Source organism: Euphorbia lathyris, chromosome 6 (assembly GCF_963576675.1).
Source record: "Euphorbia lathyris chromosome 6, ddEupLath1.1, whole genome shotgun sequence".
Taxonomy (NCBI): Eukaryota; Viridiplantae; Streptophyta; class Magnoliopsida; order Malpighiales; family Euphorbiaceae; genus Euphorbia; species Euphorbia lathyris.
Genome location: NC_088915.1, coordinates 18,518,688 through 18,590,776, shown reverse-complemented (window position 1 = coordinate 18,590,776; position 72,089 = coordinate 18,518,688). Strand labels below are relative to the sequence as shown.

General features: G+C 35.0%; 4 protein-coding genes and 1 pseudogene across 5 annotated transcripts; 2 read left to right on the top strand and 3 right to left on the bottom strand.

Annotated features, from left to right (window-relative positions):
- Positions 1 to 21,178: 21,178 nt before the first annotated feature.
- Positions 21,179 to 24,337, top strand: LOC136233422 (small ribosomal subunit protein eS12-like). Its single transcript, XM_066023077.1, has 4 exons — positions 21,179 to 21,332; positions 21,435 to 21,735; positions 23,884 to 23,949; positions 24,029 to 24,337. Exons 1-4 carry the CDS (start codon positions 21,325 to 21,327, stop codon positions 24,086 to 24,088), a joined length of 435 nt encoding a protein of 144 aa, XP_065879149.1. The 5' UTR covers positions 21,179 to 21,324; the 3' UTR covers positions 24,089 to 24,337.
- A 10,275-nt stretch (positions 24,338 to 34,612) lies between these two features.
- On the top strand, positions 34,613 to 38,964 carry LOC136234059 (uncharacterized; annotated as a pseudogene).
- LOC136234058 (uncharacterized) lies at positions 36,910 to 38,937 on the bottom strand. Of its 2 annotated transcripts, XM_066023824.1 has the most exons (4): positions 38,823 to 38,937; positions 38,061 to 38,738; positions 37,862 to 37,957; positions 36,913 to 37,775 (listed from the first exon to the last, which is right to left on the bottom strand). In XM_066023824.1, the coding sequence occupies exons 1-4, from the start codon at positions 38,880 to 38,882 to the stop codon at positions 37,650 to 37,652; spliced, it is 960 nt and encodes a 319-aa protein (XP_065879896.1). In that variant the 5' UTR covers positions 38,883 to 38,937; the 3' UTR covers positions 36,913 to 37,649. The 2 variants fall into 2 exon arrangements, with proteins under 2 accessions (XP_065879895.1, XP_065879896.1); XM_066023823.1 differs by having other exon boundaries at positions 36,910 to 37,957.
- Positions 38,965 to 42,233: 3,269 nt separating the features above from the next.
- Positions 42,234 to 44,185, bottom strand: LOC136233330 (UDP-glycosyltransferase 88B1-like). The gene is made up of 2 exons (XM_066022965.1): positions 43,270 to 44,185; positions 42,234 to 42,817 (listed from the first exon to the last, which is right to left on the bottom strand). The coding sequence occupies exons 1-2, from the start codon at positions 44,154 to 44,156 to the stop codon at positions 42,328 to 42,330; spliced, it is 1,377 nt and encodes a 458-aa protein (XP_065879037.1). The 5' UTR covers positions 44,157 to 44,185; the 3' UTR covers positions 42,234 to 42,327.
- Positions 44,186 to 50,331: 6,146 nt separating this feature from the next.
- LOC136233233 (chlorophyll a-b binding protein CP26, chloroplastic) lies at positions 50,332 to 53,364 on the bottom strand. The gene is made up of 6 exons (XM_066022851.1): positions 53,082 to 53,364; positions 52,417 to 52,501; positions 52,158 to 52,208; positions 51,957 to 52,077; positions 51,746 to 51,880; positions 50,332 to 50,685 (listed from the first exon to the last, which is right to left on the bottom strand). The coding sequence occupies exons 1-6, from the start codon at positions 53,299 to 53,301 to the stop codon at positions 50,425 to 50,427; spliced, it is 873 nt and encodes a 290-aa protein (XP_065878923.1). The 5' UTR covers positions 53,302 to 53,364; the 3' UTR covers positions 50,332 to 50,424.
- Between the last annotated feature and the right edge of the window lie 18,725 nt (positions 53,365 to 72,089).

Sequence of the window (72,089 nt, the reverse complement as noted above, 5' to 3'; positions counted from 1 at the left end):
TGGGGCCTGTGCCCATTGATGATGCCGTAGACCGCAGTTCGTAGCAGGGCATGTGCCCATTGATGATGCCATAGACCGCAGTCCGTAGCGGGGCCTGTGCCCATTGATAATGCCGTAGACCGCAGTCCGTAGCGGGGCCTGTGCCCATAGATCGAATCCTAATTTGCCTATCGAAGCCTGCCTAGACTTGCACAAATTTCATGGAGCTATCCAAGTATTTCTGCGTGCGGCTTGACTTAAGTCACGCCCATCATCTGGTGAGTATTGTATAACCTAGTGTAGTGATATGTATGCACATGATTATGAATGAATGTATATATATTTTCTCTTTTTTTTTTCTTCTTTCTCCTTTTTTACATTGCTTCCCTCCTATTTTTCTTTACAGGGAGGCCTCCATTCTATGGGCCAAAGAGTACAAGAGGGCGTGGCGGCCGGGCGAGGAGAGTCACTACGGAATGATGACGCTCAGATCATACATCGTTATCGAGAGATGGAGGATGAGTGCTCCAGCTGGGAGGAGCGAGGTCGGGCAACCGAGGAGAGGAGCCGTGTGGATATAGAGGTCCAGCGAGCTACTGAGGAGAGTTTGCGGATTGCGGTAAAGGGTCATTGGGTTGCCGAGGAGGCCTTAGCCGAGGAGTGGGCACCTTACTTCAGAGGCTTTGATTCGCTTGAGGGCTTTTGGGACTTTGGGGTTCCTCCTCCTTGATAGTCCCGTCATTGTTTTGGTTTACGACTTTATTAGTACTACCGTGATGTATAGTGGGTATATGTGAAAAATATGTTTGTGTAGGCTTTTTATTTGGTGGTGGGGAAAAGAAATGTATAACTCATGACTTGTAATACCATGCATTCAGTCGATCATAATCATTTCAAACATTCTCTTCGAATACATTCATGCCTTTATTTATTTACAAGCAACAGAAATACTTAGCCACTTACACATTATTTCCATAATTGCTCAAGATATAACTACTGTTACCAGGACCCGCCTTTTTTCGGTTTTCAGGTCCCAGCGATTTTTCAACTCTCCTTTTATTATCCCGGAATTTTCAAATGAGCGCCCTCATGGGGTTTCACTCATTGGGATGTCCCTTATTGTTGCATAGATCGCCTTTTGCGGGTTTTCAACCTATCGGGAATTTTTATTTCTTTTTTTTTTTTTTACGAAAAGTATTTCTTGAGCCTATCCAGATTGGTAGGTTCGGAGAACTCCATGCCGTCCATAGTAGCAAGCTTCACCGCCCCCTTGCTCAGGATCTTCTTCACGAAGAACGGTCCTTCCCAGTTTGGCCTAAACTTGCGCCTAGGGTTAGTGTGCGTCATTCGGATCTGTTTCAGCACCATATCCCCTTCTTTGATAGGGCTGGCCTTGACCTTTTTGTTGAAGGCCCGGGCCATCCTTCTTTGATATAACTGCACATGGTAAAGAGCCTCCATCCTTTTCTCGTCCACCAATGCCAACCGTTCATATCGGTTCTTCACCCATTCTGTCTCGGGAATCTCTGCTTCTACCGCGATTCTCAGCGATCGCTTCTCAATCTCAACGGGCAGAACTGCTTCTGCCCCATACACTAAGGAGAACGGCGTTGCCCCAGTTGACGTTCTAACCATCGTGTGATAAGCCCATAAAGCGAGCGGAAGCTGCTCGTGCCAATTCCGATGCGATGCTACTGTCTTTATGAGAATCCTCTTAAGGTTCTTATTGGCCGCTTCTACTGCCCCGTTAGCTTGTGGGCGATATGGAGACGATCTATGATGTTCAATACCGTACTCTTGGAAGAGACTTTTCACTTCCCCTTGAAACTGGATCCCATTATCCGTGATCATATGGTGAGGCACCCCAAACCTGGTGATTAGATGCTTTTCAGTAAACTTCCTCATCTGCTTCGATCCCAGCTTACTAAACGATTCTGCCTCTACCCACTTGGTGAAGTAATCAATGGCAACTGCGATGAACTTGTGTCCATTTGATGCATTAGGCCTTCCCTCACCGATGATATCAATGCCCCAAGCTGCAAACGGCCAAATGGGTGCCAACACGTGCAGTTCCATAGCTGGCAGGTGATTATAATCGTCGTGGATTTGACAATCGTGGCATTTCTTCACACCTTCATTGCAATCTCTTTCCATGGTGAGCCAATAGAAACCTTGCCTTACGATTTTCTTTGCTAGCACTGCTCCTCCCATGTGGGCTCCACAAATTCTTGAGTGCACTGACTCCATCGCTTCACGAGCTTCTCCCTCATCCAAGCACCTCAATTGTAAACCATCGGCGTGTCTTTTGTAAAGCAAGTCATTGTGGATGACAAATTGCTGAGCTAACCTTCTGATCACAGCCTGATCCCTAAGTTCTGATTCTGCCGGGTATGTTCCACTTTTCATGAAGTTTACGATATCGAAATACCAAGGCCTTTCATCTGCCCCTAACAGCATTACATCTTCATAGTATGGTTTGTGAGACCTCCTCAATACCAAAGGCTTTGAGGCAAGGTTCCGGGGATTATCCCATACCGACACCAAAGTGGCCAAAGCATCCGCTGCCTGATTCTGTGCTCGAGGAATGTGATAAAAACGACACTCGTTGAATCTCTGCGCCAGTCCCTCCAATTGGTCTAGGTATGGACGCAACCTTTCTTCCCTTACTTCCCAGTTTCCCTGTGCTTGTTCGATAATCAGTTTTGAGTCGCCCCAGATTTCAACATATGATGCTCCCAGTGCTGCTAACGACTCTAACCCGTAGATGCACACTTCATACTCGGCCACATTATTGGTGAGAGGGAAGGATAACTTCTTTGCCATTGGGACCCTTTCTCCTTCTGGTGAGATAAGTAGCACTCCTACCCCGGCTCCATTTGAGTTAACCGCTCCATCGAAGAACATTTTCCACGGTACAACTTCTATTGCGTTCAGATGCACGTCGGGAAAATCATAGTTTATCTCCTCCTCGCTTGCACTTAGGGGTTGGTTGGCCAGAAATTCTGCCACGGCTCTCCCCTTGACAACCTTCTTCGTCACATATTCGATGTCGAATTCTGACAAGAGCAACAACCATCGGGCTAGCTTCCCGGTTAAGGATGGAGTTCGGTACAGATACTTCACGGGATCCATCCGGGAAATAATGATCACTTTGTAAGACTGAAAATAGTGCCACCGCTTCTTCGTTAGCCATACCACTGCCACGCACGTCTTTTCGATCATATTACACTTAAGCTCGTATTCTAAGAACTTCACCGCATGCTCCACACCGGTGTCCTCTTCATGGGCCAACATTGCTCCAATGGATCGCTCCTCGATCGCTATATATAGGAGAAGTGGTTTTCCGAGTTTAGGCGGTCTCAAAACCGGTGGATTAGTCAAATAGGTCCGGATGCTATCCAAAGCTTGCTGGCATTTTTCATTCCAAACCGTCGGTTGATCTTTCCGCAGCAGCTTAAAGATTGGTTCGCAGATTGTGGTGAGTCGTGCTATGAATCGACTGATATACTGAACCTGCCCCAGGAACCCTCTCACTTCTTTCTCATTCTTCGGCGCTGACATTTCCTGTATGGCCTTCACTTTGTCGGGATGCACCTCAATTCCCTTGTTGCTGATTATATAGCCTAGGATCTTCCCCAACAAACGCCAAAGAAGCACTTCTTCGGGTTCAACCTTAGCTTGAATTCTGCGATTCGGGCCAAAAATTTCTCCAGTGCCACAAAATGCCCTTCTCTCGTATCCGACTTTACCATCATGTCATCCACATAAACTTCCACTTCCTTGTGTATCATATCGTGGAACAGTGTCGTAGCCATTCGCTGATAAGTTGCCCTGGCATTTTTCAAACCAAACGGCATAACTCTATAGCAGTATGTCCCTCACTCAATAGTGAACGAGGTCTTTGCTTTGTGCTTCTCGGCCATCTGAACTTGCATGTAGCCCATGAAGCCGTCCACATTTGTGTGCAAGACGCTCGATGCTGCACTGTCGATTAATACGTCGATGTGAGGTAATGCAAATTCATCTTTGGGGCAAGCCTTGTTGAGATCTCTATAATCGACACACATTCTTACTTTGCCGACCTTCTTCGCAATTGGCACTACATTTGCGACCCAAGGGGGATAGTCGATTACTTCGATGAACCCTGCTTCTAACTATTTCTTCACTTCCTCTCTGATCTTATCCGCCCATTCTGGCCTCATGCGTCGAAGTTTCTGTTTCACGGGCTTAGCATCGGGGTATGTTGGAATACGGTGAGTTACGATTGATTGATCGATTCCAGGCATGTCTTCGTACGTCCAAGCAAACACTATTTCATATTTTTTTTTATTATTCTCTCAAATTCTTTTCTCTCTTCAATAGTTAATTCTTGAGCAATTTGTATAAGTTTAGGATTTTCATCCGTGCCAAGATTTAAAGTTGACATTTCTATTGCATTGATTTCAAATGTAGGCATGTTATATGAATGAGAATGCATGGAATGATCAGAATCAACATCAAGCAAGTAAGCAAAATCAGAATTCATTTCATTGATAGTTTTGGCGAGTACATCATCGGATTCAAACAAAGCAGTAATATAGTTGTCATCATCGGGGTTCTCGGGGTTTTCATGGGCCTTGGAGGTGTTTGGTTCATCCACCGCCCCCACGGTTGTCTATGCAGTGATAACTTGCTCCTCAGCATTCAGGTCAAGCATCATGATCCCCTCTATGAAGCAGCTTGCCTTTCCTTTGCCCCAGTCAGTAACATCATTGAAGATCTTAAATCCGGGCAGATTCTTTCCCTCGGTGCCTTGGCCCGACTCTACCATTACGGCAATTTCGGCTCATCATCAGACTCATCCCAGATATGGATTGGAGCTTTCCGATTGATACTTTCCTCGTCCGAGGAACTTCCCCAGATATCCACAACCATCAGATCCATCACGTGAGGGACGTTCGGATTTACGTAGGAAGGGTCCGACGATCCATACCGAGCCCATCCTATAAGCTCATCATAATCCTTCTAGAACACCATGCTCAACCTCTTTGCCACAAGTGGAATAGCACCATTTCGGATGCACATGAGTTGCTCCTGATCGCTCAAGGTGACCTGATATGAAGCATACTTGAACCTCTGCCTTCTTGCGTAATCCACAAATGCTTCTTTGGGAAACTACTTGATCCTTTCTAAATCTTCCAACGACCCCGTCCACGGAATGTATGTCTCATATCTCCGCACAAAGGCTTCCATGAGGGATCCCCAATCTCTTTTTGTCTTCCCCGAAAGCATTCGGTGCCACATCAAAGCTTCCCCCGTGAGTGTCTTTGGGAAATACTGAATCAACTCACTTCGATGGAGTCCTGCATCATACATGTGAGTGCGGAAACGGTTTATGTGGTCGATGGGGTTCTCCTCTCCCTTGTACTTAGCCATAGTTAATACCGCCCCAGGTGTCTCCTCGTCGGGTGACTCAGGCATTTCCTCTGGATGTCCCCATGCGGTGTATTTCTTGATGAACCTCTTAGTCATTTCAGCCCAATTCACCTTAACGCTCATCGGAAGAGACATATACCACACCAGTGATTCTCCTGCTAGCGAGTTGCAAAACAAACTCGTAATTTCCTCTTCTTTGAAGCCTAGAGGATCCATAGTGGACAGATAAAAATGCAAGTGTTCCATAGGATCCTTATCTTCACTATACTTGCTGACAACTGGAAACGGGCGTTTGATAGGCCCAATTTGCATCGCGCAATGTTTCACCACCTGTGCTTTGGCCTTTCTATACTTCATCAAAATCAAGCTTGCCATCAGCGACCAATCATGCTTAGTCGATTCAGGTAGCAACTGAAACCACCTCACAGGTTCGCCCACTAGCGATAGATAGAACCACGGAGCGACATCTTCCACCTCATATGGCTCTCTAAACATAGCGCACACATACTCGAACAAATGGGCTTCGGGATCTTCTACCCCACTGAACAAACTCACAATGGGCATGACCCTCTGAGATGACACCTCTTCGGCTTTTCCTTCGTCATTTATCACTTCCTCTGTTACTCCTCCTCCTAAGACGGATACATGCAATCCATTTCCCATATTTAACTTGTCTTCGGAACTCAAAAGCTCTTCCTTAAATTCAGAGAATGAATCCACCACGAAGCTCTCCTCCAACCCAGATCCGATTGCGCTCACCCTATGACTAGGCGATGGATTGCGCTTAGAGGGAGGGCTTGCTGACGATGGGTCGACTATTTTCTTTTTATCAATCAGATCCTGGATCTCATGCTTTAGCCTCTCACAATTTTCAATGGTGTGTCCGTATTTACTATGGAACTCGCAATACCCATTGGTTATCATCCGTGGTGTGGGTCCTGTCTTGTTCTTGGGAGTAAGAGCTTTCAGCAACTCCTTTTTCTGCAATCGTTCGAAAACTTTTGCATAGGTCAGATCAAATTGGGCGAACTGCCTTTTCCCGATAGCATTGAGTTCAATCACCTTTACTGCAGCAGGTTCTACATTAGCACTTAGCCCTCCGGCACTATACCCCGACTTCGTCCTCTTTTCGGCTCTCCATCCCCCTCAACTGTCAAAGCGTAGCTATATATCTGATTAAAATCGGTGAAAGGCATACACTGCAGCTCATTCTTAACATACGGCAAAGTATTGCTGATTACCACCCGGATCTGATCCTGCTCCGATGGCTTCTGTTTCATAACTGCTGCCTTAGCTCTCCACCTACTCACAAAGTCGGACAAAGACTCCCCAGCCTGCTGCTTGGTGTTCTCTAGCTCCCTCAAAGTAACCTCAAACACAGTGTTGAAGCTATATTGGGTGATGAATACCTTCGTTAGTTCTTTCCAATCTCTCTTCGTTCCCAGTGGCAATGTATGAAACCACACGAGGGCAACTCCTTCCAGATAGGCACTGAACGACCCTAGGATCTGTTCCTCAGTCATAATTATGTGCTTCATCGCTGCCACATATTGGTTCACATGGGCGGTAGGATCCCCAGTTCCATCAAACTTCTTCATGTCAGGGAGTCTGAACTTCAAAGGCAAAGCAGTTGCCAACGAATAGTTCTTCAAATCATAAAAGTCCTGACCTCCAGAGCCTACCCCACGTAGATCATGCACTTCCTGAGTGATGTGCTGCTTCCATTCCTCTTCCCTTTGCTTTCTCTTCCCCAAACTGCTTGTTACGCAATCCTGATAGTTATCTCCGAAACGGGGACCCGTGCTCACCCTGTTCTCAGCTAGTTTACTGCCACTCTTGTTACTCTCAATTGCAAGCTCATCCAGATGGACTAAAATTATGGTTAACTGATCATTGATGTTGTTTACCACTCTTTCTAACCCTGATATTCTCTCATCTGGCGTAGACATACTGACCAAAGACTGAGCTTATTCGGACAACGATGATTCGAACGCCACAACTGCTGATTCGGGACTGACGATCTGTAACTGATCAAACTGCCTAACTAGTCGGCTACTCTCGAGGTACCAAGACTTCTTAATGGTGACGTCTGCGTAAGCAACACTCATTTCAGTATGTATGCATGATTTATATGCATGAGTCGTGGTGTGTGCGTTTATTATTTTCGGATATATAAGATAAGAAGAACAAACGTCAGTCTAATTACACGTATCACAACATCTCTCTTCCACCCTTATTCCTCCACACACTCGATGGTCCAAGTCTCTTTCCTAGGATTTTGGTTTGGGGCTCACATTGCGGTCCAAGGGACGCGTGATGCCGTCGATTATTGCAAAAAAAGTAAATCATCCACCAGACAATACAGTTCGTTTTGACATATCAACGTTTAGTGACTAAGATATCGACCAAATGGATTGTTCTTCCGAATAACTCGTCCCTCATTATTCTTGCGAGATGCTTCAATTCCGGTTTTGACACCATTTGAACGCATCTCGGTTTTTAGACGTGGTACGCGTTATTCTTCTGGTTCAATCGTTCGTTATTGACAATGACTCGTTCCCTTTTATTCGCGTGGGTTCGTGTCTCGATTTTTGGATTACGACGGGATCTTTTGGATCTATCGAGAGATGTAACCACGTGTTTATTTAGTGATGAAATCACTTTTTATTTTTTAGGGAACGGACTCATCGCATAACGTGTTTGTTTTTAGCGTCAAGAATCCGTTTGCTCATTTTGGCTATATGAAAAGACGGCGAGTCTTATTTGAGCGCACGGTAATCTTTTGGGCTATTAACAACTCTTTATTTCTTCCAATCTACGGGATATACCACCCTAGCGTGGTTATAGAAAATCAACGTTTCGTTGAATCGCATGCTTATTCAAAGCACGGATATCACCATTCTTTTTCATTTAGGCACGAATCAAGCAAATACACAGATCGGGCCATACTTCTTGTAGTTTTGGTAACGGTTGAAATGATCGAGCCATTAGTCAAACCCACAGTCTCGTCCATATGGCGCAATTATGCAGTTTAGCTTAATTCGGCTTTATGATTTTAAACGGCGTGCATACCGGCTCGTGGCACGTATTTAACGGCATTGGTTCATTTTCTTTAACTACCCTCGGGATGGATATACATCGTAGATACAGAATGACTTTGGTCGTTTATTTTTGCTTTTTCTTTTATTTTCTTAGTCACTTTTGCGGACACGTCCATTTCTCTTAAGAACGACACAAGGCATAACGTAAGAGCTCGTCTTTTATTCGGAAGGAACATGCCACGTTTGCGAAACTCTTTACGTTATAACGGGGTCATTCGAAATAGAAATGTTATTTGTTTTCGTTTTGTCATAATCTCGTTTTATCCCAACCTATTTTAAAGAATGTGAATAACGACTACCGTTAATATAGTCTTTTGAATCGAGATATAACTATCCTCAATACCAAACCGATTCATACTAATACGTGCTTACGTCATAACACATTTCCTGAACATGTGCCTTCTTCGGGACACGGAAAGGGACCAGGCGGGTCGCACAAGTTCATTCATACGAGATGACTAAGTCGTCTTTAGTTCGAATCGTTTCGATGTTTTGGGGTAGTTTCATATCGGTTTGAGAGTATATATTAACGTATCGTTTCATTTTCTTTACATATTTTAGGATTAGACACGTATCATGGCAATTTGAAAACACGAACTGACTCATTTATCACATCAAAAATAGTAACGGGTAATCCTATGGCAACTTCTAAGGCTACTATATGCTGATACGGCTGATCGCGGGACCTCACAGGACCGCACAAATTCGCCCCTAACGAATGGATGGGGACCCTTTGGCGCCTTACTGTAAGGGGGAACTTACACTAGCCTCTTTCGAGCGATGAATGGACTCTCGCTAGAGGTTTCGCGGAAATTACCCAAAAGGTTTGCAATAATGCTTATGAATGCATGCGAAAAGAAATAATACGATCCGTCCCCGTTAAGGGCTTAATACACGCCTTCCGGAATCAAATTTCTCGCTTCCCTAGCAGAGTCGCCACTTGTTAGACAAGGTGCCGAACGGCCTCGCCCGGGCGGACCGGGGGGTGGACACCTCATGGCGACGTAAGCGGTGATTGGCGCCGAAAGCAACCAATCGTGGAATCAAGCTGCTCGGCAGGACCGGAGCTCGGAGTATGGAAGAGTCGCCACCCACAAATGGGAAAATGAACACCGATCCCTTGCGGGAGACCAGTGAGGGTTCGGAAAACTTAGGTACGAGCCGAGAAGGCTAGCTCCTTTCCGGAGAAAGGCTACTAGGCACCCCGACATCGCCCGGTTATGAACCACCGGCCTCCTACTCAGCGTGTTAGGCGATAACGGACTAATCGCATATTTCTTTAAGTTTAAAATTCATTTGAAACCTTTTCTTTCTCGCTTTGAAAACCGTTTTGAGCATGTCATTAAAAGCCATCTTAGTAAAGAATCACCCATTTTGCATAAATTTAAAGTACATAGGAGAGAGAGGGGGAGAAGAAAGAATTGATTTATTCACAGTGTGATTTATACTTCATATTATACACTAACTCTAAGCTAAGCTCATTCCACAAAACGAGTTTATTTACATGGTTCGTACCTTAATCACCGTTGGAACGATTTAGGTACGTTTCAAAACCCCGTTAATTTACATGATATCGACTCGAATCGCCGTTGGAACGATTCAAGTGTTTGAAAGTGTGAAATAAAAAGCTTTAACAAGAAAACGTGATTAAGCATACAAGTCCATTTATTTTTGTACAAAACCATTTGGATAAGAAAATGATTCAAAACTCCATTATGTACAATTTAAGAAACAGTTTTAATTACAAGGTTCACTTAATCCGTCGTTGGAACGAATTAAGGTTTTAAAACGTGATGTTTTAGAAAATCGTTTGAAATGATGAAAAACCTTTTATTTACACTTTAAGAATATTTAGAAAAACTTTAGTTTGAATAACCAAATTGAAATCTCTTTTTGTGGTTTATTTTCCCCTTTTTTCACTCGATTGAATCTTTACTTATCATAATCACAACAAATTAAATCACAATTACCAAACAAAACCCATTTAAAATATACATATAAATGTCTAAAGAATAAAAAAGGAATATATACATATATATACCTTTTTAGTAAAAGATGGTGATTACGCCTATAGATTAAAAATAAGGTAAAAACATAATATGTACTATAGTTATTGATATATGCTAATAAAAAGGAAAATAACACTGAGTATAGTATACTTTTTATCCTAATTCAAAATATGTAAAAATAATGAATAAAGTTCATGAATGAGAAAATAACATTTAACCCCAAATTAGTTTTTACACAATAGCTATATGGAAATTAACCCACCTAAAAGTACATCCCAATATCAATACCCAAAATAATATCTAATAACCCAAAAGCATTTATAAATCATCCCAAATGGGCCAAGCAAATGATCCACAAAAATAATAATTAGATATAGCTTAAATGGGCTTAAAGAAAACCTATATATACATATATATATTTTTACAAAGTTAGATTAATATAAATAATACCCAAACACAAAATGAGTAAATATATAATAGATAATTATTAGTTATATACCCCAAAATGATTTTAATAAAATAATTACATAATTATATATACATATATTAGGGACCAAATATCAAAAGGTTAAGAAAAAAGGGTTAAAAAGGCATTTTTTCGAATTCCAGCAGCTTTACCGACAGAAAATCCGTCGGTAAACCGCCTTTACCGATAGAAAAAGTGAAATTACAGAAACAGCTCTTAACAGTTTCCAGATTTATTCAAAAGCTTCAGATCTAATATATTCTATCATTTTTTGCCTCCGAACTACCCGAATCGGGTCATAGTCTATAACGGAAACTCCCAAAACGATGTTTTATTTTAAAACGTTAATTAAAACATTTTCTAAATCTAGATCTACAACGTTTTAGTCCCGAACTACCCCTAAATAGGGTCACGGTTCGTATTGGGACATAAAACGAGGTTTTTATTTTAGATCCAAACTCAAGTGTTTGTAGAATGAAAGAAGAAAATTAATTTGACAAGTTTAAGCAATAAAAGTGCAAATAAAAGAGTAAAGGAGTAGATCTAAACAATAAAAACGTAATAAAGAATGAAATGAAAGAGTAAACAGGTCTAGTTCCTCGGATTATTACCTCTCAATCGGTAATGGAGATGCCAAATCAAGTCGATTGATAGTGTTTTGAGTCGTTTTTTGGGTTTTTGGACGAATTCGGATCTCGTCGAATTTCTCCAGGGGTTCGGGTTTTTTCTTCCTCCCTAATGCCTTGGGACTCCATCCTATTTATAGGCATATGGAGCCCCAAACATAATTTATTTTTTGCTCCAACCCAACTTGGAGCCAAAGATAAGCTAAATGAGCTTAGGAAATTTCATGGAAATTTCCTAACCATCATTAGCTTTATTATTTATTATTATTTTATTTTTACTTTTATTTTTTAATGATTATTATTGTTTTATTTTTATTTTTATTTTTTTAAAAAGAATAAATTAAACAAAGCACTTGGCTTTGGCCAAGTGCAGCGAAATTGCACTTGGCCAAGGCCAAGTGCTATTGGGCTGGGCCTGGCGGCCCAGCCCCGTCACGGGCCGTCCAACGGCCCGTGACGGAAAAAAGCGGCCCCGACGGGGCCACGTTTATATATATATAATAAAAAATATTTAAACAAACAAAATACACCTAATGTTAACCAAAACCAATAACGATTTTCATCGAAAATGATTTTTGTCAAAATCGATTTTATAAAATTAACTTTTACAAAATCGATCCCTTTACAAAACTATCTATATTTTTGGATTGCTCGAATACCAAAACAAAACCCTTATCGACCCGAGATTTTATTAATAATAAAATTAATAAGAAAAGGGCATGAAATATCCCGAACTCGGCGAGACGATTTAAGATTTCATTCGCGGAACCAATTCGCCCGTCATCTCGATTCGATTTCCGAAGTCGATCAAACCGGTCTCCACGGTTCCTTTGAACAACGTTTTTTTATTTATTATTTTTATTGACTCATATTTTAATCGACTGATTCAGATCCCTTTTTATAATTTTTCTTCATCAGTCCTCCGACCCCGGTGTCTACAGCAGCGATCCGCCAATGCATCGTCAATAGAAAGGGAGAAAGAAATCGCTGGAAATATCGAGGAGTTGGAAAAACGTGAGGAATTGAAATGGAGGCAGCGGGCTAAAGCCGATTGGCTTGTGAGTGGGGATCGCAATACAGGCTTCTTCCACGCGAAGTGTTCTGCCAGAAAACGTTCAAACACGATCCAGAGACTTTGGGATGCAAACGGGAATTGGAAAGAGGGGCCGGTGGCGCTACGTAATGTTGTTTCAGACTATTTCAGGGATCTTTTCCGGTCAGGACTTCCACAGATTGACGGTACATTCCTGGAAGCTGTTGACTCTTTCCTTTCTTCTCAACAACAGCAAGAATTATTAGCCCCCTTCAGAGGCGAGGAAGTTGAGCGAGCTATTCATCAAATGCACCCCAATAAGGCGTCTGGACCCGACAGTATGCCTCCCTTATTTTATCAATCCTGTTGGTCGTTCATTGGCTCTGATGTTACTAAGTTGGTATTGGATTGTCTGAATTCATGTTCTTTACCTGACGGGCTGAATCACACTCTCATAACTTTAATCCCTAAGGTTCAGAACCCAGCGAAAATGAAGGACTTACGCCCTATAGCCTTATGCAATGTGATATACAAGATCATCTCCAAGGTTTTGTCAAACAGATTGAAGAAGGTATTAGCTAGTCTGATCCATGATACTCAATCGGCTTTTGTACCTAGACGACTCATTACAGACAATGCGATACTAGCCTTTGAAGCTTTCCATAGCATGAAAACCAGAATCCGAGGTAACCGACGTAATTTTGCTTTAAAACTGGACATGAGTAAGGCATATGACAGAATTGAATGGCCTTTTCTAGAACAGGCTTTACTGAGAATGGGTTTCCCAACTGCATTTGTGAATCTTATCATGCTATGTGTCTCGTCTGTATCTATGTCCTTTATGATAAATGGGCAATCTGAGGGTTTTTTGAAACCGACAAGGGGTTTACGTCAGGGAGATCCCATTTCCCCATATCTCTTTCTGGTCTGTGCAGAAGTCTTATCAGCAAACATTAGACGAGCAGAATCTGCAGGGAGATTGCATGGTCTGAAAGTGGCTAGACAGAGCCCTGGTATCACACACCTGTTTTTCACAGACGACTCCCTGATCTTCAGGATAGCTACGTTGTCTGAAATTACACAGTCATGCACCATTCTACATGACTATGAAGTTAATTCCGGACAGAAAATCAACTTCGACAAGTCAGAAATTTTCTTCAGCGTCGGGGTTCCGGAGAGCAGGAAGGCTCTGATATCTACCACTGTCAACGTGAAAATAACGGGTGCCCTCCCCTGGTATTTAGGTCTCCCTACAATCATTGGTAGGAACAAAAAAGCAGTGTTCTCAGCCATTAAAGAACGCATTCATCGAAAGCTTCGGGGATGGAAGGAACGTTTCCTCTCTGCAGGTGGTAGAGAGGTCTTGATTAAATCGGTAATTCAGTCCATCCCAACTTATGTGATGTCCTGCTTTTCGTTACCTGATGGGCTGTGTTATGAAATTCAGCAGCTAATGAACAGGTTTTGGTGGGGCGGATCAGACACAAAACGCCCGGTTTATTGGCTCGCGTGGGAAGCGTTGTGCCAAACTAAGCGAGAGGGGGGAATTGGCTTCCGCTGGCTCCGGTCTTTTAATTCTGCACTCTTGGCTAAGCAGCTATGGCGTCTAGCTCGAAACAATGACTCACTGTGTTTCAGAATTTTGAAGGCTAAATACTTCCCAAGTTCGAACGTGCTCGAAGCGGAACCGAGACAAAATGCTAGCTACATTTGGAAGAGTTTTATGTCAGTAAGACACATTATCAGAGATGGTCTGATGTGGAGAGTGGGTACTGGGGACTTAATCCGTATCTAGGATGATCAATGGGTCCCGACATTAAATGCCAAGAGGCCGTTATTGTGCATGGCTACCACACGCCCTCACATGGTTAATGAGCTGCTGTCCTCGGAAGGTACGGATTGGAATGCAGATTTGATTAATAGTTTATTTTCTATTTCAGATGCGACGGAAATTCTTAAAATCCGGATCAGTCCTGGCCGACATAGCGACGACTTCTACTGGGGTCCTGAGAAGCACGAGCGTTTCTCTGTCCGATCGTGTTACCATCTAGCGGAACAGCGACGAAAGGAAACTAACGTTGCATCCTCCTCGATTGCTCCCTCGCCATCAGTTTGGCAGATGCTCTGGCGTATAACGGTCCCCCCGAAGATTCTCCACTTCGGCTGGAAAGTCACAAAGGATCTCCTACCGACAATGGCGAACCTCAGCAAGAGAGGCGTCCAAGTTGATACACAATGCAGGTTTTGTGGCTTCTTCATGGAAGACATCAATCATGTTCTGATCAAGTGCCCAGCAGCAGCGGCAGTGTGGAAGGCGGCTAATGAGGAAACTTGGTGGCACCGCATCAAAGCGACGAACTTCCGGGAATGGCTTACGGTATGTTTAACATCTTCCAACAGGAAAGAGTGTGCGTTTGGTCTGATTTTAATCTGGTGGTTGTGGTATAAAAGAAACGTATTAGTCCATGACGGAAAAATCCTTGAACTGGATCTCATCATCACCAAAGTTCGGGATTTCTACGCAGATTGTACCAGCATTCGGGATGCCTTGCCTCAGCCCCGCTCTGGTCGCCCGCTCCCTGATTCTTACAATGTGTGGTGTCCCCCTCCCATAGGTGTCACGAAAATCAATTGTGATGCCGCGTGGGAGGGCCATGGCCTATCCGCAAGAGTTGGAGTGGTTGCCCGGAACGACTCTGGCAACGTAATCTTCAGTGCTGGTATCCCGATCAGAGTGTGTTCCTCAGTCGTCGAAGCAGAGCTACATGCGATATGGGAGAGCCTACTGCTAGCCCGACACTATCAACTCACTCATATCTGGATCGAGTCAGATTCAAAAATTGCCATAGACGCGCTCACACAGGGGAATCTGCCAATATCCGAATTATTCTACCTCTACACGGATGTGATCAATCTTTCACAATCCTTCATATGTTGTTCTTTTCATTTTATTTATCGGGATGGGAATAAGATGGCTCACACCTTAGCTAGGTGGGAAAATTCTATCCGGACCCCTGTTATTTTGTCAGGATGCTACCCAGATTCGATCCGGGAACTCCTCAACTTTGATGTTGGTTAAGTTTATAAAATTTGACGTTTTCCCTCAAAAAAAAAAAAAAAAAACTATTTTTCAGTTGAGATGTCTAATTAAATACTTAGAAGTTAGAACTTTTTATTTAAGATCAGAGTAAATTACACCAAAGGTACCTGAATTATACCTCAATTCACACTTTGGTACCTGAATTACATTTTGTCTCAAAAATATACCTCAAGTATAGGTGACCGGACATTTAAATACGGACGACCGGAAATAACCAGTCAATAGAGGCCGGAATCAGAAACGGCAATCGGAACCACTTCTTTATCGCCGCCATCATCTGTTGCCGCCAATCTTCATCGTTCTCCATCCAGGCCGCCTGTTCTTCATCAGCGCCCCTAAAAAAGGGGATTTATTACGTCTTTTCTTCTCCATTCCCTCCTCTCTGGATGTAGAAAGTGAATGTGAAATTTATGCAATCTGAAAACGAAGATCTGAAGTTTCTGTGAGGCAACCAACCAGAGAAATTATTGCTTGTGGCTCACCACTTTCTTAATGCAGAAAATGTTCCAAATACAATAAAATCTTCCACCCCTTCAAATTGTTGGAACCATGCTCAAGAAAACGTTTTTGGCGAGCATTTGCAGCAATGGAGAGAAATAGAATATATATTTTTAATTCATTTAAGGGTCAATTTGTATCTCACTTTCTTGTTTTTTTTTTATAGACTTTCTGGGTTTTTTTTATAGACTTCCTGGTTTTTTTTTTACATGGACAGATTTGTGACAATATTGAAACGGAGAGAAAGAGATATGAGAAAGAGAGAAAAACAAATTTGAGAAGATAAAAATAGAAAGAGAGAGAAATATTAAATGCAAGAGACAATATTAAGAAAAGTGAAATAAAATATATATATTAATTTATTTAAGGGTATAAAAGTCTTTTTAGATTAGTAAATGCAAAGTGAGTTCTAGTTATTTGTGTAAAAGTGGTCAAATAGTTGTTGACCAATAATTTACCGGAAAAACGCATTTAAATGTCCGGTCACCTATACTTGTGAGATATATTTTTGAGACAAAATATAATTCAGATACTAAAGTGTGAATTGAGATATAATTCAAGTACTTTTAGTGTAATTTACTCTTTAAGATCAACACGCAAATATAAGAAGAAAATGGATGAAACTAACATCCTAGTAATGTCAGTTTCCATTTGTACGAGAACTACTTTTTATTTTTCATTTCTAATATTTAATCAACTACTAATATCTATTAACAAGTGATCCAAACAAATTATTTCATAGCATTTACAACGAGAATCTAATAGTAGGATTTGTTTAGTAAAGGTTATTGAACTTTTTTTCTAATAAGATTATTGAATTTTATTTTTTCTTTTAATAAGATTATATTAATCAATTAAGATAAAGCAAAGCAAAGTAGCGCAGAAAAAAAGAAAAAGGTTTGGTTTAGTTTAGTGATAAATCATGGGTTTACAGGTTTCTTATATTAGTAGTTAATTCTAGTATTAATTTCTTTTATGTTTTATTGTTGTTGTTAGCCTATTTTGGATTTTAGGAAGGTAGTTATGTTAGTTACAAGCCCATCTTAAGTATTTTTGAGGTCCTCGGTTAAATATAAAAATTGGATTCTAAGGACACTGTGGGCGGACCGAGCCCATAATGCGTGTCCATTATAAGGTAAGGTTTAATTACAGGGAGACCTTCCGAGACGGAATACCGACAGATGCATTGACGGGATCCTTCGGTAGGAGTTGGCTGACCGAGACTTCTACAACATGCGCATCAACCGTAAACGGGTTCTGCACGCCAAGTAAAGCGTAGAACAAGGGCCAATCTTGACATTTTATGAGCCCTATGCGAAATAAAAGATAATAGACTCTTAATAAAAAAATAATTGTACTTAAAAGTTTAAAATAGAAATTTGGATCCATTTTAGATCTAAAAATATCATATTATTTAGTCATCTTTTAGACCTAAATAAATAGTATAACTATATTTATAATAAAAAAGTACTATGTATATAGTAAAAAAAATTTGGGTCTCTTTCATGAGCCTTGGGTAGTGACACTCCTGGCTTATGTCCTAAGGCCAGCCTTACATAGAACGAACTATCCTCCCGTCGTAGGACAACCCCCAACCCACAGACTCCATCCTCACCCCAGACCGAAGCATCGACGTTGCACTTAAGTCTTCAGCACTTCGACCACTTCCAATTTGCACTAGTAGCTGGTACTAGGTAGTTGTGCGGCTTTCTAGTCGACTAGAAAACAAAATGAAATGCGAATAGTTGTCTGTGGTTTTTGCAGACGTCTCGTTCCAAATACTAGTATTCGTTAACACCATACCGTCTAGAGCGCCATTGCTGCTGTAACGAGGACCTCAGTAGATACGCTACTATAGAAACTGGCAAACCAATCCTCCATCAATTCCGAGTCACTACACGAACTAGAAAGGCCAACCTCCACCCAACAATGATTGTCATTGGAACAACCTGCGAATAAATGCCCTACATATTCGGTACCAATATCACATAAGAGACATAATGGGCATATTCAAATGCTTAACTTGGAGATTAACTCGGGTTGGTAAAATACTAGAGCAGAACTTCTAAAGGAAGAATTTCACTTTGGGAGGAATATGAATATTCCAAAACTTCTTCTATAGAACCGATTCACACTTCTTTTAATGATGTCTAAAATTGACCTAACTTGCCAATGTTAGCTGTAAAATTACTTTTAGTTGCCAACGTTATGAGTAAAATTGTACAATTTTAAATGTTAGAGATAAAATTGCTATTGATAGTCAACATTAGAGATATTTTTGCATCTTAAAAAAAAATACTATTTTATATATCAAAATATGCGTACATTACAAAAATAAAAATAAAAATCAATATTTACAAAAAAACCTAACAGGTATTTGGAGAAAAATATTTAAAAAAGGGTATTTTTAATAATTTAAAGAATAAAGATAAAAAAAGGAAAATTTACATGAAAATATAGTTTTTAAAAATTATTTATAACTATATAAAAAAAATAATAATTTGAATTATGTCAAAAAAAAATATTTTTTTTCTAAAATAATATTACTTTTTTAATAAAATATAAAAATAAAAATATGCTTATTGTTTAAAGGACTAGAATTTATAAATTAAAGATTTAAAATATATTTTTTTAGAGTTAGAATTTATGAAATTGGAACCTAAAATTTGTAAATTAAAATATAAAATATATTTTATTTGTGATATATACAATAATGATATATTTAAAATTATTTTTGTAATATGATTTAAAGGATAATGTACTAAAATAGGTATATGGTTTTTGAGGAAATATCAATTTAGGCTCCACGTACAAAATAACACCAATATATGCTTAATATTTAAAAAAGAGTATCAATTTAAGCATCGATAACGGAACGTGACACGTCATTTATATTACTCCATTAAGTTCTATCAATTATACGTGGAGAGAGAATCATAACTTTATAGAATAATATGTGTAACACCCATTTAGAGATACAAATTAAGACCAAAAATAATTTTCAAATTTGGTATATCTCTACTTTGTACATAATTAAATTTTTTTTTTAAAGAAAAAGGTCTCTGTAACATCATACACTAATTTAAAGAATGTCCAATAAATAATATTCTATTTCAATAAGACAAAGAGAATTAAAAATTTATACATGTATCATGTACATATACATATATGTACATAAATAAGTTTCAAAAAAATTAAATGGCAGTACTTGAAACCATGAAACATAAAACCACTAATATTTTATTCAACATGCTACCAAATATAGTCCTATGTCATAACATTGCTATTAGCAATTATGATATATAATAAAACTACAATAGATATAAATATCAGCCACATCTCACATCTCACCTTGACAACATTGTTCTCAGCTCATCCCTCAAACTCAAATATTTCCTTAGTCATAATTTCCACAAAATTCCAAAAGAAAACGTAAACGCTAACAATTAAAGTCTCTTGAACCTAAAATCAGCTAATCTAATACTAATAATAATAAAAATCCTTAAGCATGACGGCTTCACATACTGACCGATCAGACACAAACGTCGCTAAACATTTATTCCTGAAAAATGGTGGTGGCAAGGGGTGAGCTGCCGACTCAATAAGGTAGTTAATTAAATACACAATTCAACAACATACGCATACAATAGTTTCGTACATTAAATTTATAGATTATCAAGCAACATGTTTATCAATTTACAAAATTAATAGTCGTTGAATTTAAGGGCCCTGCTTACTCTAGTCTAGTAATATCCAATGGTTGCTTGGCCAATAATATCATATCATGGGATACCCTGTCGTAACAAATACCCGGTATCCCATCTCTTATCTCTAGGTACCCTGTCGTAACAAATACCCGGTACCTTAACACCCTGTCGTAACAAATACCCGGTGTTTATATTTCACGTGATCAAAATATTCATTTTTTTCTCATTTCAGTCGCAACCATTGAATATACTATCCTAGATAAGCTTTTATGCTTGTAATTATCCAGTCTTTCATATTATCAAAGTTTATCAACTGTATCGTAATCGATTTCCATTTTATTCTCAATAAGTCCCGATCTAAAAACCATTCATGTCCTCACAACCATCAATATCAAAGTCAATTCGTTCATGTCACCGCAATCATCATAAATATCAGCCATCAATATCAAATTCAATTCATTCACGTCACCGAAATCATCATAAATATCAAGTATACATGTCAAACATATAAATCAAATCAATAAGCAATTATTACACCAAGCCAAATATAGCAACAAACATACAATCAAATGTACTGTATATTTAATTAACTACTCACCTCTAACACTAATAGAAGGTCTAACTAAGCGGTTCCTTCCGATCTACCTTCCGCTGGATCCTCACCTCCTGTAGATTTCTTGAGATATCGAGAGTTCTGTAAAAGATTTGCAGAAAGGAAAAAAGAGATGGTGTATGTGGAAGAGAAACGGATGCCGAAAAAAAAACTTTCAAAAGCAATTAGGTTTTCCTTTTTCTTATAGTATTTATAGCTAGGAAAAAAAAAGGATAGGATAGGATTTAAAATAGTACCCACTTCTTAATTAATAACTGCTCTCTAAAATAACCTCTAACTGAGTAAATTATATAAATATTTATAAACTATAGTGCAATTGATATTAATATATAAGTGAATGCATAGACTTAATTAATGCTTATAATTTATATATATATATATATATATTTTTTTTTTACGGGCGTTACAATATGAATGACGTGTCACGTTCAGTTATCGAGGCTTAAATTGATACAATTTTTTAAATGTTAAGCCTGTATATATATATATATATATTTTATGAAACATTAAGCCTATAGTAATGATATTTTGTACGTGGAGCCTAAATTGATACTTTTACAAAAGCCCTCAAACAACAACTTTGCAGGATGAGCCAAGGCCACAACAAGTTAGGCCCAAATTCATACAAAAATGGGTCAGCCCTGAGGCTCAACACAGCATAAAACCCTAACCCTACTGAGAGCTATTTTATGTACTACAATCTTCGCACAACTCTCTCTCCATTTGTATTTCCAGAGGCGGCCGATTTTTCTCTTTCCATCTCCGACCAACGCAGATATGTCAGGGTAAGCTTCTCATCCCAAGTTCTAATCTTGGCTTTCTTTGTAATTGAAGGATAAAGCGTCTCAATTGATAATTTTACTGATTTAAATGAATAAATTGAGCAGTGAAGAAGGTGCCGTTGCCGTTCCTGTTGAGGTAACTCCACAGGCTCAGCCTCTGGGGGAGCCTATGGATTTGATGAGTGCATTGCAATTAGTTTTGAGAAAATCTCTGGCTCATGGTGGGCTTAGTCGAGGTCTTCATGAGGGCGCAAAAGTGATTGAAAAACATGCTGCTCAGCTTTGCGTGTTGGCTGAGGATTGTAATCAGCCTGATTATATTAAACTTGTCAAAGGACTTTGTGCTGATCATGGTGTTGGCCTCTTGACTGTTCCCAGCGCTAAAACCCTTGGCGAATGGGCTGGTGTAAGTCTTTCCTATTCTTTATTACACTTTGTGTTTTTCAGTTGGATCTGTTACTGAAATATGGATTTGATAATATTAAACTTTGATCCTTTATATTTGAATTTGATATGCATAAGCTTAAAAATCAGATTCTTGTATTTGTGTAATGGCTGTTATCTGTTTGAATTTGATATTCATTAGCTTAAATTCAACCAATTTTAATTTGTTTGGTAATGGATGGAATGCTGAATAGGTTACTTCAGAGCTGTCTATTAGTTTGTTCAAAGTATTTATCTAGCCTCTTTCCCATAGCTATCAAAGGCGTGGTTCAAGCTCAAAAGGTGGGCTCGCCTCTGAGTGCCCCTTTTGTGAGCCTAGTGCAATTTTAAAAGACAATCAGTTTTTTTTTTTTAGGGTTCCAAGTTAACAAGTGGTTTGTTTCAATCTCAAACCCTTCCCTATCTATATCATTTACATGGGATGGAAAACTATCACGAATACCTCTACTCTAAGTGCCAGTCCTAGGTCAAAGGAGAAGGCTAAAACACCTTCTTTTAGTGTTAGGGAAAGAACTCCTAGAGATGAGGAGGAAGAAGAGTTAGGCTTTTTAAATGAGTACTTGAATGCAGAGGATGAGATTGAAAACTTTGAAGATGAATTTGATGTTGTAGATGGTGAAAAGCATAGTTATTAAAGGCGCGCCTGAGGCGCGCCTATGGCGCACGAGGCGCAGGCCTTAGCGCCATGGCAGCCCCATGGCGAGGCGCAATCGCCATGGCGCGCGCCTGGTGCGCCATTTTGCGCCAAATGCAATTGCCAAAGGCGCACCAAGGCGCGCCTTGGCAATTAGAGGCAGTTATGGGCAGTTTTTTTTATATACCTGGGATGAAGCACATGTTCTATTAACAAAAAGTATTAAAGAGGAGAGAGATTATACGTTTTAAACTAATTAGAAGACGAAGAGACTGAGTCATTTGAAGAGTTGAAGATGAACTCATGTTTGAAAATGATACTCTAACATGGGGTTTAGTTGGTAAGGCTGCTGGAGTTGAAGAGATTGCATATAACACTAGAAGAGTAGGAAAAAAGGCTAAAGTATCATCTTCCAAGGATCGAGGAAAAGCCCATGTGGTTGTTCGAGATGAGCAGGAAGAAGAAACTGAGTTTGTTGATGAGGATGAAGAGGATCAGTTTGATGATGATGCTTTAGATGGGGAGTGTGATAGTGATGATGAGGAGTGATGGATTTGGAGAGTTTTGATTAGGAGTAGAACTTAGGAATTAGTATTCAACTTTAAAGTTTGCTAATATGGGGTTTATTTTGCATTTTAAATTTATTTATGCTTAAGATATTTTCATGATTTAGTATTCATTGCATTTTTATGTTAGTTCTATAATTTTTATTTTTGTAAGTGCGCCTTGTCTCGCTATGGCGCGCGCCATCGCCGTGCGCCATGCGCCAAGGCTCCAGGACCCCTTGCGCCTTAGTGCGCCATGCGCCTTTAATAACTATGGTGAAAAGTAATTATTAGACGATTAATTAATTAACTTAGGATTTGGTCATGATGAGTCATTAATTAACTTTTGATGAGTCATTAATATGGACTATAGAGATTTTGGTCATGATGAAAAGTAGTTATTGGACTATTAATTTTATTAACTTAGGATTTGGTTGTACTTTATTCTTTAGATTTACAATCTATTGTTGTTAATAACAATTATGGAAGAGTTAATAGTTGATTTTGAATTTTTTTCATGCTTGAATTTATGATTAAGATCATGGATAATTGGATTTAATTTAGTATGTTACTATTTATAACATTTAGAAATGTTAATTGTTGTTTGTTATGATTTTATATTCTTCGCTTTATTGTGGCTTCTGCCTCTAATAACTACGCTCTTTCCTTGTTGATGTTTGGATATTGCTGCTTACTTCTAATATAATCTCTTGGATAAGTTTGCCCCAAAACCATACTTGTGTATCAATTTAGTTAGCAATTTGGCATTTTTGTTAAAATCAGTCTAAAGTGGCACTATCGACATAGGTTGTTTTTAAACGACGTAACAAAGGAACTGGCATGTTGTGTGTCAAATTGGAAGGGCAAATTGATATCTCTTAACAGATTTATTGTTAATTCATTCATCATGATCTTGGATCATTTATTGCAGTTGTGCAAGATCGATTCGGAGGGCAAGGCTAGGAAAGTGGTCGGTTGCTCTTGCGTCGTCGTTAAGGTACGTCTATGTTTTGGATATTTTTCTGAGTTCTTTTGCTTGTATTCATCTCTTTAAAGAATAATTGCTTGTTGTGCAGGATTACGGTGAGGAAAGTGAAGGTCTTAATGTGGTTCAACAGCACATCAAGGCAAACTGAGTAGCTACAAAATTTTTATTTAAATGTGGTTCAACAGCACATCAAGGCAAACTGAGTAGCTACAGAATTTTTATTTTTTTGAGTTCTGAATTTAGAGGTTTATTACTAGAAAAACTCTTTTTGCTTGTTATTTTGATAACCACATTTCGGGTCTTTTTGAATTACTTTGTTTCTTAATGATGTGGTAGAGCAGTTTTCTTTATATATGACATTCTAAAGTGAGCAATGCAATCTATCTTTTGACATTAATTGATTTTGTTGTTATATATATTACATATGTCGGAGGGCGAGCCTTGGCGCAACGGTAAACGTTGTTGTCGTGTGACCAAGAGGTCACGGGTTCGAGTCTTAGGAGCGGCCTCTTGCCAAATAAATTGGCAGGGGAAGGCTTGCCCCCAGTACACCTGGACCGCGTAGTGCGACCGGGGAAAATGTTATTTCTAGGAAAATTTTCCTAGGAAACAGAAACGGACACGAAATGCAGAAGCGTTAATTTGTCTGTATCTTTGTTCGTGTCTGTGCAACGTAAGTTACAATCATTTGTTAATTAGCCCATCTGTCCTGTTGTTTTTTAACCCTTAATGCATTGTAAACACTAGAAATTGAGTAAGTAGCAGATTTGTTCACATTCCGAAGCACTTTATCAACTTCCCCAGAATGAATAACAATAGTTTCAATACTTTTCCAAGCACAAACCATAAGTTTTGAACTAGACTCAAGCAATATCCATTTATTAACCTTCAAACATCTGAAACTTCAGCATTTATATGGATATCAACATCCTCGCTCAACAAATGTCAGATCAAGCTACCAAAGCCCTTGAACTGTTCTCACCCTTACCTTTTCATAAGAAGTTACGACATCTATTGTCAACGTCCCTAACCACAGTGACATACAAAACACATGAAAACTAAGTAAGATAAAAATTATCAATTGCAACCTCCTTGCATAGGAAAGAAGATGAGAGCCCCAAACGCTAATCCTTCATGTTCTATTACAGAGTGCTCAATATGGACTTCCATAAAGAGCATAGGTTCCCCTACCATGTTTCCTTATTAGTAGCATTGATGTGTATAATTAGATGTATATAAATAGGAACCAAAATGTAATGTTGAAGTATGTAATTTTGATTATTTATCTCTTAAATTACATGTATCAGAGCAAGGTTTTTTTGCTCAGTGAATTTTTTCCCCTGAGAATCAGTTCTTAGAACTTTTTGTCAAGAACGCCTGGTCTGGGTTGAGTATTTTCAACAACTCTGTTTATCTCAGCTCCCACTCCAGGAGGTTTCTCTGCAGTCGATCAGTGCTTGCCCGGACTCCGGTGGCCAGAACCACCGTGCATCAACCAGACGCACCGTCTGAAGTCCGACGCGTCGCCGCACTCGCCGTTGTGGTGCAGCGCGTGAGAGGTCTGTTCGCGGCCATTTTTCTTCTATTGCCGTCGTCTCATTGATTCGGGCTTATCTGTCCGGTTACTTTTGTTAGTTGGTGATTTTCGTTTCTGCTCATGGGTTAAGTTGTTCTATTTCTGGCTGTTCCTTGTTGAATTTTCTGATTCTGGGAGCTGTTGCGATTAGGAAATTAGGAAATTGCTATTTGTACACCTAAATATTTGATAGGCAAGGAACCACGCTGAAACTTCGTAATTTGTATAAACCTCAGCTTTTCTTGCTCTGAAACTCAACTAACAATCATCTCACTTTTTGCTGGTTAATTTGCAAACAAAAAATCTTTTCAAACTTCACTAAAATATCACTCAACTCTATTAAAGAATTCCCATCAGCCTTACAAAACAAAAACAAGTCATCTGCAAAACATAAATGCGAAATCTTCATTTTCTTACATCCCCAATGATATTGAAAGGCATGAGAAAGATTAACAAGCAGAGAACGAGAAATAACAATGACAAACCACAGAGGAGGTCTTGTTGAAAACCATATTTGCTTTGAAAATACCATCCAGTTTCCCGCTTCAAAGCAATAGCATAGGACATACTATGAACAGTGAATACTAACCATAATCCACTAAATGAAACAAATTGGAAATCTGGCGGGTAAATTATACCGATGGAAAAAAATCTTCTGTCCCGAATTCCCTGCCCCCTTCCCTGTCCCCCATTCAATTTTTGACACGTGTCCCTTTAACTACACTTTAACCAAAGTTAAGTATATCTAACCATAGTTAGTAGCAATAAAGTAAGATAAAAGGGACACGTGTCAAAAATTGAATGGGGGACAGGGAAGGGGACAGGGAATTCGGGACAGAAGATTTTTTTCCCTAAATTATAACCATTTTCACATTATGACTATTGAACTTTACACTTTGTTACACCAGTGACCACTATGACCGTTGACCAATATTTTTTACCTTTGACTCATCTGTAAACCCTAAAATATCCATTTTACCCTCCTCCTCCTCCTCCATCTATGTGATCCTTTCTCTCACTAACTCTCCTTTCTCTCTCGCTGCCTTTAGCAAACTCCATTTCTTTCTTTTTGTCTTTCACTTTAGGGGTGAGCATCGGTTCGGTTCGGTTACTAATCGAACCGAACTGTCGGTTAACCGAACCAAAATTTGCTTTATTTTCATAACCGAACCGAATAAGTTTGGTAACCGAATTTGATTTAACCGAAAATTTTCGGTTCGGTTCGGTTACCGACCGAATAACCGAAAACATAAAATATTTAATTTTTTCTACATTTTTATTTAATTAGTTTTCAAATAATATCCTTGTACAAAAATTACCATTGAATAAATTAAAGGCTACTAAACCAAAATATATATATACAAAGATAAAAGTGTATTTTTTAAGGTTGGACTTTTTATTTATATATATATAAAGATAAAATTATATTTTTTATATTTATATATGAAGTTCGGTTCGGTTATCGGTTACACCGATATTTTTTTTCAATAACCGAACCGATAACCGATTACCAAATTGAGCTAAAATGAAAACCGAACCGAACCAGAATGTTAAAATAACCGAACCAAACTAAAATTTCGGTTCGGTTATCGGTTTGGTAATCGGTTACCGGTTATTTTGCTCACCCCTATTTCACTTTCTTTTTGGCTGATTCTCAAGAAATGAAGAGGGATGAAGATCTTCCCCTGGATTTAGGAGCGAATCTACAAAACCCATGGATGATTCTTCGGTAAGCTTTCTTATTCACTTCCCCTGTTATACAATTTGATCGTTGTGTTATTTTCAATTAGACTCGTTGATGACAAAATCAGATTGAAGTTCATCTCAGATTTTTTGAAATTCTGTTTAAGAGTTTTCCATGTTCTTCGTCTGTTTTCTTCACCATCAGATCTAATTGTGATGATAACATGTTGTTTCGTGATTCTGATAACATTTCTTTCACCTTTTCCGCCTCGGATTCGATAACTCCATTTTTTTCCATTAAATTTTGGCTGTTAATGGATTATTATTTCAATTGCTTATTGTTATTTTTTTCTCAGGATAAAGGAAAGAGAAAGGAATTGCTTATTGTTTCAGAGAAAGAGAAAGAAAGGATGCCGAACTGAATCGATTGAATTCAGTTTTTCGGTTCGGTTTTTTTGACACTTCGGCTCTGTGTCGGTTCTAGGTGCATTTCGGTATCCAGTTTGGTTTGACAAAAAATGTAAAAAAACCGAATGACACTGAATTACACGTATTCTACATTATGTTATGGGATAATGTGCAAAAATACCATAACGTTTACAACCAGGAGCAATTTTACCCATAACATCTAAAAATGACAATTTTATGCCTAATGTTGTCAGGTTGGATCAATTTGAGCAATAATTCATCAAACTGTCTTCTCGGTCATGAATCATATTATCTACACTTTATATGTGAGTCACTTTATTACTCGTTAGTAACAAATCATAAAGATATGATTAGACGTGAAATTTTATTAAAAATAAAAATATAATGTATTTTGTACGAGTTGGACAAAAAAATTCAAAAAATTTCGCCGAATTTATAAATATGAATCTCCAATTCTATTATTAAACTAGTTTTTGACCCGTGCGATGCACGGATTCATCTTAATATATAAATATTAACAAAAATATAATTTAATAATTACAATAAATGATATAAAGTTACTATATAAATTAAATATTATTATTTTATTTACACATTTAATTTAAATAATCTTTTTAGAGATAAATGTAATAATATAATTAAAATTAATGGCAGAATACGGATGGCTCCTGCCTTAGTAATGGCAGAATTGCTGCTGGTGGAGTTCTTCGGGATGCTGGTGGCGCCTGGCTGGCTGGGTTTACCCATAACTTAGGTACGGGCTCCTCCTTTACTGCAGAGCTCTGGGGGATCTTGTCTGGCATTAAACTCGCCATTCGCATGGGTGTTAAAAGACTTTCGGTGGAGTCTGACAATTTGGAGGCTATCAACAGGATTTCGGATAGACATGCTGTTTGTCTTAAGAGTCAGAATCTCATTAAAGCCATCTTGAGGCTTCGTCCTGCCTTCGATTCTCTTACCTTCTCCCATATTTATAGGGAGCAAAACCGCGTGGTGGATCGCTTGGCAGCTGCTGGGCATGTGGGGATGTTAGGTGTTTCTACCCTTTCCGTTCCTCCTTCTTTTTTGTTACCTTCTCTTCTTGAGGATGGGATTGGGGTCAGTCTTCCTAGACTGATCCCGGGTTAGGTTTTTGTTTGTTTGTTTTTTTTCTTCCCTTCTTACCAAAAAAAAAAATATAATTAAAACTAATATATTATATATTATATTATATTTTTTATCAGTAAAAAATAATGAAGTGACACCTCAGCTCCATCGTTACTGTTTTATATTATATATAGATATGCAGAGAATTAGAGAGATTTCATGGATTAATTTAGATTCTGTAGAACTTTTAGATATAGATATGCATAAAATTAGATAGATTTTAGGGATTAATTTAAATTCCGTAGAATTCTTAGACATAGTACGGATAAAATAATCTTTTTATAAATAAATATAATAATATAACTAAAGTTAATATATTATATTTTAGGCCTAATGCTTCCCCAACCCTCTTAACTTGTTCAAATTGGTCATTTTACCCCCTCAACTCATTGAATGTCCTATTTACCCCTTTAACTCCATAAAAGTGGTATTTCTCACCCCCTCAACTTCTCAATTTATCCCCCCAACTCATAGAATGTTCTATTTACCCCCTTAACTCCATAAAAATGGTATTTTTCACCCCTTACAATCCGTTATCGAAGCCTAAATTGATAACTTTTTTTAAACGTTAAACCTATATTTATGCTATTTTGTAAGTGGAACCTAAATTGATACTTTTCCAAAAATCATAGGCCTATTTTGGTACATTATCCCTACATATAATGTATTTAACTTGTTTATATTAATGTTCTTGTTATTTGTGTTTTTTATTTGTTCTTTCTCTTTTCAACTTTTTTTGACTACTATAAAGAGATAAGAAATACCATTTTTATGGAGTTAAGAGGGTAAATAGGATCATAAGTGGTGAGAAATACCACCTTTACGGAGTTAATGGGGTAAATAGGATATTCGATGAGTTGAGAATGGGTAAAATGACAAATTTGGACAAGTTAAGGGGGTGAGAAATACCATTTTTATAGAGTTAAGTGGGTAAATAGGACATTCGATGAGTTAGAGGGGTAAAATGACAAATTTGGACAAGTTAAGAGGGCTGGAGAAGCATTAAGCCTATATTTTATATTATATTTAGATATAGTACGGATAAAATAATCTTTTTATAAATAAATATAATTTTTTTTTGGTAAGAAGGGAAGAAAAAAAAACAAATAAACAAAAACCTAACCCGAGATCAGTCTAGGAAGACTGACCCCAATCCTATCCTCAAGAAGAGAAGGTAACAGAAAAGAAGGAGGAACGGAAAGGGTAGAAACACCTAACATCCCCCCATGCCCAGCAGCTGCCAAGCGATCCGCCACGCGGTTTTGCTCCCTATAAATATGGGAGAAGGTAAGAGAATCGAAGGCAGGACGAAGCCTCAAGATGGCTTTAATGAGATTCTGACTCTTAAGACAAACAGCCTGTCTATCCGAAATCCTGTTGATAGCCTCCAAATTGTCAGACTCCACCGAAAGTCTTTTAACACCCATGCGAATGGCGAGTTTAATGCCAGACAAGATCCCCCAGAGCTCTGCAGTAAAGGAGGAGCCCGTACCTAAGTTATGGGTAAACCCAGCCAGCCAGGCGCCACCAGCATCCCGAAGAACTCCACCAGCAGCAATTCTGCCATTACTAAGGCAGGAGCCATCCGTATTCAACTTGACAACCCCTTCCCTGGGCTTCCTCCAACCAACTAACTGGATCTCTTTAACCGGGGAGGGGTGAACCAGGGGCTCTCCTTCAAAACTCTTTGTAATAACAGAGAGTTTTTTCGAGAAGTAAAACTGGAGGTCAGGAATAAAGACAGTCTTCTCAGCAAATAACTCTTCATTCCTCCATTTCCACATTTGGTGACAAATAATAGCGAAGAGAATAGCCCCGTGCTCCATACTGGCCAACAAATTCCAATTAACGCCTTCAGAGAACCAGTCAATATCAGAGAACCCCATAAAGGAAGGAAGGATGTGGTGAGGAAGGACCCCTTCCCAAACCTTTCTACTATTCGGGCAATCCCTCAAAGCATGGCACAATGTTTCCACATGGCCGCTGCATCTGCTACAGGCACCAGATACAGCCAAGTGCCTTCTGTGTCTATCTGCATTCGTGAGGAGCCTGTCTTTGACTCCCAGCCATAGGAAACTCCTAATGCGGTAGGGGACTTTGAGGGCCCAAATGGACGTCCAAATTTCCAAAGGAGGATCAACCCTATTAGGGGTAAAAGCTTCATAGGCCGATTTGCAAGAATAAGAACCATTATTAGTCAAGGCCCAGCAGTGTCTGTCCTTATCCTCCTCCTGATTACTAATCTTCACACCTCTAATATTAAGGAGGGTCTCCAGGCTAAGAAAGGAGTCGAACTTAGACCAGATCCAGTCTCCCTCCGAGTCCACCACATCAGCAATTCTCCAGGAGAGGAGATCATTCGGCGGAGGGGCGATGCACACCTCAATCAACGGTTTGTCACCAATCCAGGTGTCATACCAGAAACTAATGGATCTCCCATTACCCACCTCCAAGCCAATCCCCGTACAGAACTCAGCAAAAATAGCACTAAGCCCTTTCCAGAGGAAGGAACAGCTGACAACCCTCTCCTTCGGGCCACCAAAGATTCTATCTTTCCTATACTTGCCGCACAGAAGACGAACCCAAAGGGAGGAGGGGGATTGCCACATTCTCCAAAGAAGCTTCATTAACAGGACTTTATTATTGTCCTTAGCTTGCCTTATACCAAGACCCCCCCTGCTCTTAGGCTGGCAGGCTTCCTTCCAAGGGACCAGGTGAATCTTCCTCCCATCCCCAGACTCTCCCCACAGAAAACGCCGATTAATTTTATCAAGGTCGTTGAGGACCGGCTCAGGGAGCTTACAGGCTTGCATGATGTGATTTGGAGCAGCGCAGTTGATAGACTGGATTAAAGTAAGGCGACCTGCAAGGGAAAGAGAATTAGCTTTCCAGCTAGCACACAAACCGTTAGATTTGTCCAAAATATCTTTAAAAGAGGCTTTGGACACCCTGTCACTATGAAGAGGGACCCCAAGGTATTTCCCAAACGATTGAGTCAGGGGAATGCCAGACATCTCACTCAGTCTTCTACACAAGCTATTATCCATATTCTTGGAACAAAGCATACGGGATTTATGGATGTTAATCTTCTGGCCAGAAGCCTCACAAAAGCAGTCGAGGATATCCATCACAGCCTTAATTTGTTCCTCATTACCCTCCACAAAAAGCATGACATCATCAGCAAAGAGTAAATGGGTAACAGGGGGGCAATGTCTGTTGATGGAAACAGGGTGGAGAGTCCCTTTGCTCACCGCCTCTTGGATCAGGTGAGACAATCTTTCCATGGCAATAACAAAAAGGAAGGGGCTCATAGGATCCCCTTGACGAATACCCCTGGATGGAGAGAACTCATCCGACATATCCCCATTGATCATAACCTGGAAAATAGGAGAGGAGATACACTTTCCAATCAAATTCCTCCAGTTCTCCGGGATACCAGCTTTGGCTAAACTATCCAGAAGAAAGCTCCAGTTCAACCTATCATAGGCTTTCTCCAGATCCAGCTTGAGAGCCACGATCCCTTTCTTGCCTTTCTTAATCTTCATAGAATGGACAACCTCCTGGGCAATACCAACGTTATCCATCAATTGTCTTCCAGGAACAAAGCTCCCTTGATTTTGGCTGATAATATCCGGAAGGATCTTTCGGATTCTATTAGCCACAATCTTAGTAATAGCTTTATACAAGACATTACAAAGACTGATGGGTCTCATCTGGAGAAAGGATTATAAATAAATATAATAATATAACTAAAGTTAATATGTTATATTTTATATTATATTTTTTATCAGTAAAAAAGGAGGAAGTGACACCTCAGCTCCATCGTTACTGTTTTATATTATATATAGATTAAATATTATTATTTTATTTTTACATTTAATTTAAATAATCTTTTTATAGATAAATATAATAATATAATTAAAATTAATATATTATATATTATATTATATTTTTTATCAGTAAAAAATAATGAAGTGGCACCTCAGCTCCATCGTTACTGTTTTATATTATATATAGATATAGATATGCAGAGAATTAGAGAGATTTTAGGGATTAATTTAAATTATGTAGAACTTTTAGATATAGATATGCAGAGAATTAGAGAGATTTTAGGGATTAATTTAAATTCTGTATAACTCTTAGATATAGTACGGATAAAATAATCTTTTTATAAATAAATATAATAATATAACTAAAATTAATATATTATATTTTATATTATATTTTTTTATCAGTAAAAAAGGAGGAAGTGACACATCAGCTCCATCGTTACTGTTTTATATTATATATAGATAACATAAAATTTGATTTTTTTTAAACAAACTAATATGCAATTGATGCAAAATATGGAACAAAGTATATGTGTTTTATAATAAAGTCTAAAATTGATTAAAATTGCCAAGTTTATAGACAAAATTGCTCTTGGCTTCCAACGTTAAGGGTAGTATTGCACCATTTTAAATATTAAAAGTAAAATTGCTTCTGACTATAAACGTTTGTGGTATTTTTACACTTCATTCCTAATTTATATATATATATATATATACTCCGCATCGCATCATGCACAACGCTTGAATAATAGGCCAAAACTTCTAATGTTGCATTCACATATTATAGAATCGGAACAAATCCCGTCCTTTTTAGCAAAAAATACCTCGCATCCCCTTAATAATTTTGATACATGAGGTGACTTGAATTTCAATGGTTAAATGCAGCATAAAAGTAAAATACAAAATTTTGAATACAACATGAACCAAACATATGTTTAATTACATTATTATAATTTGATTTTACTATTTCATAGTTTCTTCAAAATTTAAAGGTTTAATACATCAGTTCCTCTTTCAACAAATTTGATTGGCCATAAATTTACATATTGCCTCATTAACTCCCTCCTCCTAAACTGGCTTAAAGTGTCATTATTAAGTCCATAATTCTATAAAAAAACACTGTAAAGGAGTTAAATCTTTGTTTTTTTAAGTTCTTAATTTTTTTTTACAACAAATTGAAATATATATACCAATCTAATCAAGTTTACAAGACAAATGGACTCGCTTAAACAACTCTAGATGATATATAGATCACTCTAAAAAATTAAGTGGCAAGACTTAAAGATACACTTTTGTAACTTTAGGCGCCAATCAAGTTTTTGGAACGAATTTTGGTTGTATTAAGCCAAAATTAAATCTGAAAAAGACGTTACGATCAGTGTTTCCCGTGTTAATATGGGTTCGCGGTTCGTAAATGGATCGCGTCGACCTACTCAGGTGACCCGTTTAGGTCAACCCTAATACGACCCGTTTAATAAATGGATTGACAAGACACGACCCATTTATTAAATGGGTTGACCTAGATAACTCGTTTACGTAAACAAATAAAATATGACTAAAAAATTAACATAACTCGTTTGACCCATTAACTTGTTATATATCAAAATTTGTTAAATGAGTTGTATCGTCAACCCATTAGCCCATTATAACAAAAATCCAATAAATAAACATAAATGTTAATTAAAATGTATAATATTCAACAAATATCAAAATAAACTCAAACACAAGTATAAAAAAAATCTTAAAATAAAGTCAGTTTGTATCTTGTCCATAATAATATATAATATTTACAAGTATATACGGGTGAAAACGAGTTATATGGGTCAGGTTAAATGAGTTCTTAGATTGGGTCGACACAACACGCTTAAAATTACATGGGTTGCAATTAATTCGCAAGTCAACCCGCAACCTGACCTGTTTCATAAACGAGTTAAGTGAGTCGATCCATTTGACCTATTTTATCACTCAAACCCATTCAGACTCAACACTAATTGGTTTAAGTTGCGGGTTGCGCGGGTGGTGTCAGTGGTTGATGACCCATATTGACACTCAGTGTCAATTCTCTTCTTCCATTTTCCATCACTTTCGCGCGAAAATGAAAGATTCCTTCACAGTTCCCACACAAAATCCTTGTACATTGTTAACCCCTCGAGATGATCTCCCATCAGAGGTGGATCCCCCAGCTCTAATCCAATCAATTACGATGGTTGGGTCGATGATGGTGATTTGGTTAGCTCTGGTGAGTCAACTCAGCTTCGTGATTTTTTTTTCTTCATGAATTGATTACAAGAAGTATGTCTTTGTGTTTCTGTTGGGTGTTTTCTGCGCTTTCGCTGTTTCTAGAGTTATGGTTTCAACAATTATTGTGTTTCCTGCTTCTATTTTGATCTTTGCTGTTGGGTTTCCATTTGGGTTTGATGAAAAAGTTAATGATTTGAAGGTTATGTTAGTGTTATTGAATCAATTCAGTCTTCGGTTTCGAATTATAGAAATGTTATTGAGGCCACAGTTGAGAGTATAGGAGACTCTAGCATAGCAATGTAATTGCTGAAACCCGAAAGAGACTGTTAAGCAAGGGGCTGAAAATGGTGCATAACAATGTAGTTGAGAGTATTAGAGAAGCAGGGTTTGGACTATTACAATTTTTTGGTGGTTTGTTTGGGGAGAAAATGGTTGAGTCTAAGTCTAATAAAGTGAAGGATAAAGAGACTGTTAAGCAAGGGGCTGTACAGGGTTTAGCAAATGATTAAAGGATATGATGGTGTTGATCGAAGTAGCAGATTGCAGTTTTTGGATAATCATCATGTCCCATGGAAGACAAACCAAGATAGCGAAACTGAGACATGGAAATTGTGTGCTAATATGGTCGAGTCAATGGATCTTAATTTTAGTTTCAAACATACAGAAACAGAAGCTTGCTTTGTGAAGCAGCAGATGTTGAAGCAATCTAGTCAAGTGTACAGGTCTTCTCACAGTAGGAAGATTAACAAACATGAAATCTATAGATCTCAAGCCGAAGCAGAGGGGCTTTATGATAATTCTTGTTTGACAGTTCGCGAGTCTATTATGGAGTCTGATGTTGTTTCCCCTTCTTCGACAATGGTTTCGGATGATCTGGTGTTTGATAGATATCTTCCAGAATCTAAGGGGGAAACACGATGAAGAACATGCGGAGATCATACTGTACAAGTCAGCCAAGTTACTTTCTAAAGCCGTAGCCATGAAGCCCATGAGTCTGTTGGCTGTTGGCCTATTGGGAAACACATATCTTCTTCATGCAGAATTAAAACTGAAGATGAGTCGGGAACTGAGAACTCGCCTCTCAAAAAGGGATCACTTATCAGTTCACAATCGGGGTAGAAGGTCAAAATTGTAGACGAAAAAGTAACAAATAAAGACAAAGTTGCATCTTCTCTTATTAATGTGTGAAGAATGTGAAGAAGTTCTTCTAGAGGCAGGCAGAAAATATAGGCTGGCACTGTCAATTGATGGAAACATGTAAGAGCCTTGTATAATGAGGGACTTGGTCTCTCATTTCGTGCTCAATTGATTGCGGATATTGGACCAGTAAGTACTCATCGTTAATATATCGAGGCTACTTTGATATTTTGTCAACATAACCATTAGGTCTGCTTAATTTAGCCTTTGGTAGTGTGAATGTTAATAGTTTTGCTCACTTAGGCGGGTCGTGTTAAAGTATTTTAGCAAGTGAGATTGAATTATAAGTTATATTTCTTTCTACTTCGTGAATTTCAGGAAGTCGCTTTTGATGCTGACGAAGTGTTTTTGGCTGCAATGGACATGATGTCTAAAGGCAATAAGCACGTGATGGTAAGTAGTTGTTTCTCCTTAGCTTAAAAAACTATTTATATCACATTCACTTAATGCAGCTCCAAAGTATATATTCGATCTAGTTTTACAAGATAATTTTATGCATCTGTAGCCATGAAGTGTATAAATAGCTGATGCACAAGGAATGTTTTTACTAGAACTTTTATGTTCATCAACTCATTTCCAGTTGCATTTTAAGAGACTCGTCTCTCACAGCATTACAATACATTTTTGGTGGCAAAACTAGATATTTTTGGTAGCAGTATTTCTAAAAATTTAGTCATTTAGCTACTGAAGTTCGATTCGGTCACATTCCTCCTTGTTAATTTGTTATTATCAAAATCCAGCCTCCTCATTGAAGTTGCATCACATGGCTGTTAAGTGCCACGCCTATAAGCTGTGCAAGATGCCATATGTGTCATTTAACAGGTCATGTAATGCATGTCTGATGGTGCCTTCGATGAGGGGTTGAATTTAATCAATGTGCAGAGCTAAATATCAAGAAATCGAAGTTTAGGAGCTAAATGTCAAAATTTCAGCAAATATAGAGACCATTCATGTAGTCTAATATGCTTAATTTAGGAAAAGAGTGCAAAAGAGAATAATATTGGAGATAAGAGTCAAAGATAGTTAATCAATCTAAGATACCGATGTCAATGAAAGGAGTAACTTGGTAGTTTTGTTCTAGGGAGCCTGAATCCCTTGATATTATTGACTTGTAAGAAGTGGAGTTAGGACAGACAGTCTCGGTAACCGGCGTCTATTCCGATGATTAAGTTAGCACATTATCTTAGAGAGAGAGAGAGTATTGTTTCTTTTGTTATTGTGTCTTACCTTGAGACAATGAATGTCCCTTTTCTAGTGGCCCGAATTTCAATCCTGGATTTGGATGGAAATGTGTTGAGCACACTTGTTAGGTTTGATAGAGCATCATGTTAGTCTATTTAGGTAAATATGCTAGGCACCCACGCGATAAATGGACTAAGTACGCTAGGCCGCAAGTGTCAATGGTTTTTTTTTACTTGTTATAGGTGCCAAAATGAGAATATGAATGAGATGAAAAACTTCGTATTTTCTTTCCAATTAGTAGCTGAGTTACAAATTAGCTTTACATTCCTAATAAATTAGAGGACATCACTTCCACAAGCATATGGAGGTGATTTGCTTCCATCATGCACTTGTGAAGCTGTCTCAAGCTTATGTGCTCTGCTCATTCATTTGGAATATTTTGATTGGAGTTGTGTATTTTCGTTATTTTTCCTCGTGGCATGCTTCGATCCACCATTCTTGAATGAAGACCTCTGAGGTGGTTGAGCAGTGGCCTGGACCATGTTAGGAACCTGATAGAAACCGGGGAAACAAACATTGTGAAAGAAATTAAGGAGACAGATAGAAGTATGAGTGAAATATTAGTATAAAATATTACCTTCTCCATCTGATTTGTTTGTAAAACATAGGGTGGCGGCCTGGCCTTGAAGCAAAGGCTTTGACTTAGTTTTTTAAGCTCTGCTTCAGCTTTCCCCTGCTTAAAAGAAACAGATAGTCATCATTTGAGAAAGCATATGTACATTAGTATCTGATATTGACAATATGTGACTAAAAAAGGCTTGAAATCCTATGTGTACCTTGAGTGTTGTTTGTAGCTGCGCTCTAAAATTGTCAATCTTCCTGATAATTCTTTTAATCTTCCTGAAATTCATTGACTTTGGGGGCTTCTTGCTGATTGGTTGTTCTTTCAGGATCTGGCTTGAACATTCAACAACAACTATTTCCTCCTCCTCCTGAACCGCAGCAACTATTTCCTCATCCTCAATAGTAACTATGTCCTCCTCCTCAACCGCAGCAACTATCTCCTCCTCCTCAAATGCAGCAACTATCTCCTCCTCAATAACAACTATGTCCTCCTCAACAGCAACTATGCCCTCCTCCTCAGCAACTATCTCCTCCTCCTCAACAGCAGCTATGTCCTCCTCCTCAACCGCAGCAACTATATCCTCCTCCTCAACCGCAGCAACTATCTCCTCAACAGCAGCAACTATTTCCTCCTCAACAGCAGTAAGTGAAGTGACATCAACTGTGCAGTCAGATCCTTGTGCTCCAACTTGAGGATCATCAGTCTTGGGTGCAGCAGTGTGTGCTTCAAAAAGGGCTCTTTTCTGCGCTACAGAGCCAGGTCGACATAATCTCTGAGCCTCTTCAACATGAGAAGAAGTGGACCATTTGTCCGAAGCAGAAGCAGAAGCAGATGCAAAAGAGTAAGAGTCGGATATGAACCTTCCAAAAGTGATGGAGTGTCCAAGAGCCTGCAATATGGATTCAGAATTGAAATTCCAAACTAGTTATTTGAACAAAAACATGTATGAAATATATTATGGATATGGACTGACCTCATTGCAGTCTGCAACGAAAGAGAAAAAGGGTTGCTGTTGAATGAGAGTCATAGCCATAGCTAAAAAATCTTCCAAGGTTGGACCTCAGACTGTGATGTTGCTTCTGTTTTTATACTTGAATTTCAATTTTAAACTAAAAGGATTTGTGGGCAATAATAACGCTAAAGACTTGCTATTTCCTTAAAAAAATATTAGAATTGGTAACATTTTCAATTTTAATGGGAAAAGAATTTTGGGCAATAATAATGCTAAAAATTATTGATTCTAGACTTGCTATTTCCTTAAAAAAATATCAGAATTTGTAACATTTTCAATTTTAATGGGAAAAGAATTTTGGGCAATAATAATACCAAAAATTATTGATTTCAGACTTGCTATTTCCTTAAAAAAATATCAGGATTGGTAACATTTTCAATTTTAATGGGAAAGGAATTTTGGGCATTAATAACGCCAAAAATTATTAATTCCAGACTTGCTATTTCCTTAAAAAAAAATCAGAATTGGTAACATTTTCAATTTGAATGGGAAATGAATTTTGGGCAATAATAACACCAAAAATTATTGATTCTAGGCTTACATCAAAAATTATTGATTCTAGACTTGCTATTTCCTAAAAAAATACATCAGAATTTTAATTTTAAGAGGGTCAAAAGTATTCATAGTAAAAAACATTCCAATTTTAAAACCAATTTTAAATTTTAAGAGAGTCAAAAGCATTTAAAATAATTCAATAAAGTCAATCAAATTTATGTTGGGTCGTTCTTTCCAAAAGCATTTAAAATAATTCAACAAAATCAATCAAATTTATCTCGGTCACTCTTTCAATTTTTCAATCAAAGTGATGTGAACGCTGGACCAATAGTTTTCTTCCAAGTGACCATTTTCCAGTCAAAATGACGTGGATGTCGGACCAATAGTTTTCTTCCAAGTGGTAGAGTTAAAAAAAATTGAATTAAGGATCAAAAGTATTAATATATTTGATATATATAAAAAAAAGCACGCATCATAATTCATTTATTTAATGGATTATTACTATTGAACCAAGTCTTCTAAATCTATTTATTTATATAACAAACAACAATGAGTTATAAAAAATTCAATTGATGCTATGACATTATGAAAATTGAGTCTCTTAATATTTTAACGATTATTGGGTTAACTTAAATAACAATATATTTCTTTTTTTTTTTTTGGTAGAAGAGGAAGGGTAGCTCACCCCAGAGACAAAGCAGAAAAAAGAAAATAAAATTAAACTAAGCTAGCTTCAGGACCATTGTGGCTGATACCAATCTGATCTTCCAGAAGAATGTCTCGGAGGCCTGCAGGCAGCCTATCACACTCGTGATGACCTAGGAGGAGAGTTCCTGCGAAATTCGTCATCCAATCCGCGACTTTGTTACCTTCACGGAAGGTGTGAACCACTTTGACGTTCCAATTCTGTCTTAGAAGAGTTCTGCACTTATCAATGAGCCAATAATACCTGTGATGCGGGGCTACCCTGCCGTTAACCAACTGAACAACATGGAGGGAATCAATATATGAAAATTATGAAAATTGAGTCTCTTAATATTTTAACGATTATTGGGTTAACTTAAATAACAATATATTTCTAATTCTTGTAACTAACAAAATCAAAATTTTATACTTTCCAATATTTATTTTTCGTTATTCGAGTAGTATTTTTAGGCGCATGTTTATATTGAATTTACATATGACTAAAAAAATATTAAAGGAGAAATAATATTTTATTACAATATATGTAAAATAAACATCAATTTTGAGTTAAATTAATTTTTAGTGAGAACAACAAATAATTACTAGTTTTTTTTTTTTTATGGAAATAAGAATAATAAATTTCTAGTTTTGTATATAGGTAAAAATACAACTATGACTTAAAAGTTTACAATGACTTTATAAAGATGCTTTTTTTCGCTGAAACCGTTAATAAAAAAAAAAAAAAACTTAAATTATTTTATTACTTCGTTATGATTTAAGACATTTTTTATAAGTTATGAAATAAATGATGGGATAAAATTACAGATAAAATTGATCTTGGGTCACAATAAAGTTGATATTCCCATTTTTTAGTCAAAGTGATGTGAATGTCGGATCAATTATCACGCCCGTGTCCTTAATTCTTGATTATTATACTCCGAATGTTAGATTATATTATAGTCATTTTAAGATCGTTGGATTAATTGGATGTTGTGGGTATAGTCGTTGGATTATATTATATTATAGTCGTTTTAAGATCATTGGATCAATTTACATGTTTACTGATTATTATTTAGTTTTACTCTATTCCTTACCTTATTTTTATTTTTAACATCTAAAACTTCTTTAAAAAAATAAAATAAATAAATATTTAATATATGGACCAAAATAAAAATTAAAAATAAAATAGAGACTAAAGTTGAATTTTGTAAGGAGGGTAGATGTTCAAATTAGTAAGACAGAGAAAATGGAATGGAAAATCTTAGAAGAGTGATATGGATTAATCACAAACAAGTTGGTTTTAATCTTAAACCAACAAAGAAATTTCTTCTCAAGCTTGAACTTGAAGGAGTTAATCCCAAATAGGCTTAATAATTTTAAGAAACCTTGCCCCAATGAAAGCTAATAATTTTAATTCATCAAAATTTACTCATTTTTAAAAACAAAGAGGCTTAAATATCTCTTTCAATTAAAATGTAAAAGACTAAAACACCCTAGTTAGGCTTACAAACATAAATGAAAGGATAGATGTGAGCGGCCGCAGAACCCGATTATCCTACTCTTAGAAGGATTTTGGCAAATTGGATTTCGTTTTTACATGACACTGTCACCAACCGTTTTTAAGGACGATGCTTAGTGTATCCCTTCCGGTGTATGCATTCTTTTGGCTATTTTCTAACCCTTTTTTTTTATGATGGTTTAAGGTTAAATTAATTATTTAGAGTTGGCCACCCAAATTTTAATGGTTGGGAACATGTCAACAGTTTAGATGATACACGGGCTCACAACATGTCATCTCTTCAGAGTTAGGTTTGTGGTTTAAATGATTTAAGAGTCTGATTAATAAACGCGTAGACTTGTCTTTATTAAAATATAGAATTATGGATTATTTGTTCTAATAGAATGATTGCTTTTTCTATGCAAAGTTCGACACTTAGGAATTTCTTTTTGGGGAATGAAGATTGACTATTTAATTCACATCAAAGATATTTTTTACTTTATTCTTGACTAGTATCAAAAATTGAATTAAACTCTTGTATATACGGATTATGAGCAATATTTTGTCTCTAATTGAATTCAAATCTTCTAATTAATAATTCCTTAATCTTACAAATAGGGAAAAAAATAAATATAATGGAATAAAGGAATTAGTAGTTAGACCATACCAATAATAAATTAATAAAGTAATATTTGTATATTTTTATTTTTATAATAAATAAATTAAGTGTTGTTTGTATACTTTTATTTTTTAATATTAATTATTTTCCCCTTATTTTTGATAACAAGCTTAATTCAATCCCCTAATCAACCTATTAATAGCCAAATTAGATGATCCTCCATCGCTCATGGCCTTCATCGCAACTTCTCTCGAATCCAGTACTTGCTTTCGTATAATATCCCCTTTCTCCGACTTCATTAGCTCAATCAATCGCTCCTCCAACTCTTCTGCACTCACCCATCCATTTTTCGATTGAATTATCGGCAATGCCAATTTCATATCATCAACTAAAAACATCTTGTTCATCTTTTGTTCTGCATAAAGTGGCCATGCCAACATAGGCACCCCCGCACATACTGTTTCTAGAATCGAATTCCACCCGCAATGAGTCACGAATCCACCCACTGATTCATGGTTCAAAATTTCACTTTGCGGTGCCCAAGATTTAACAACAATTCCTCTCCCGTTACTTCTCTCTAGAAACCCTTCCGGTAATAGATTTTCTAAATTCGGCTCTTCTCCATCTTCTTCCGGTGGATTCCGCACCACCCATACGAACCTGCAGGGGCATAAGTAGAAAAATCAACTAGTTTGATCGAAATTCAGAATATATAATAAATAAATATACTAAATTATCAATTTAAAATTAAGTTGGATCAAATTTTTTAGTTCATATATAATTGTAATTTCAGTGGGAACCTACACCATTACTAAGTAAAAAGTCCAAAAACCGAACAAAAATTCCTGTTTGGTTCTGTTATTTTCATAGTCTAATTCAATTTGATTGTCAATTTTGTCTTATTTGATTATTTTAAAATAAATTTATATTTAAATGAAACATATAATTTTATTTATATTGTATATTAGCGTCCACCTGAATCCCGAATTTGGTCATTTATGGTTAGAAATCGAAAACTTTTTGTTTAGTCAAATTCGATTATTTTAGTTATTTGTTACGGATTAGTTATTGAAATCAAATAAATATCTGTTAGGTTAATCACTATTACTAACCTGACTCCGCTATTTTCCAACCCAATTGCGATTTCCTTCAATTGACTCGCTGATGGAATAACAGTACCTTGGCTACCAAAACAAAGAAACACAACGCTCCGATCTGGCTGTGAATCCAGCCAAACAAGAGACTCATGTTGTTCTTTGGTTTCATCGGTGAATAAAAGTGGCCCAACGCAATATATTGGAGGCGGCGGCACATGATAAGGAGTGCACTTTCCTTCTTCTAAAGCCTTCACAGCTTTCCGCTCTAGAAATTCAAATGTATTCACGATGATTCCCGCAGATTCAGCCATAAGATTTGCCGTCTCAATTAAATCTTTGTAGATATTTAGAGATGAATCAAGCATGAACGTTGGAACATGTTCAGATCCGATAGTTGTTGTTCCCGGAACATCAACTAAGAGCTCATCGAGATTTCTCTTACTCCAATTGATTTCCTTATCGATAACATACCAGTAAAGAAAATGGCAAAGCACGCTCGCATTAGAAGTGTAGAAGAAATAAGAAGGAATGTTCAAGTCGGAGGAAACTTCAATCGAAACACTGCAGAAGAAATCGGTAATGAAGGCTTTAACATTTGAGGTTTTGGAAAGAAATAATAGAGCATCGTGGAGGTTAGGGTTGTTTAGCTTCCGGTGATCGGAAGATGAAGAAGCTGTAGGATCTTTGATCGGCGGCAGGTGAATGAATTTGATTGACGGATTGTTTTCGGAGAAGGTAGGAGTTGGATGGGTTTGAGAGAATGTGTTGTGATTGGGCGTGTTGAGGATTATAACGGTTATTGAGATAGAAGGATTGTGTTTGGATATGAGCTTACCTAATTCTAACATGGATATCAGATGTCCCCTGCTTGGATGAGGATATAAAACTATATTATCTTTCATGTCTTTTCTCTTATTCCAGAAAAGATGAATTAGAGATTTAAATGTAGACATGCTTTAGATTTATCTAACTCTTACAATTTTAAACTTATGAAAGGTACAAATTTATAGAAGAAAAAATATGATAGTTGAAATAAAAAAAAAGTTACAATATTTAAATTTAAATGCTCATCATAATAATTATTACACATTTTCAGTTTTTTTTTTTCTTAAATGCTCAAATTAATTCATAAATATTGTATTAATTGTTCATTTATGGTACTTATAAAATTTAACTCAACTTAATATTTTAAGTTATACTTCTACATATCTATATAAAAGTAAAGCAAATTCCTCATAATTCTATGAAGCAACATTAAATCAAATGACATTAAATGTCTATTAAAAATCAAACATTTTCTTTTTCTCAAAAAAAAAAAAAAAAAAATTCAAACATTTTCTTTTTATGTCAATGCTCTTTCACTACAAAAAAATGAGTCTATTACGACATTTTTTAGCGACGCTTTTCGACACGCGTCTCCATATTTATAAATTTAACCATGCTTTTGTATTTGTGTCGACTTTTATTATCACTTACCAACGCTTTTCATTATTTGATGGCATTTTTAAAATTTAACTACGGTTTTAAAATAAGCGTCGATATTTTTTTAAAGGTAAAAACGTTTTTAGAATTTATGATGTGAAAAAGTGTCTCAATATTTCTTATTTTAATATATTTTTTATTCTTTATCCTAGTATCTAAAAATTTAACCACACCTTTTCATTTTGTGTTTCCTTTATAATAACGTAATTAATGACTCTTTTAATTATTTGCTTTTAAAAAAAAATTAACTATACATTTGAAAAACATCATCAATATTTTTTTTTAAGTTATAAAAGATTTAAATTTTGTAACAATAAAAAGTGTTCCGTATTTTTTAATTTGAAGAAGCTTTTTAGATTTATTCTAATATAAAAAATTTCAATCACACCCTTTTCCACTTGTGTCATGTTTTATTATAACTTAATAACGCTTTTAATTTTTTGTGGACGTTCTAAAAAATTTAACTACAAATAAAAAAAAAATGTCAATATTTTTTTAAAATTAAGGACAATTTAGATTTTATATGGATGAAAAGGGTCACAATATTCTTATTTTTGTCCAATATTAAAAAATTCAACCACTGTTTTTTTGGGTTATATTTAATAATAAATTAATGACACTTTTAATTTATTATTTGGTATTTAACTACAAATTTTTAAAAAAAATGCTGATATTTAAAAAAGAGAGTTAAAAATGGTTTAATTCAGGGATACGTGAAGACTAGTTTGGATATGTTATAGGCAAAACTAATATTTTTTATAAGTAAATTAATATTTTTGTTTGTAAAAGAATTATATCTTTAATGTTTTTTTTAGGAAATATATTTAAAACATAAACTTAAAATTATTATTTCATTTCTCATACTAGTTTGGATATGTTAGTGGAGTTAAACATGGTGCATAACTAACTTCCATTAAAAAAAAAAAACCAATCACCCTAATTAAATACAAACTAATTATAACCTCCCACTCACCTCTTTCTTTTCATTCTTACTTTAGCACGTATTATCTACCCACTATTTATGATTTCCTCGCTCCATTTATAACAGCCACTCTCCATTTATAATAGCCAAACCTATTTCAACTCCCCCCATGGTATCTCTATCTTCTGAATCTTGACGATTTTCTTCTAATTCTTTGTTTTTATTTTTTCTCTCTAGTTTTTTTAGCTCTTCATGTCTTTTGTTCTTATGTTCGTGATTTTTGAACTGCACTAAAAATCTTTAATTTATGAGTCTGACTGTTAATTTTTTGTTTTTAGATGAGCATGATAAAGATGGAAGAACTGAAAGAGAATGATGTTGCTGACATAAAGGAAGAGAGGACATTTATATTTGTATTTGATTTTCAATATTTGTAACCATCTTGTGTTCACTTTTGAGCTTAAAGTGGTTTAATAAAATGTTGTAAAGGATTATTTATTTACATTCGGATACTCTACATGATTTTTCATATGTAACTTTATACTATTAATGTGCCAGATTGAGATTACTTTAATTTTAATAATAATGATGACATATTTTAATCTAAACGACATTATACTAGATACTAAAGAAATTATATTGAAGTTTCTTAAGAACATATGCATAATTAATTATTAACAACATAACAGGTTTTTTTTATGTGTAGCTAAATATATGATTAAATGTAGTGAATTGAGAGAGGCTTTTAAATTTAAGTGTCGTGGTTTTTTTGTGTAGCAAAAAATAACGTGTCGTTAATTTTGCGACATTTTATTAAAACGTGGTAGAAATTTCAATAATTAAAAATAAATAATATAAAATTATGACGACGCTAAAATGTAAATGTTGGAAGCATGACGACGCTAGAGATGACGCTTTGAATTTACCCACACAAGCTTTAATGTGTCGTTAAAATTAACGACACGCGATTTAATGACGCTTGTGACGACGCTTTTAAAAACGTGGGTAAGTGTTTAGGGACGCCGAAAAGCGTCGTTAAATCTTAAAATTTAGCGTCATAATAGACTTTTTTTTTGGTGTTTGTTCTTCTTGTCTTTAAATTTTTTTTTAAAAAAAATATATAATTATGAAGTCCTTAAAATATACATCTAGATTTTTGTAGACATTTTTTAATTCCTAAAAAAAATTTGTTCAATACCTCAGAATATGATAACAGTCACTTGTGTTTGGAAACGAGATAAGATAAACAAGGTAAGGTAAGTGATTGTTTAATACGTTTGTTATATTTATTTTGAGAATAAAGTAAAGTAAATTTATATATACATTAATTTTATATCTTTATAAAGTATTTATATAGATTAATGGAAATAAAATAAAAAGTTGAGAGTAATATATAAAAAAAAAGTAGAGTTACTAATCATAGCTCTTCTCATTGGAGTGTAAATAAAATCACCTAAGCCTTACCAAGTGAGGTTAGGTAACGGTGAAAGAAAAGTTGATATATAAAAATAGGGTAATTAATTTATTAGTTCCTTATATTTTGACAAAACACGCTGTTTAGTATCTATATTTTAAAAAACACATGGTAAGATCCCTAACTTTTTTTTTTCAATGAACTGTTTAGTCATTCTATCTGTTTGACTAAATTACCCTTTACTATTTACCTTCAAACTTCAGAAGAGAAAATCCAATTTAGAAGAAGAAGCTATTTGTATGGAGAATAAGAAAAAGAACAGACCCAATGCTTACGAATTTGAACGATTAAGAAGAAAATCAAAAAGAAGAACACTCAAAGTTGATTTCAGATGCATTAGAGTTTAAAAGAAAAAAAAGTAAAGGAAAAGAAGAACTCAAATCCAAATTGACTAACAAAATCTTCACGAGAGTCTAACGGCAGGGACTAAACAGTTCACCAAGAAATACGTTAGGGACTAAACAGTTTACCGAGAAAAACGTTAGAGACTTTACCGTATGTTTTTGAAAATACAGGGACTAAACAGTGTGTTTTGTCAAAATATAGGGACTAATAAATTAATTACCCATAAAAATATAAAATAAAATCCTAATACAAATAAAAAATTAAAAATCTATTGAAAGTCCTTCAAAAAAAAAAAAAAATGTAAGGAAAATAATATAGTAGCGGTAGTTTAAATAGTTTAAAGTATTGAATGTGATGAACTAATTAATGACTTCTTATGAATGAATGATATTTATGATTTAGAGGGATTTATAAATGTTATATATATAGTTAACTATAAAATTGACCCAATTGAGAAATTGGTTTATATTTTTAGACACATTACAACACATACTACTAAACTATATACTTTAATTGTTTACTTTTCTAAAATACCTTTGGTATATTCCTCAAAATCGCCCTAAATTCCTCCGCAGTTACTTCGCAGCTCTCCTTGTACACAATGACTTGATGGTTTTTCAAAATAGAGGTATTACGGAAAAGTAGACAATGAAACTGTCTAGTTTGGCAATATGTTGTAACGGATCTAAAAATGTAAATGAATTTCTTAATTGGACCAATTTTGTAATTAATCCATATATATGCACTCGTGTCTCATATTTTTAAAAAATATCATTTGCTGCACCCGCACCCGTACCTATATCAGGGCTTCCTAACTTTTAAGCAACCTTTAATTTAAGCTCTAATCTTTGTGCTTCTATACAATCTCAAGCTTAGCATGGACATTGTTTTCCTCTCGGCAAAACATGCATCTTTGTACTTCCATGCGATCTCATGCTTAGTCCAATTTAGCAACATTATAAATAAAATTGTTTTATTTTAAACGTCAAGAATAAATTTGTATTAACGTTCAAACAAGGGTGGAGCCAGAAGGAGCGAGGAGGGTCAACCGACCCTTTGGCTCGTCGGAACACCTCTGAGAGGGATGGTTCTGAAAGCTCCGCCCTAGAGCTGTCATGGCTGAGAACCCCCTAGCGATGTCAGCTCTTCCATCTGTTTAATTTTTTTAACTGTCTTAATTTACAAAGACAAAAACCACGTGGTTTTTACATCGAGGTTTTTTAATGAAAAACACATGCAGTCCATTCCCTCAAAGTCCGAAACATTAATCAATTCATTATTTTTTTTTTATTTTTTATGAAGAAAATCAATTAATTATTTTAGTAAGACCAGACATTGTTTAATTCGTTATTTTAATAATTTATCTAATTTTTGTTTCACATAAGACTACTTGAAACAACTAATTTTTTTTTGGTACAAATAGTAAAATTCTGTTGCAGATGAAGATTAAATTTAAACCTAAAGTTTCAACAGAAATGTAGATTTAGCTTTAACGGATGAAATTGTACAAATCTAATACTGATATTTTCAAGTAAGATCAATTTTAGCTCTATATTATCAAGAATTAGGGAAAAAAAATTTGACTGGTATTTAACCAGGGGCGGAGACTGGAGGGCCCGGGCCCCTCCGGCCGCCGGAACCACCATGGCCACGAGTAGTTTCAGCCCCCTGTCTCCACAAAATTTATGGTTGTGGTGATTCCGGCCTCCCTGTTTCCAAGAAATTTAGCTCGGATGCTATATTAGTACCAAAAATTGGTCCAGATCCCGTTAAGTCCTCTCTAAATCCAAAATTTCATTTTTTTGGACCTGTTAGGCCATCTCTAAGTCTAAATTTCTAAATTTTTGGCTGTTAGGCCCTCATTAAATCTAAATTTCTATTTTTTTTTTGTGTGAATTGCTATTCGCCGCTTCCAAATTACTTATCATCGCCCCCTTTTGGACACTTTTGCCCTTTTCATTTTTTAAACTCAAAAACTGAAATTCTCTCAAATTTCTTCGAAATTCAAAAACCCGAACAACATTCATGAGACTTAAACACGGTAAAGAAAAAAGACTAATGATTCCTCGGATAAGTATTTTTATTTGAAAATCGAATCGAAAACACGAGTTCCATCTTCAGATTCGGAGACAAAACTCGTTGAATATGTGCTAAACGACCTGGCCTAGGCAGAAACGGGTATTTCATCCGTTTCTGCCTAGGCCAGGTGGTGTGAACCACCGGTCCAGGCCAATTTGGATGATTTTTTTTGTATATACTGATGGGATCGGTTAGTTTTTTGAGACGAATTTCAATTAATGTAAATAGGAACTGTAGTTATTCGATTTCCTCGACGTTCTCAGGTCCATTTTTCAGAAATCCAATTTTTGGCTCGGGAGAGAAAGGATATTAAGTTTTTGAATGGATAAATGAAAAGGGCAAAATTATCCAAGAGGGGGCAGTGATAAGTAATTTGGGGGCGATGAATAGCAAATTTTTTTTTGCCTGTTAGGTCTTTCTTAAATCTAAATTTCTAATTTTTTTTTCACCTATTAGGCCTTCTCTAAATCTGAATTTTTTCTATTAGGCACCGATTTAGCAAATTTTTTTTTTTACACACCACGTGTAAACTCGGCCGCCCCAACCGAACAATCCTGTATTCGCCGCGGTATTTAACTACCATTTCAAACCTTCTATATAACAATCATTTCTAAGATAAAGATAGCTCTGCCACAGGCCTAAAATCAAGCCTCCAAATGTGGAATCCTGACTCCGCCACTGCATTGAAGATATTTTTTTTGTACCTTATTCCGGCTGCAAATTATGGTTTAAAGTAGGAAGATGTAAATGAAAAGCAAACAAAATAAGAGGCAAATAATTAAAAAGAAGAGCTTTGCATATGCTCTTTAAAGTGTCAAGTTGAGATGATGTACAACAACACATTGAGATTGAGATGAAGAAAAAGAATCTAAAGAGTAGGAACTCTTTCAACAGAACCAGAAAGAACAGTAAGCAAGTTGTTTCCAAAAGGATCACTCAGATGTTTTGACAGATTCTCAACTGGTCCTTCTCCAGTTACATATGCTTGGATAAAGAAACCAAGCATTGCAAACATGGCTAATCTTCCATTCTTTATCTCTTTCACCTTCAATAATGCTGCCTGATCTGGATCTTCTGCTAGTCCTAACGGGTCGAATGGCCCCCCGGGATGAAGCTTGTCTTCAAAATCCTACAAGACGTTTATGGAGTGTAATGTTAGTAGCGGTATAGTTCGGGAAACATGATGTATTTTGTGTAAATAGTGATGGGTGGGAGTGACAAGTTCTGACATGATAACACGATTTACAAAGACAAGATTGACATAAAGATCATTTTTCTTAAGTATATATCACATATAACCATATGGAACGTATATATGAGATATCACGATTTTTATACAAAACATGGAATTGACATCTCCTGATTGATGGTCACTGAAGTGTGAGGTATGTTTCATAAAGGTTACTGAATTTCAGTTCTTTTAATAAAGTTATTGAATTTTCTTTTTTACTTCAATGAAGTCATTAATTCGAACAAAAAATTTCTCCAGAATAGTGATGTGATAACCACGTTGGAAATAACTTACTTTAACATATGGCATGAAGCCACGTGACATAAAAAAATGTACTTTTTTTTGCTGCCACAAACAGTTGGTTTAAGTAAATAAAGGATATAATTTTTTTTTTTTTTTTTGCTATTACGTGGCTTCCATGTTTCTTGTAAAAAATCAATCATTTCGAATGTGTCTGCTAGTCTACATTATTATTCTAGTGATTTTTTCTGTCTGAAATAATCGGATTGTCAAAGTCAAAGATTTTATTGAAATAAAATAAAATTTAATGATCTTTGTAAAACTTATTCAAATTTCACCGACCATTGATGCAATTTATCCAAATACTTATACGCAAGAATCAAAACCAGTCACAAATTATATATGAATTTTCTGACATAATCGAATGAAAAAAATGGTGAAATTAGGCTAGAAATTTCTATTATGGGGATTGTTTTCCAGTAAAATTGATCTCCTTCAATAACATCAGCGACATAATTAGTCCTTATCGTTTTGTCATAATATGGATAAGGTACAAATTTTCCGCTAATATTATTGATGATGAACAATATAACACCTAATAACAACAAGGTGCAAATAATGTTGTTCCTATCTTCCAAATCCTAGCTAGGTGTTCCACATTACCGACGGGCAGACCTACGACGAAATGGTTTGAAATATAGAGCACATATGAACATACCAGGCCATTGGTGATTCTATAGTATTCAGCACCACCAAGAAGGACAACCTCAGCAACAACAGCAACAACCAGGTTGATTGGGATCGAGTTTCCGAAGTAGTTCAACGTTCCTCCATCTAGAAGCAGAGCTCCCGTCTGCATTTCATTTGTCATTTTATTTAAATATATTGCACGGAAACAGATACTGAAAAACGTTATTTCTAAAACAAACCTTAAACCAGACGGCTTCGGGGCCACAGTTGGCACCGAATTTGTTGAAGGCTTCAGGGATCACAAATCCAGCTGCCCCGAGCATTGCCCACCTCGCGTGAATTAGCTCAAATGCCTGGTACCTGCACGTATTCATTCATTTTAATTATTTTTTAGTAAATCAAAATTGAAAAATTAAATTAGTTTTTTTAGATGAACTTACTTTGCAAAGTCTTCTGGTTTCTTGCTAAGTCCAAAAGGATCATATCCATAACTGCATTTCACATTTTAATTAGTATTTTACTCATCATCAACAAGCGAAAAAATTATGCAATAAATCCGACTAATGAAAAAATGCCACAGGGGCACAGGGGTTCATATTATTGCGGGATTTTTGTCAGTAAAAATATAATTTTCGTCACTAAAATTTATAGAATTATTGCGGGAATTCAATAATTTTTGTCACTAGAAGAGAATCTTACTCTCCAGGAACTTCTCCTGTCAAGTACTCGGGGATCTCGGACCGGTCCAAGAGTCCTTCCGGCAAGAAAATCCTTCTCTCAGGACCTGAAACCATGGAAAACAAACTATTAGACACTGGCTATATATTAAAATACGTATAAATGTTTACCTGCAGCGTATTCATTGCATAATTTAGCAATTTATGTTTACGGTTAAATGACATTTATACCCTCTGCGCTCTACATTGTTCGTGTGTTAGATCAATAATTTAATAACACGCCATATATTTTATAATAATTTTTAATTTAGTGTCTAACATTTATTTTTTTTGGAATCTAATATTTATATTTTCTTATAGTTTATTCAATTTCTCAGTTTGAGATTCGTCGTACATTTTGAATGGAATGGATTCTAGAGTCTAACATTTATTATTTTAGAACCTAATATTTACATTTTAAGGTCCAAAATTTTATATAAATAATTAATTTAAAATACTATATATTAATTACTTATTAATATTTTATTAGCTGAGATGTGATCACAAATGTCAAATTAAAATGTAAATTGATAAACAAAATTTATTTTGTACCAAATTAATTCTCCAAAAAAAGTTTAAAGGACTAATTTGAACCATAATTCAAATAAAAATTGATAATATATTAATATAAAAAGCTATATTACATACCATACCACTTGGCGAGCTCGTCGTCGGCGGGAGAAACGGCAGCGGCCTTTTTAGGAGGAGCAGCCTTCTTCTTTTGGAAAAGAGCGACAGTCTTGAAAGTGACAGGGCTTGATGATGCCGGAGCAGCAGACCTGGCGGCGCCGCTGAAGTTGAGTGGGTTTCCGAGCATTTCAGACACTCCGAGTGAAGCAGCCGCCGTGGAAGCCGCCAGGGAAGCCATTGCTAACGCTTACCAGTTATTCTTCTTTTTTCTTTTTCTTGTAGTATTGAAAATATTGAAAGAGATGAGAAGAAGATAGAAACTATATGGTGAAGCTGGTGGATGTGGACATGCCACGTAGGATTCATTTTGCTGACTTCTGATTGGTTGGTGAAGAAGGATGTGTAATCTCGAGCTTAATTTTGATAGGCCTGGTTTACTTACGTGGCAGATTATGACGATGACGTGGATGATGTTTCAGATGGTGTGTTGGATAATATTAGATTCTTTTATCCAAATACCCATCACTCTTATATTTTTGTGGTTCACATGAATTTATGTTGTCGTTTTATATGAAATTTTTGAAATACAACTTCTAATGAAATAACAAATTGAAGCATATGTTATTACAATTGTTTGAATTATAATTTGGATTTGTATATAATTAGGACCCGTTAAGGGTGTGAAAAATGTTAGACCCTAGTTGGATGGACAGAATCCTTAAGAATTAATTGAAAATAAGTCTGAAATTAATCGGAATTGTATTTTTTTATTTGTATCAATGTTATATAAATTTAATTAAAATATGTATTATACTATCTAAAAACACGCATATTTGTATATATATCTTTAAAAATATGTAAACATCAACATTTCAACAACAATATCATTAAAACAATTCAAACAAATAAAATATAATTTCACCAAAAGCTATTAACAATGTTCTTAAAACCTTAAACCATATCATGAAAACAAGTAAAAAACATAATTAAGTCAAAATATATAAAAAAAATAATAATAAACATAATTCATGAATATTATGTGAAAATGTTCTAAAGTAAATTATAAAAAAGTAATTTTTTTTTATTAATAATAAATGATTTTATTCATCGTTGCTTAGGCGACGTCTAAGCCTAGCCCAGGCGACTAAAAATCACATAGGAAAAAAAATCCAAGAGAGACTAATTAGAGAAAATCGGAGCGTTTCTTGATATCAGACGCCTAGGCGGTCTATACAGTTTTAATAGTGGGATCCGTCTGTTTCATCCAATCCTATTTGTTGTTTGTTGTTACGGTAGGTAGATACTAGTTGATTTTTTTTTTGTAAAAATAGTTGTCTCAAATTTTTATTAAATACTTTTTTTTACTTTCTGTTTAAACATAAAAGGTAAAAAGCAGTTCCGCAAATTAGAAACAAATGGATCAAATTTTCAAAATATATTGTGAAAATGTAATTTCAAATTTGAAAAATGAGTAATTATTTACTGAATATTAACTAATTAAATATCAAACTATCAATTTAGAATCAAACAGTTATTATTATTACTTAGTGTTACAGATGGGGCCTGATAAGCAAGGATGAGCCCAAAACTTAATACAAAAGCCCATCCAAGAAGAGTCTGCTAAAACATCTCAGCCCAACAACAATAGAGCCCATACTCCACATGAAAGGGGCTTTGTGGTCATTTCACAAGCCCTCCAAATTAATAAAGAGGAAATTAAAAAAAAAAAAAAAAAATCAGATTTTAATAATCGTTGGAGTTCGTATAAGGATCCTACCCGAAATAGGAACAGAACGATAAGCCTAATATCTTGAAGTTTGGATGTCCGATACCAAATATTGGTACAGTGAGCGTGGAATAAACACATTAAACACAACTTCCTCATTATGACGATGACATTTGCTAACCCTAAAACATGTTGATCCATATTATCCACGAAAGTATAATTAGGTACATTTATAGTATTTATAATATCATCTTTATATTACGAATAAGAAAAAAAGCATGTTAAAAAAAAACCCGCATCTCCAAAAACAATGAATTTCCCATGCATCAAATCAAACAATCGAAATCCGTTCATATTTAATTGGAAACGAACAAATATACATGGAACAACACAAAAATCAAATTTCTTTTTATGTGTTTCTACTACCGTAACATAAGCTAATGATCCAAAAACCTAAATTGTCTAAAGCGGGCTCTTCATTATACAATACAACATAAGGCATTTTATCATTTAAAACAACGGTGGGAATTAATAAGATGAACAATATGCAAAATACAATGGGACCAAAATTATAAAGGTAAACATGCTTCAGCCTTAAAAGCTCTAGCTACTGCCAATATATGTTCATGTTTTCTCGCAACAACATTGTTCTATAAAAGGGTATTGTGAGCACCAGGGCCTGGGTCTAGGCTCGGGATGCGACAGTCTATGATCCAGGATTGGAGGGGTCCAAAAAAATTTTCTAGTCTTACATATATATATAAAAGTTACTTTTTTATATAATATAAATAGTGATAAAATCATATTAAACTATGGACAGTGACATCTAACAAGGCCTAGTGACTTTTGTTAAATACAGTATATTAAATTCTATTAACTATTGACGTTGGAGCATCAACTAATATTTTTTTTTAACTGTTCTTAATTTAGGTATTCAAGACATTTGTCCATGAAGATAAATTTTTTTTTGCAGTAAGTAGCAATTAATTGTTTAAGCGATATGATGTAATTAATTTTAATTTTAACCGATTCAATATCGTTAATTTAATTTTTTAGACTAACTTTATTTATTTATTTTTTAATTTTTTTTTATCTAACTTCAGGTTTGACACAAGCCATTTTTGTAGTTACAGTTATTTGTAATTTGATAATTAATTTCGATACTGTGTCAAAAATAAAATATATCTTTTTTTGACAAAATATTGTATACCTTTTACATTTATGCTACAATTCATTGTATATCTTAATCGTTATCTTTATTTTTAAATAAAATATACGAATTTTTATCCAAAACATATACTAATATATTAACTTTACATAAATTTAGTAAATTCTAATTAATATCATACAATGATCATAATTTGTGTTTTCTACCTATATAATTGGTGAATTCCATGGTTACTTTGGTGGCCTTTACAGCCGGTCCCAAGCCCGGACAAAGGAGGAGGGTTGCGGTAGGTTTGTGGCGGCTAGCGTAAAACTTAGCCACATCTTATGACATGAACCATACTATAAATACCGTTGGGGCGTTCCCTACTCAGCGACGCGCTGCACTTCCTAGACCCGGGTGTAGTGATAAATGTGCAAGGGTTACTAGGTTGTCGCCCCGAAGCGGCGCGCCACCCCAGGACCCAGGGGTGGTGTCAAATATGCAAAGGTTGCGGGTAAATAAGCTAGTCCACGGTAATGGTAGGGGTAGGGGTAGGGGTAAGGGTAGTAGGTTACGCTCTGGGACATGGAACATAGGTTCTTTGACAGGAAGATTAGCTGAAATTGTAGATGTTATGAAGAGGAGGAGAATAAATATAATGTGCCTACAAGAAACCAAGTGGGTTGGAGCCAAGGCTAGAGAGATAGCTCATTGGGGTTATAAGCTTTGGTACTCAGGAAAGGATAAGGGTAGAAATGGAGTAGGTATTCTTATTGATAGGGAGTATATTGATGATGTAGTAGCGGTGTCTAGGAAGAGCGATAGAATTATGAGTGTCAAGCTAGTGATAGGGGATGAGGTTGTGAATGTCATTAGTGCATATGCGCCACAAATAGGATTAGACGTCTCTATAAGACAAGCTTTTTGGGAAGACTTAGAGGAAGTGGTGCAACAGGTTCCTAGGGATGAAAAAATGGTACTGGGGGGTGATCTCAATGGACACGTGGGTTCTAGGCAAGATGGGTTTGAGAGTGTTCATGGAGGGTATGGTTTTAGAGATAAGAATGAAGCAGGAAATGATATTTTGGAATTCGCATCAACCTATGACTTGAGTATCATGAACACATGGTTTATGAAGAGAAAATCTCACTTAGTGACTTATCGGAGTGGCGGCAATACGAGCCAAATTGACTTCTTCTTAGTAAGGAGTGCTTGGAGAAAGAGTTATATTGATTGTAAGGTGATCCCTGGTGAGAGTACGGCAACCCAACATAGAGTAGTGGTGCTGGATTTTTGAAGTAGGAAATGTATAAGAAAACAAACACCACAAGTAGAGACTAAGATTAAGTGGTGGAAACTGCAAGGAGAGAATCAACAAAAATTTGTGGATGAGATGACCAAAAAAGATGTTTGTACTTGTAATATGGATTTAGATATAGATTCGATATGGACTAAGATGGAGCATAGTATAAGGGAAGTAGCGAAGGAAGTTCTAGGGGAATCTAAAGGTAGCATGCCACTGGGTAAGGACACATCTTGGTGGACATAAGAAGTACGACAAGCAGTAAAGAGTAAGCGAGAATCCTATAAAATATTGGGGAAATGTAGGAGTGACGAGAACTACGAAAAATACAAAGAGGCTAAAAGGGAAGTAAAGAAGGTCATACGAGATGCTAGAGCAAAGATGAATCGGGATCTGTATACCAGATTGGATACGAAAGAAGGGGAAAGAGACATATATAGAATTGCTCGGATGAGAGATAGGAAGACGCGAGATCTCGGAAAAGTTAAATGTGTGAAGGATGTGGATCAGAAAGTCCTAGTTGGAGATAAGGATATCAAGGAACGATGGAGGTCCTATTTTGATGACTTATTTAATGGAGATCGCAGACAAGATGTTGGAGATATAAGTATCCATCACGACATGATAAATCATGAATGCCTGCGGAGAATTCAAAAGGGTGAAGTCAAAATGACATTAAGTAAGATGAAGTTGAAGAAAGCAATAGGACCGGATGGCATCCCTATTGAGATTTGGAGATGTTTGGGAGAAAGAGGAATCGAATGGTTGACGACGTTCTTCAACAAAATTTGGAGAAACAATAAGATGCCATCAGAATGGAGGAAAAGTATCTTAATCCCTTTGTATAAGAACAAAGGCGATGTCCAAGATTGTGCCAACTATCGGGGAATCAAATTAATGAGTCACACTATGAAACTTTGGGAGCGAGTGATCGAACAAAGGCTAAGGAGGACGGTGAAGATCTCGGAAAACCAGTTTGGCTTTATGCCGGGAAGATCAACTATGGAAGCCATCCATCTAATGAGACAATTAATGGAGCACTATCGAAATAAGAAGAAAGACTTGCATATGGTTTTCATTGACTTGGAGAAAGCATATGATAAGGTACCAAGGGAAGTACTTTGGTGGGCCTTGATAAGGAAAGGCATTTCGCGGAAATATATTGACATCATAAAGGACATGTATGAGGGAGCATGCACGAATGTACGTACTAGTGATGGGAAGACTGAAGAGTTTTTTATTACGATTGGAGTGCATCAAGGTTCTGCACTAAGCCCATTTCTTTTTGCCATTGTTATGGATAAACTAACAAGTTCACTTCAAGATGGTATACCATGGTGCATGCTGTTTGCAGATGATATTGTGTTGGTTGATGAGACGAAAGAAGGAGTGGAGAGGAAGTTGGAACTATGGAGACAAACTCTAGAATCTAGAGGCTTTAAGTTGAACCGAAGTAAGACAGAAGATTTGGAGTGTAAGTTTAGCGGCCATAGGAGTAGGGAGGCAGGGACAATCATCCTAGATGGGAGAGTTGTTCAGGCCTCGGATTGCTTCCGGTATTTAGGATCTATTATCCAAACGGATGGAGAAGTAGATGGAGATGTTGCTCATAGGATTAAAGCTGGTTGGTCGAAGTGGAAGAGTGCTACGGGTTTCCTTTGTGACCCCAGCATGCCTAATAGATTGAAGGGGAAATTCTACCGGACGGCAATTAGACCAGCATTGTTATATGGTACGGAGTGTTGGGCAGTGAAACACTGCCACATCCATAAGATGTCGGTGGCGGAGATGCGTATGTTGAGATGGATGTATGGTCATACGAGAAAGGATCGGGTGAGTAATGAAATAATTAGGACAAAAGTAGGGGTCACATCTATTGAGAATAAAATGAGAGAAAACCGACTAAGGTGATTTGGTCATGTGAGACGTAGAGCGCTTGATGCGCCGGTTTGGAGAACCGAAGAGTGGTAAAGGGATGTAGTGGTGAGGGGTAGGGGAAGACCTAAGCAAACTTGGAGGAGGGTGATCGAGAGTGATATGAGTTTACTGGGAATTGAGGAAAATATGGTAGTGGATAGGACGGAGTGGAGGGAGCAAATTTGTGTCGCTGACACGACTTGATTTCACGGTTTTATATGATGGTTCATGTTAGCCGACCCCGAATCATTTCGGGACTAAGGCTTTGTTGTTGTTGTTGTTGTTAATTTCAAATAAAACCCCTTGGTTTCATGTTTTTTACAGATCAGTACCTGTGGATGGCAAAAAATTTATTTATCAAATTTGACCAATAACGACCTTAAAATGAAAATTTTAAAAATTAAAGTTTTTTAGTATCATATTTACTTGAACCATATTTTTTTTTCTTTTTCAAAATCATCAATTTTGGAGTTTTCTCTCTCTAAACATTAACTTTCTCTCTCATAAAAAACAACACTTAAATGATCTCAAACCGAAAAAGTTGAAGAATTATAATTGCTTAAATTATCATTTAATTCTTGAAATTTTTCATTTTGAGATCGTTATCGGTCAAATTTGGAAAAATAAATTTTTTGCTAACCACAGATACCGATCTACAAAAAATATGAAACCAAAATGTTTTATTTGAAATTAACCCTTTTACCATTGGATGGTTGATATGAAATTAATCTAATGTATTTCACATATTTCGTCTCAAATTTATATCAAACTAAATTAAAATGCATATGATAAATTATATAATGATAATGCATAATTTTTTTAGTCGAAATAAGTTATTTAGCACAAAAAAACCCTCCGTCATCCTAACTAGGTTAGCACCAGGATAGAAACAGGCCGAATATAACTGTCATAATAAAAATATGAATTTTTTTTATCTATTACCATCAAATAATGTTATGTTTAAAAAAACAAAACAAAAAACCATTAATTAAACGGTATTATATTCTCGCACAATGCACGAGTCTTCAACTATTAGTATTACATATGCCGCGCAACAAACAGATCTGCAAGTATACATAATTCATCAAGCGCATTATTTTCATTAAAGCATTCAATATGTATGAATCAATCACCATAATTCCTTATAAAAATCAATCACCATAATAATAATTCATATCGATCATTAAACAACATAACAATAAGTGTAATTAATTTATTAGTTTCTATATTTTGACAAAATACACTGTTTAGTCTCTGTATTTTCAAAAACACATGGTAAGATCTCTAACCTTTTTTTCAGTGAACTGTTTAGTCCTTCTGTCTGTTTGTTAGATTTTTTACCGTTTATGACTTCGGAAATGACTAAAGAACAGACCCAATGCTTACGAATTTGAACGATTAAGAAGAAAATCAAGAGGAAGAACGCTCAAAGTTGATTTCAAATGCATTAGAGTTTAAAGGAAATGAAAATAAAGGAAAAGAAGAACGCAAATCCAAATTGACTAACATAATCTTCATGAGAGTCTAACGACACAGACTAAATAGTTTACCGAGAAAAACGTTAGGGACTAAACAGTTCACCGAGAAAAACGTTAGGGACTAAACAGTTCACCAAGAAAAACGTTAGAGACTTTATCGTGTGTTTTTGAAAATACAGAGATTAAACAGTATGTTTTGTCAAAATATAGGGACTAATAAATTAATTACCCTAACAATATTTTGTCACAAGACAATAATAATATCTTAAGTCATAAGAAAACCATAAGTTTCTTTTGCAAAAGGTTGGAAATTATTGAGATATGCATTAAGTGATTCTTTTTCCAAATAATATTTATCATGAAAAGAGATTTTTAGAAATTCTCCTTTTTTTAGTTAGGTTTTGAGGTTTTTTTTTCTTCAACTTTTAATTGGAAGATAACTCAATTTTATTTTGTTCAATTAATCTATTAGGGGTAGATTTGGTAGTCTCTTCTTTAGTTCTAGTTTTTTTTTTCTTTGTTCTTTCTCTTTTTATGGGTGGTTGTGGTATCCCTATTTGTGTGGTTGTCGTACGTCTTCCTATATGAGTCATGTTTTCCTTCATGAAAAAATATAAGAGTTTTGTCTATCATCACATAGATTTGGCTCATTAAAAGATCATGAAGTCATTTCAAGAGAAAAAAACTATGAAGTAGATTCCGAATGGAGTGTGTTTCTCGTCGTTATACCAAAAACAGTTTTAAGTACTGTCTACTATTGATCTATCATGATCTATAATATTGAAAGTGCATATTCAAACTTCTCTGATATACTTCTGGATTTACTATTTTTCCAAAATCAAACAATTATTTTTTTTTAATTTATATCCACCTATCATATGTAACTTCTAGAAAAATAAATAAAAAAGAAATTTTCATTTTTTTTCATAATTATTCATTACATCATTATCATTCATTTTATAAATGTTTAATAGAGCCACTTGAATTTGGCTAAAAAAAGCTTATAAAGAATTTCTTTAACATCCTGAATTTGTTTAAAGCAATTTATTAAGTACATTTGTTTAAGATGATTTATTGGCTTTCGGAATTTGCTTAAAATCATATAAATTTCAATTTGTTCAAATCCAATTACATTTCACCACGTGAATTTAGGGAACTAATAATATCACTTTAAATAAATTTAGAAACTAACGTGACAGTTAGAAACTAAACTTTATAAATTCAGTCTTCTACTATATTAAGCCTTCTATAAATTTCTTAGTTCAGTTTACCAATATTACTTGTGTTGTATGCAATTATTTGTTTCCATCTATTTCTTTTGAGATTGATATAATAATTTCAACTTTCCCTAGCATATGATATCTACCTAGTACCTTTAACTTTTGAAGTATTTTTTTTTAAAATAATATATATATATATATATATATATATTGATGAAATTTTTAAATATAATATAATGAGTCGATATAGCACAGCTTTGTCTGTCAATATTGAAACATACAAAGTCAAATTTGACAAATAGAAATTAGCTATTAGTTGTTAACTGATTACTTTTTTATTTAGCTGATTTCACTAATTGATTTTACCAGCTGTTTATATGAAACTGTTTGATAAAATTTAGTTGATTGTTAATTGTTTTTTTTGTGTGTATAAAATGACAATTAAGGACATTAAACTTTTATAAGTATCATCTTAAGTTTTTAGTTCTAGTGGTTCCATTACAGTATTAACATAAAAAGATCCTCAGTGAGGGAAGATATGAGCCAATCTTGGACAAGACGATCATTTTATTCAAAGTCTTGAAAGCGGGATTTAATATGAAATCACCCGGAACATTGGGATTCAGATTAGGAACCCGTGACTAATTAAGTTAAATTTGGGTTACAATTCTTCAGTTTGGAAAAAAAACTTCTCACATGATATATTACAAGACTAATTCAAGTTGTTTGAGTTTAAATCATATCATACCTAACAAACTTTAATTGAGAGAAAATCTATTTAAAAATATATCCGACGAGTCTCAAATTGATTCATCGTATTAATTAGAAAAAAACACATTCTCGGACTATTACAAAAATAAATAAATTATTATTTTCATAATTTAAACAAACAATAAAAGAAATCACTCCAAAAAAAGCAAGCGAATAAGTGGAAATGGAAGGAGAGCATCTTATTTTAATGAGTAATTCTATTGTGGTTTCAAATCACACTATTCAAGAGCCGTTCAGATTGCATCACGTCATCATTAATACTAATGTGGCATAATCTGAATGATCCAGGACCAGTGTATATAGTCCGTAACTATAGTAGAAATTTTTTATTTTAACGGACTTGGATTAAGTAAAGCGTAAGAAAGTAACTCCTCATCTTTCTCCAATACACTTAACTCTTCAATAGTTGAATGAACATATGCTTCAATTCCTTTCTCCATTTTAGCATCCAACAAATAAATTGAAGTAGCAAATGGAAATTCCAAATCACCCGATGTTGCTTCATTCACACAACTAACCCACAACGGTTTCCCCCATCCAAAATCAATCTCATAAACACCAAAATTAACCCAACTAGTACAAGCAACAAACTCCCTCTCATCCTTATGTTTCTCAACCTCATCCTTCAAAAACTCCCTATCACAACCTTTTATCTTCTTCACAAACTCCTTATCCACTCCCCGAAACGCTTTCCTTAAGTCCGAAACCAACCCAGTCAATTTCATTTCATCCGATTTCATCCGTACAAACCATATAAAGTTTCCCATTGAACATTCGGGCACCGAAGGATCAAACCTCGTACGGATATTCACAGGATACGTAATGGCAATGGATGTCGCCTTACGCGCAGCCTTTATACGTCGCAGAAGAAGCGCAGACACAACTTCAACTCGCGTAGGCTTTTGAGTGCTTGAGCTATTTGCTTTAACCTTAAGACGATCAATGGCTTCTTTCTCGAACACGAACCTCCTTGTCCCGAACTTCCCCTTTCGAAGCAAGGATAGAAACACCGACAACATCTCCGACGTGGGGAAGTCGTCGGAAGGCGGAAACATAGATGAAGCATCAACAAAAGGGGTTAAAGATAATGTTTTTTCTTCGAAAGAAGAAGCATTTGAAGCCCAAGCCTTTAGGAAAGATACCATTGATACTCCATCCATGGCCAAGTGAAGAACTTGTAAACCAATGGCTATTCCACAACAAGGAAAACATGTTTGTTGGATAAAACAAACATAAAAATCATGACTTTCTTCACCTTGTTGAAATAGGGATTGTGATTTTGGGAGTAATTTGAAGATTGATGGAAGATCGGTTTGGTTGAGATAATCAGATAGAGAAATGTTGGTAACATTAGCATTTGTATAATGTAAACCTTCGTCGTTGCAATCTATAGAAAGATGATTTTTCAATTTTCCGGCGAGTGGGTAAAACTGAGTTAGGGTTTGAGACAAGGATTGCTTTAGGATTAGGGATGTAGATGAAGATGAAGAATTATTTGGGGGGTAAAAGAGAATTAAGGGAGTGTAAATGGGTGCTAAAAATTGATCAAGAAGAGAAAATTTGTAAGTTTTAAGATGAGTTGGAGTTGGTGAAGAAGGTTTGATCAATTCTTCATTAATAATTTCAAACTCCATTTTCATTTTATGATAACAAAAGAATTAATGTGATTTATAATAGGTAGGACTGTCTCTTTTCATAATTAAACTAAATAATTGTGTAACTTTTGTTTTTTTGATTTGTAACTTTTTTTTTTATAGGCACCGACTAATTAATTTCTAATTGATTGTGTTTTTTTTTTCCGTCTAGAATTTGAATTGGAAATCTTCGACTTAATGAACTATACACGTAACTAATATATATATATAAATAAGGGTAATATAGACCACTATATATTTAATTTATGTAAATATTTTAGAGTTTGTTGTTTTACGTTTTTACAGATCGGTATTTGTGGTTTTTTTTTTATTACAAACCGAACCTTATGGTTATAGGGATGCAAACGAGGCGGGGCGGGGAATGCATTTCCCATCCCCATCCCCGTCCCCACGAGTTAGACGGGGACAAATTTGTCCCCCATTCTCGTCCCCGCGGAGATCATCATCCCTGTTTAAAAACATTTTTTTCCCTATTCCACATCCTCATCCCGCAGGGAATTACTATTTATATTTAAAAAAAAATCAGTATATATTTCTTTTCTATCCTATTTTCTAATTCTAGGTTTTGTTCGAAAGAATTACAGAGATACTATGTCTTAGTTTAGTTTAGGTTAAGAAAAATATTCATTTAGTCATTGGCTAATATTTTATTTATCCCATTTAATTTTTTTATTTGAAAATAAGTTTATTTAATTTAAGTTAAATGTTATAAATTATAATATTTAAAGTATAATTTTAATTATAATGGGAAATAATTGGTGATCCGTCGGGAATTCTCCATTGGGGATTAACGGGGCGGGGATACTATTTCCCATCACCGTCCCATCCATGTCATGGGGATAAAATTATCCTCATCCCCGTCCCATGGGGATTCTTATCGGTGATTCCCCTTCTCGTCGGGGCAAGTCACCGACGGGGAAGGGGAATCCCCGCCCCATTTGTATCCCTACTTGTGGTTTGCAAAATTTTCATTTTTTATTGATATTACCAAATTTGGCCGATAACAACCTCAAAATGAATTTTTTTTAAGAATTAAAGTTGTTTAGTATCATATTTACTATGAAACCACAATTTTAATTTTTCAAAATCATCATTTTGGGGTTTTTTTTTCTATCTAAACATTAATTTTCTCTCTCATAAAAAATAATGAATAAATGACCACAAACCTACCAAATTGAAGAATTAAAGTTACTTAAAATATTATTTAATTCTTAAAATTTTTTAAGCTTAATATATCATTTGCTCCTTGAATTTGTCCAAAAAGCTTGATTGAGCTCCTGAACTTTCGAAGTGTGTCAATAACCTTATAAACTTGTATAAAATATTCAGTTAGCCCCCTGAATTATGTAATAATAATCTAAGATGTGTATAATACATATTCCGAAATTTAATTTACTTTTTTGCAACTGAGTGATTAATTGATTATATTTTACGCAAGTTCAGGGGGTTAAATGAATATTTTATACAAGTTCAGGAGGCTATCAAGACACTTGAAAAGTTCAGAGGGCCAATGAAGCTTTTTGGACAAGTTCAGGGGGAAATGATGTATTAAGCCAAAATTTTATTTTGAGGCCGTTATCGGCTAAATTTAACAAAGTCAACAAAGAATGAAAATTTTGCAAACCAAATGGTTCAGTTTGTAACAAAAAAAAAACAGGTACCATTTCATCGCTATTGACGATTGTCTCTCATGATACAACAGATTACGCAAGCGAACTCTTATAGAGTGTATATGCGTTATCAATGGAGTAGGAAAAACAACAACGTACAAAGAGCAGAAATATTTCAAAGAGTAATTTTTTCAAAAAAAATTGTAAATTTGACAGCTCCATCATGTATATATAGAACTTGAATGGAGATGTCTGTTCTCGAATGAAGACGACTGTTCACGATGGATACGACTGTTCACGAATAAATACGACTATTTATGAAGAGAGGTGTTTATTGATATTTAAATTAAGTATATAATTTTATTCATTTTTTTCCCAACAATACTGATATGCAAAAAAAAAAAAAAAAAAACGTGAAACTAAAGAACATGTATTTGAAATTAATCCAGTATTTTAAGAATATATAAATATTTGTTGTATTCTATTTTTGAGAAACAACAAACTCAAACATAGAATGCAACGGATGGTAGAGACTATTTTTACTTTGTTTTTGTTTTTGAAGTATATATATTTATATTTTTTGAAAAAAAAGAAAATTTCATTAATGAAAGTGAGAATATAATAGAACAAATAAAATCAAGAGGTCTTAAGGACCATTCCATCAGTCCTGATATAGAATAGGCAACTTGAGCAAATTTATGGGCTACACTATTCGCAGAACGGCTAATGAAATTGACACTAACATCACTTAAAAAACTTAACAGAGATTTACACTCTTCCAATATAAAACCATAAGCAAATCTAAAAAGTCATTCCCTAAGATTAATTGTAGTAGCAACATCCAATTCAATCTCTTAAATATTCATAGATTAATTAGGGGGGTGTTTGTTTCAGCTTTTGGGTGGAGCGTTTAACGTTTCGCTCCAAACCGAAGAAAATATAGCGTTTGGTTAGGTTTATATAACCGCAACGTTTAGCATTTTCTTTGAAAACTGCAACATTTTGGAGTTGGAGTTTTTCATAAACAGATGTTTATATTTATTTGTTTTGACAAAATTATTATTCTTATTTCCACAAAAATATGTTACTTTTTTTAACATTATTAATATTTCTACAACATAATTACCGGAAGAACAATGTTTTGTTGCGTTCAATAAATTTTTTTATTTTTTTATATAGATTATTTTTATTAATTTATGTAATTTTTTTTTATAATAGGATAAGGTGCAAAAATACCCCTAACGTTTATAGCTAGGAGCAATTTTACTCTTAACATCTAAAGTGGTGCAATTATACCCCTAACGTTGGCAGCCAAGAGCAATTTTACCCATAACATTAATAAGTTGGATCAATTTGAGAAATAATTCATCAAACTGTTTTTTTGGTCATGAATATTGTCATCTACATCTCACATGTGCATTATTTTATCATCATTAGTAACAGATCACAAACATATGATTAGACGTGAATTTAAAAAAAAAATATATTGTCTTTTGTACGAGTTGGACAAAAAAAATTAAATATTTCGTGAAATTTATAAATTTTAATTTTCAATTTTATTATTAAATCAAAAAAAATATCAAATCTCTTTTTAGAACTAACTGATATGTGCAATTGGTATAGAATAAGAAATAAAATATCTGTTTTTTATAATAATATCTGAAATTGATCCAACTTGCCAATGTTAGGGGTAAAATTACTCTTAGCTGCCAATATTATAAGTAAAATTGCATCATTTTAGACGTTAAGAGTAAAATTGCTTCTAGTTGTAAACATAACGGGCATTTTTTCACCTTATCTCTTTTATAATTTCTTTGTTAATTAATTTAAAACATGTCCATATTAGACATTTTAAATCCGAACAACAACAGTTTCATATAATTTTATCAAACACTAATAATTAAACAGTTAATAACAAACAACTAACAGCAACAGCTAACAGCTTACTGCAGCTGCAAAAAGCTAACAGCAACTGTAACAGCTGAACCAAATATGCTCTACGAAAAAGAACATAAATATTTTTGAAGTTCATTTTTATTGTCGTGAGTAGAATATTTTGTAACTTAGATAAAATTGGTTTTATACTATATGAGTATTTATTTTAAAATAAATAATTATAAGGTCCACGTGTTTTCATATAATACATTAGGTAGTCCCCGTATTTTTAGAAATGATTATATAGTCCCTTGATTTTTATTTTTGACAACTCTTTTTTTTTTATAAGTTATTTTTGACAACTCTTTAGTCCTTATATTTGAGTGAATGGACAAACAAGAGTAAATAAAATTTAAAATACCAAAATTACCCTTTACTATTTGCTTTAATAACAAAATATCTATTTTTCCTATTTTATGTTTTTTTCTTCATAATAATAATCTTTTCACTATTAGTTAATTGTTTTATTAATTTTCATATAACTATAAATTTGAATTTAGTAGTGTAGAACTTATTCATTAAAAAAATGAATAAAAATTATTGTAAAAAATATCAAAATAGAAATATAACTATATAAAATTATAAAAGTAATTTTTTTAAGAGAATAAGAAATATATTTTTTTTATAATTAATATGCAATAGTTTAAGAATTTCAGTGTATATATACTACACAAACTTCATTAAAACTATTTTGATTAAATTTGAAAACTAAAATGAGAAGTTATTTATTTGTATAATTAGGAGCAATTTTGTACTTTTATGTATCTATACTATATATAATAGCGGAAACAGAGAGAAATGAGGAGAAGTGTTTTAGAGGCATTTTTTATGAGTTGTCAATGTAGTAAAAAATCAAAATTAAAAAGATTTAATTAATTAAAAATAACTAATTTATATTTATAATATATTAAACAATTACTAGCTCATTAATTGAAATAATAATAAAAAGTAAGAGTTACAGGAAGATGAAAAAATACAAAGCAAAGGAAATCCAAAAATCACAAATAAACTTCTATATAAAGCATGATAGATAGTATTTCACCATTATATTCATTGGCTATGATAGATAGTATTCCACCATTATATTCATTGGCTATGATAGATAGTATTATATTGAAGTTATTTTATGTTCCTAATCAATCTTCTTCTTCTCGAAAATTGTAAGGTAACTGCTACCGGTAGAGTCATTATATTTGGTTGATTAAATGCAAAATAAGACTATGAAGTGGTGGATTTTCAGCCGATATTGGTGGTAATGGAATCGGGAGAGGAGAAGAACACACTTTTGCTATTGAGGATCAATCTTATTTTTCTTCTCCTACATTAACTTCATTCTAATGAATTTGTATTATGATTTTCGAATTCTTGGATGATTGATTACGTTTGTACACTATTACGATTTTGGATTTGTTGGATCATTTTTTTTGTCATTTTTCTTTTTTGAATCAAGTAAAGTTGTAACAAATATGAGAATGTCTCTTTGTGTTCTTCTATTTTTTCTTTTTTTTTTACTAAAACTAATAAATCTTTGATGGTTATCTGTTGAAAGTATGCGTTAATGGTAATGAAAGAGTAAGAAGAGAAGGTGGTAATGAATGATAAGAGAATGAAAGTGATACCATGACATATTTTTATTTGATGATTTTCACCTTCCATTTCATGTTTTTAATTGACATATTAAGTATTTATATTTAGCTCTTTTAAACAAGTTTAGGGACTACCATGGTACCCTTTAAAGTTCAATGTCAGATAATTTTTTCTAGACAAGTTCAGCCGAGTAATATATTAAGTCTATTATTATTATTATTATTATTATTGATGGAGGTTATTAGTCATAATCCATGGTTCATGAAGTTGCTTTTATAAAATTATTGGTTTTAATTGATTAATTTATGAGTTATCAAATCATCTTAAATTAAAATATTAATATATTTACATTCAATTATACGTAATTAAAAAAAATATTACAATTTTCGATTTCATATAAACAATTTATGGTAAATTACACAATCGTGAGGATTGACAATTTTTTTACAAGTATCTCAAATTCTTAAACAAATTTATGTAAATGTCAAATCTGGTAGGTTTTTAAAAACTATTTTTTTTTCTATAAGTAACTAACTGAAAGTTTGACAAAAACAAAAATAAAGTTATGATATTCTGATATTTTAAGATTTAAAATCATATAATGATAAAATACATAAATTTTTTTTTTAATAAACGTAAAGAAAATTTAAAATCTGATTTTTGATGTAATTTCCTCAACAATTTATTGCCCCACGCAACGCGCGGGCACAATACTAGTAAAAATAAATAAAGAGACTAAAGAGTTGATTAAGATAAAACCTAAGCACCTTATAATAACATGATGGGCCTACTAGCGAGTTAAGTAAAAACACAAAGACCTTATAATTATTTACCTTTTATTTTATTGAATTATATTGACTATATCATTTTTATTATTTTTAAGCTATTATTATTATTATTATTATTATTATTATTATTATTATTATTATTATTATTATTATTATTATTATTATTCAGTTTTAACTAACAAACTCTCCTTAGGAGGCATGTTATATTCTTTTATATTTCCAATATTTATATTTATTATGTATTGATTTTTTTTTTACAGTTTATCCGATTTTTCGGTTCGAGACTCGTCAGACACCTACCCTTTAGTTGTATCCTCTTTCAATTAAAGTTCTATGCGTATGCTAAGACTCGAACTCAAAATCTAGCTTAAGCGACTTAAGCACCTTAATCGCTTAAACCAATCTTAATTAGTATCCATTGAACCTCTAAACATAACAAAAACCTATTAATGTAAATATATGAAGTACTTAACACCAACTATTTTTTTTAATCAACTTGTTAGCGATATTTTGCGAATATACTAATTTTCAACCTTGTCACGTGTGGTTGGAGTGCGGACGTGCTAGAGAAATTATTTCTCAATTATTTGGATGGTTAAGTTTATAGAATTGCGCACCAAAACTTGAAATCTAAACGAGGCGATTGGCAAGGGACGTAAGGATTGAAAAAGTTTCTATTGGGACTCTAGCACCCTCATAGAAACTTTGCTAGATAATATTATATTTTTGGATTTTAGAACTGGGAATGATAAAAAGTTTTAAAAATAAAATAAAATTTAAAGTGTCTGCTATCATAAAATAACTTTTTGTGGTATATCAAGTTATGTTTAATTTTGGATATGATAGGTGTAACTAATCTCAAAAGCTAGAAACTTATTATTGGCCACCTCTTTTTCCTTCTAGGAAGGGCTAAACTTAAATTAATGATTATAAAAAAGAAAAAAAAATCTATAACATATATAAAAGAATACAAAAAAAATAATAATAAAACATATACTTTTTAAAAATCCAAATTTATAGAAGAGTGATTTAAGTCATTTCCAACCTTCGAATCAGAGTCATTTCTTTTATTGCAACCACATATATCTTGCGGATAAAATAAATTGTTTCCGCTCTTGCTAAATCCGAAAAATGTATAAATAAAGAATAATCGAGAACAGATACAATTCAGACAGATAAAGAGATCCGAAAAAATATATAAACACCGATTAAAAAGAAAATAACAATAAAAAATTCAGAAAACCTAATCCGGTGGAAAGTGGAAGAAAGAAGACAAAACTTTATTTTTCGTCCTTAAAGTAGATCCATAAAATAGAAAAGTTTGAAACTTATTATGACACTTTGATTTAAGAAGAGGGAGGCTACGATTTTTTTTCCAGAAAAAGCCGGGTTTTCTTAGTTCTCTATTTCAATTATCACTAGCATGAACCCCGTCCAATGAACGGTATTCCTTCAGTTTATATGAACAGTTTTAGGTATCCCATAATAAATCACTCCAAAAGAAAATAGAGAAATGAGTGGGGAAAATGGAGCAGTTGAGATAATAATGAGAGTGGGAGTTAGTTTTCCGTAAACGTAGTTCAGTTTGAGAGATTGGAAGCTCATCAACAGGCATAGATTCAAAAAATGAAGAGGAGCAGTTGAATAAATCTATCTATACTATATATAATAGAGGAAGCAGAGAAAAATGAAGAGAAGTGTTTTGAAGGCTTTTTTGATGAGTTGTCAATGTAGTAAAAAATCAAAATTAAAAAGATTTAATTAATTAAAAATTATAGATTTAAATTTATATTTATAATATATTAAACAATTACCAGCTCATTAATTAAAATAATAAAAGAAAGTAAGAGTTACAGGAATATGAAAAAACACAAAGTAAAGGAAAT

Excerpts from the sequence above, each read along its gene's own strand:
- LOC136233233 (XM_066022851.1), bottom strand. The coding sequence starts at position 53,301 with ATGGCTTCCCTGGCGGCTTCCACGGCGGCTGCTTCACTCGGAGTGTCT. Across the intron at positions 52,209-52,416 it reads ACAGGAGAAGTTCCTGGAGA|TTATGGATATGATCCTTTTG; the intron begins GTAAGATTCTCT and ends TGTGAAATGCAG. Across the intron at positions 50,686-51,745 it reads ATAGAATCACCAATGGCCTG|GATTTTGAAGACAAGCTTCA; the intron begins GTATGTTCATAT and ends AACGTCTTGTAG.
- LOC136233422 (XM_066023077.1), top strand. Across the intron at positions 21,736-23,883 it reads CCCTTGGCGAATGGGCTGGT|TTGTGCAAGATCGATTCGGA; the intron begins GTAAGTCTTTCC and ends CATTTATTGCAG. Across the intron at positions 23,950-24,028 it reads GCTCTTGCGTCGTCGTTAAG|GATTACGGTGAGGAAAGTGA; the intron begins GTACGTCTATGT and ends CTTGTTGTGCAG.
- LOC136233330 (XM_066022965.1), bottom strand. The coding sequence starts at position 44,156 with ATGAAAGATAATATAGTTTTATATCCTCATCCAAGCAGGGGACATCTG. Across the intron at positions 42,818-43,269 it reads TTGGAAAATAGCGGAGTCAG|GTTCGTATGGGTGGTGCGGA; the intron begins GTTAGTAATAGT and ends ATGCCCCTGCAG.
- LOC136234058 (XM_066023823.1), bottom strand. The coding sequence starts at position 38,882 with ATGGCTATGACTCTCATTCAACAGCAACCCTTTTTCTCTTTCGTTGCA. Across the intron at positions 38,739-38,822 it reads TCGTTGCAGACTGCAATGAG|GCTCTTGGACACTCCATCAC; the intron begins GTCAGTCCATAT and ends TCCATATTGCAG. Across the intron at positions 37,958-38,060 it reads AGCTACAAACAACACTCAAG|GGGAAAGCTGAAGCAGAGCT; the intron begins GTACACATAGGA and ends TCTTTTAAGCAG.